Genomic DNA, 72,089 nt, shown 5'->3' with positions numbered 1-72,089 from the left:
TACAGCACTGTGCAGTCTCTATACATACTATATTACAGCACTGTGCATTCTCTATACATATTATATTACAGCACTGTGCAGTCTCTATACATACTATATTACAGCACTGTGCAGTCTCTATACATACTATATTACAGCGCTGTGTAGTTTCTATACATACTATATTACAGCACTGTGTATTCTCTATACATACTATATTACAGCACTGTCCAGCCTCTATACATACTATATTACAGCACTGTGTATTCTCTATACATACTATATTACAGCACTGTCCAGCCTCTATACATACTATATTACAGCACTGTGTATTCTCTATACATACTATATTACAGCACTGTCCAGCCTCTATACATACTATATTACAGCACTGTGTATTCTCTATACATACTATATTACAGCACTGTGCAGCCTCTATACATACTATATTACAGCACTATGCAGCCTCTATACATACTATATTACAGCACTGTGCAGTCTCTATACATACTATATTACAGCACTGTGCATTCTCTATACATACTATATTACAGCACTGTACAGTCTCTATACATACTATATTACAGCACTGTGCAGCCTCTATACATACTATATTACAGCACTGTGCAGTCTCTATACATACTATATTACAGCACTGTGCAGTCTCTATACATACTATATTACAGCACTGTACAGTCTCTATACATACTATATTACAGCACTGTGCAGCCTCTATACATACTATATTACAGCACTGTGCAGTCTCTATACATACTATATTACAGCACTGTGCAGTCTCTATACATACTATATTACAGCACTGTGCAGTCTCTATACATACTATATTACAGCACTGTGCAGTCTCTATACATACTATATTACAGCACTGTGCAGTCTCTATACATACTATATTACAGCACTGTGCAGCCTCTATACATACTATATTACAGCACTGTGTATTCTCTATACATACTATATTACAGCACTGTATAGTTTCTATACATACTATATTACAGCACTGTGCAGTCTCTATACATACTATATTACAGCACTGTGCAGTCTCTATACATACTATATTACAGCACTGTGTATTCTCTATACATACTATATTACAGCACTGTCCAGCCTCTATACATACTATATTACAGCACTGTGTATTCTCTATACATACTATATTACAGCACTGTCCAGCCTCTATACATACTATATTACAGCACTGTGTATTCTCTATACATACTATATTACAGCACTGTCCAGCCTCTATACATACTATATTACAGCACTGTGTATTCTCTATACATACTATATTACAGCACTGTCCAGCCTCTATACATACTATATTACAGCACTGTGCAGTCTCTATACATACTATATTACAGCACTGTGCATTCTCTATACATACTATATTACAGCACTGTACAGTCTCTATACATACTATATTACAGCACTGTGCATTCTCTATATATACTATATTACAGCGCTGTGCAGTCTCTATACATACTATATTACAGCACTGTACAGTCTCTATACATACTATATTACAGCACTGTGCAGCCTCTATACATACTATATTACAGCACTGTGCATTCTCTATACATACTATATTACAGCACTGTGCAGTCTCTATACATACTATATTACAGCACTGTGCAGCCTCTATACATACTATATTACAGCACTGTGTATTCTCTATAAATACTATATTACAGCACTGTGCAGTCTCTATACATACTATATTACAGCACTGTGCATCCTCTATACATACTATATTACAGCACTGTGCATCCTCTATACATACTATATTACAGCACTGTGCATCCTCTATACATACTATATTACAGTACTGTGTAGTCTCTATACATACTATATTACAGCACTGTACAGTCTCTATACATACTATATTACAGCACTGTGCAGTCTCTATACATACTATATTACAGCACTGTGCAGTCTCTATACATACTATATTACAGCACTGTGCAGTCTCTATACATACTATATTACAGCACTGTGCAGCCTCTATACATACTATATTACAGCACTGTGTATTCTCTATACATACTATATTACAGCACTGTGCAGTCACTATACATACTATATTACAGCACTGTGCATTCTCTATACATACTATATTACAGCACTGTGTAGCCTCTATACATACTATATTACAGCACTGTGCAGCCTCTATACATACTATATTACAGCACTGTGCAGTCTCTATACATACTATATTACAGCACTGTACAGTCTCTATACATACTATATTACAGCACTGTGTAGCCTCTATACATACTATATTACAGCACTGTGTAGCCTCTATACATACTATATTACAGCACTGTGCAGCCTCTATACATACTATATTACAGCACTGTGCAGCCTCTATGCATACTATATTACAGCACTGTGCAGCCTCTATACATACTATATTACAGCACTGTGTATTCTCTATACATACTATATTACAGCACTGTGCATCCTCTATACATACTATATTACAGCACTGTGCAGTCTCTATACATACTATATTACAGCACTGTGCAGTCTCTATACATACTATATTACAGCACTGTGCAGCCTCTATACATACTATATTACAGCACTGTGTATTCTCTATACATACTATATTACAGCACTGTGCAGTCACTATACATACTATATTACAGCACTGTGCATTCTCTATACATACTATATTACAGCACTGTGTAGCCTCTATACATACTATATTACAGCACTGTGCAGCCTCTATACATACTATATTACAGCACTGTGCAGTCTCTATACATACTATATTACAGCGCTGTGCAGTCTCTATACATACTATATTACAGCACTGTGCAGTCTCTATACATACTATATTACAGCACTGTGCAGTCTCTATACATACTATATTACAGCACTGTGTAGTCTCTATACATACTATATTACAGCGCTGTGTATTCTCTATACATACTATATTACAGCACTGTGTATTCTCTATACATACTGTATTACAGCACTGTGCAGCCTCTATACATACTATATTACAGCACTGTGCAGCCTCTATACATACTATATTACAGCACTGTGCATTCTCTATACATTTTATATTACAGCACTGTGTAGCCTCTATACATACTATATTACAGCACTGTGTAGTCTCTATACATACTATATTACAGCACTGTGTAGTCTCTATACATACTATATTACAGCACTGTGCATCCTCTATACATACTATATTACAGCACTGTGTATTCTCTATAAATACTATATTACAGCACTGTGCATCCTCTATACATACTATATTACAGCACTGTGCATCCTCTATACATACTATATTACAGCACTGTGTATTCTCTATAAATACTATATTACAGCACTGTGTATTCTCTATAAATACTATATTACAGCACTGTGTATTCTCTATAAATACTATATTACAGCACTGTGCAGTCTCTATACATACTATATTACAGCACTGTGTATTCTCTATAAATACTATATTACAGCACTGTGCAGTCTCTATACATACTATATTACAGCACTGTGCAGCCTCTATACATACTATATTACAGCACTGTGCAGCCTCTATACATACTATATTACAGCACTGTGCAGTCTCTATACATACTATATTACAGCACTGTGTAGTCTCTATACATACTATATTACAGCACTGTGCATCCTCTATACATACTATATTACAGCACTGTGTATTCTCTATAAATACTATATTACAGCACTGTGCATCCTCTATACATACTATATTACAGCACTGTGCATCCTCTATACATACTATATTACAGCACTGTGCAGTTTCTATACATACTATATTACAGCACTGTGTAGTCTCTATACATACTATATTACAGCACTGTGCAGCCTCTATACATACTATATTACAGCACTGTGTATTCTCTATAAATACTATATTACAGCACTGTGTATTCTCTATAAATACTATATTATAGCACTGTGCAGCCTCTATACATACTATATTACAGCACTGTACAGTCTCTATACATACTATATTACAGCACTGTGCAGTGTCTATACATACTATATTACAGCACTGTGCAGTCTCTATACATACTATATTACAGCACTGTGCAGCCTCTATACATACTATATTACAGCACTGTGCAGCCTCTATACATACTATATTACAGCACTGTGTATTCTCTATACATACTATATTACAGCACTGTGCAGTCTCTATACATACTATATTACAGCACTGTGCAGTCTCTATACATACTATATTACAGCTCTGTGTATTCTCTATACATACTATATTACAGCACTGTACAGTCTCTATACATACTATATTACAGCACTGTGCAGCCTCTATACATACTATATTACAGCACTGTGCAGTCTCTATACATACTATATTACAGCACTGTGCAGCCTCTATACATACTATATTACAGCACTGTGCAGTCTCTATACATACTATATTACAGCACTGTGCAGCCTCTATACATACTATATTACAGCACTGTGCAGTCTCTATACATACTATATTACAGCACTGTGCAGTCTCTATACATACTATATTACAGCACTGTGCAGCCTCTATACATACTATATTACAGCACTGTGCAGTCTCTATACATACTATATTACAGCACTGTGCAGCCTCTATACATACTATATTACAGCACTGTGCAGTCTCTATACATACTATATTACAGCACTGTGCAGTCTCTATACATACTATATTACAGCACTGTGCAGTCTCTATACATACTATATTACAGCACTGTGCAGTCTCTATACATACTATATTACAGCTCTGTGTATTCTCTATACATACTATATTACAGCTCTGTGTATTCTCTATACATACTATATTACAGCACTGTGCAGTCTCTATACATACTATATTACAGCACTGTGCAGTCTCTATACATACTATATTACAGCACTGTGCAGTCTCTATACATACTATATTACAGCACTGTGCAGTCTCTATACATACTATATTACAGCACTGTGCAGTCTCTATACATACTATATTACAGCACTGTGCAGCCTCTATACATACTATATTACAGCACTGTGCAGTCTCTATACATACTATATTACAGCACTGTGCAGTCTCTATACATACTATATTACAGCACTGTGCAGTCTCTATACATACTATATTATAGCACTGTACAGCCTCTATACATACTATATTACAGCGCTGTGCAGCCTCTATACATACTATATTACAGCGCTGTGTAGTCTCTATACATACTATATTACAGCGCTGTACAGTCTCTATACATACTATATTACAGCGCTGTACAGTCTCTATACATACTATATTACAGCACTGTGCAGCCTCTATACATACTATATTACAGCACTGTACAGTCTCTATACATACTATATTACAGCACTGTACGGTCTCTATACATACTATATTACAGCACTGTACAGTCTCTATACATACTATATTACAGCACTGTACAGTCTCTATACATACTATATTACAGCACTGTGCAGTCTCTATACATACTATATTACAGCACTGTACAGTCTCTATACATACTATATTACAGCACTGTGCAGTCTCTATACATACTATATTACAGCACTGTGCAGTCTCTATACATACTATATTACAGCACTGTGCAGTCTCTATACATACTATATTACAGCACTGTACAGTCTCTATACATACTATATTACAGCACTGTGCAGTCTCTATACATACTATATTACAGCAATGTGCATTCTCTATACATACTATATTACAGCACTGTGCAGTCTCTATACATACTATATTACAGCACTGTGCAGTCTCTATACATACTATATTACAGCACTGTGCATTCTCTATACATACTATATTACAGCACTGTGCATTCTCTATACATACTATATTACAGCACTGTGCAGTCTCTATACATACTATATTACAGCACTGTGCAGCCTCTATACATACTATATTACAGCACTGTGCAGCCTCTATACATACTATATTACAGCACTGTGCAGCCTCTATACATACTATATTACAGCACTGTGCAGCCTCTATACATACTATATTACAGCACTGTGCAGCCTCTATACATACTATATTACAGCACTGTGCAGTCTCTATACATACTATATTACAGCACTGTGCAGTCTCTATACATACTATATTACAGCACTGTGCAGTCTCTATACATACTATATTACAGCACTGTGTAGCCTCTATACATACTATATTACAGCACTGTGTAGCCTCTATACATACTATATTACAGCACTGTGCAGTCTCTATACATACTATATTACAGCACTGTGTAGTCTCTATACATACTATATTACAGCACTGTCCAGCCTCTATACATACTATATTACAGCACTGTCCAGCCTCTATACATACTATATTACAGCACTGTCCAGCCTCTATACATACTATATTACAGCACTGTGCAGCCTCTATACATACTATATTACAGCACTGTCCAGCCTCTATACATACTATATTACAGCACTGTGTAGCCTCTATACATACTATATTACAGCACTGTGTAGCCTCTATACATACTATATTACAGCACTGTGTAGCCTCTATACATACTATATTACAGCACTGTGTAGTCTCTATACATACTATATTACAGCACTGTGTAGTCTCTATACATACTATATTACAGCGCTGTGCAGCCTCTATACATACTATATTACAGCACTGTGCAGTCTCTATACATACTATATTACAGCACTGTGCAGCCTCTATACATACTATATTACAGCACTGTGCAGCCTCTATACATACTATATTACAGCACTGTGCAGCCTCTATACATACTATATTACAGCACTGTGCAGCCTCTATACATACTATATTACAGCGCTGTGCAGTCTCTATACATACTATATTACAGCACTGTCCAGCCTCTATACATACTATATTACAGCGCTGTGTATTCTCTATACATACTATATTACAGCACTGTGCAGTCTCTATACATACTATATTACAGCACTGTGTACTCTCTATACATACTATATTACAGCACTGTGCAGTCTCTATACATAATATATTACAGCACTGTGCAGTCTCTATACATACTATATTACAGCAGTGTGCAGTCTCTATACATACTATATTACAGCACTGTGCAGTCTCTATACATACTATATTACAGCACTGTGCAGTCTCTATACATACTATATTACAGCACTGTACAGTCTCTATACATACTATATTACAGCACTGTGCACTGTGCAGCCTCTATACATACTATATTACAGCACTGTGCAGTCTCTATACATACTATATTACAGCACTGTGCAGTCTCTATACATACTATATTACAGCACTGTGCAGTCTCTATACATACTATATTACAGCACTGTGCAGTCTGTATACATACCATATTACAGCACTGTGCAGTCTCTATACATACTATATTACAGCACTGTGCAGTCTCTATACATACTATTGACGCGCCCCTGGGCCTGTGTCGCGCAGCGTTGCGCACGCGGGAGTCTACCCGGAGCCGGATCAGATAGGGGTAGTAGTCTCGTGGCAGTGACCCGGTCCGTGCCCAGGGAGTCAAACTGAGTGGCAGAGGTTAGCAGAAGATGGTACAGTGTTCGACTACGCCACCCGTTGAATGCGGCTATGAAGCCGCCGCTGCAGGGCAGACCGCTGAGGCCGGTGGTACGATTGTGCAGCGTAGCTGGTATAACCCCCAACGGGAGGGGTATGGCCTCAGGGCAGAGGATGTGAATGATGAAACACTCAGAGACGGTGCGGTGTAGTTCAGGGTCTTTACTGGTGGCAAAGGTAGACCCTCCCGGAGTACTGGCTAGCGATCGGGGCCTGGTCAGTCCGTGAGCTGATGGGATCTCCCCTGGCCAGGCGGAGTTGTAGGCCTCCCCAACTAATCGTACTCTTCTGGCTACCTTGCTAGAGCCGGGTAAAAGTAGCCCACGTCCCTGAGTGTACCGTGTGGTGCTCACCCGTATGGCCGGTGACTCGGGGCCTTCTGGTAGCTTCCGCTCCACGTCGGCGGTGCTGGTCCCTTGCGTGTGACCGTGCCTTCGGGTTTCTTGGCCAGAGGACCTGAAATCCCCTGCCGGGCGGTTTCTGCTGCTGGGTAAGGATTAGTCCCCACAGCCTCGGACTCCGGGTCCGGTGAAAACTCTTCAATCAGGGCGAGCCCTACAGCTTCCAGCCCCTGACTCTTTTTAGCACTGCTCCCACTGAGCTCCTGATCTTTCTTTCCTATAGCTGCTCCACTACAGACCAGACTGTGTCTCTGTCTGTGTTCTCTACTCTTTCTCCTTCTCTTCTCACTAACCCTGCCTCAGCCCCAGTTTTATATAGGGGAAGTTCTTCCCCTCCCAGGACTGGGCAGGAGGTGTGGCATGCATAGGATGTCTGACCAGGAAACCTCCCACCTGCTCACAAACGTAATATTGCTATTACTGTGGAATCCAGACCCCTGGGGTGCCACATTCCCCTCTAGTGGAATTTAGTACTCCGGGACTAAACAGATTTTTGTAAACATAACAAGTATAAACAGAAACAATAAAATGCATTAGATGGTCACGGCGTGTCCGCAACCGGGTGCAGTCTTTGTAGAAAACAAAGGTGTCCATTTCACCAAGAAACCGGGAGCCGTAACCAGGTAGGGGTCTGTCCTGCCCCGAGTCCTTAACAGTCTTTAGTCCATTCCTGGGTTACGCTCCAAACATATGTACAAAGGATTCCGGATAATCCATAAAAGACGCCTATAAAATAACTAGAAATACACAATTATTTACAAGTAACAGAAAACAGGTAAATAAAACAGTTTGAGCACTTTAAATCCTCCAACGTACGGGCAACTGGCCTCTAGTGGCCCTAGTGGACCTACGGAGCTGACTGGCTGGTCCTGAGTTACGGGGTGTAGGAGCTGTCAAAGGTAAACTGGGCAGCTGTCTACGGGCTCTTTGGCTCACTAGGGGTACGGCAGGCTCACTATAAGCAGAGGGTTGATCCTCCTGGTCTGCTTGTGTGGGGTCTTCTGCCTCCTGGGCCGGCTGCTCTTCTAGCTCTACTTGTCTCTCCGTAGGTACTTGAGAGGCTGGTTGGAGGAAGGTGAGGACGGGTACCACAACAGCGCCATTGACTTGAGTCCAAGACCGAGGGAAGTCTCCGAGCACAGTACTGACCATATCTTCCCTTTCCTCTGCGGGTCGAGGGTCTCCTTGTTCTTCTTCAGGGTTCCGTAGCTGTTCGGGACACTTCTTCAGGTGATCTCGGGATACAATGGCTGTGGTTTCTCCTCCGTCCTTACTGATTGTGCAGACCTTTGGGTTCTCATGGCTTGAGGGCAGTACGGTGTACGGGTCCTTCTCCCACTGGTCATCCAACTTGTGGAGCCGTCTCTTCCTCTTCAAGACCTGCTCTCCAGGTACCAGGGGAACAGCGGGAGCATACTGGTTGTAAGTCTTCTCCTGTCTTTCTCTAGCTTGACAGAGACTTCGCTCCACGCTCTCCTGTACTTTCCGGTACTGCTGCTGCCTCTCTGTGTCCCAGTCTGCTTCTGGTGAAGTGTCCTCGGGTGTCAGGACTCCCATCTCCAGATCAACAGGAAGCTTACCAGGTCTTGCTCTCATTAAGTAAGCCGGGGTACAGTTGGTAGAACCTACCGGGATGTGGTTGTATAGGTCCACCAGATCAGGCAGTTTCTCAGGCCACAGACTGCGTTCTTCCAGGGGCAATGTTTTCAGAAGGTCTATCACCACCTGGTTCATTTTCTCACAGAGTCCATTGGTTTGCGGATGATAGGGTGTTGTTCTTATCTTCCGGCAGCCATACAGAGTGCAGAACTCCTGGAAGACTTCCGCTTCAAAGGCAGGTCCCTGGTCCGTCAGCACCTGCTCTGGGTATCCGTGTGGACGGCAGAAGTGCTGCTGGAAGGCTCTAGCTGCTGTTTGAGCCGTTAGGTCCTTGACGGGGACGACAACCAAGAACCGGGAGTAGTGATCCACGATGGTTAACGCATAGACGTAGCCACTTCTGCTGGGGGTCAGTTTTACATGATCCAAGGCTACCAATTCCAACGGCTGCCTGGTGACGATGGACTGCAGGGGGAACTTCTGGCTGGCACGGTCCTTCCTTCTTAGGTTGCATGGGCCACAGTCTCTGCACCACCTCTCGATGGTTCCTCTCATGCCTACCCAGTGGAACCGCCCGCGCAGCAGGAACTCCAGCTTCTTCCATCCGAAGTGCCCAGCTCCGTTGTGGTATGCCTCCAGCACCATAGCCGCGTCTCTTCTTGGCACCACTACTTGCCAGATCAGTTCATGCGTCCGGGAGTTAACCACTCTGCGGCACAACTTCCCCTTGTACAGGAACAGTCGACTCTTCTCGGCCCACAGTTGCTTGGTCTCCTCCGGAGCGTCTGGGTCAAGGCGGGCATCTGGCTGAGTCAGCATCTCCTTCACCAGTCGGACGGCGGGGTCACTGTCTTGCGTTTCCGCCCAGTTGTAATGACGTAAGGGGTTGAACGTAGCGGATTGCTTACTCCTTACACGGTGGGAATACTGGATAGTCCCATGACGGTGGAACGCGGGGAGTTCAACTTCTTCCAATTCCTCTGGATCTTCTCCTACGTCCGGTAGGTTTGGCATTCTGGACAGGGCATCCGCGTTGGTATTGGAGCGTCCTGCCCGGTATTTGATTGTGAACTCAAAGTTGGACAGGCGGGCCATCCACCTCTGCTCCAGGGCACCGAGTCTTGCCGTGTCCAGGTGTGTCAACGGGTTGTTATCCGTGTACACGGTGAACCGGGAAGAGGCGAGGTAGTGCTTAAAGCGTTCGGTGACTGCCCACACCACTGCCAGGAACTCTAGCTTGAATGAGCTGTAATTCTCAGGGTTTCTTTCGGTGGGTCGCAGTTTTCGGCTGGCGTAAGCAATTACCCGTTCTTTCCCCTGCTGGATCTGGGACAGTACGGCTCCTAGCCCGATGTTACTTGCGTCGGTGTAGAGGATAAAGGGCTGGCTGTAATCAGGGTACGCCAGGATTTCATCCCCCGTGAGGGCCATCTTCAGCTGGCGGAAGGACTCTTCTTCCAGCTTCTCCCATCTGAAGGGCGGCTTCTGGTTCTTGGCCTTCCTGGACTGGCCTATCAGGGGGTCCTGCATAGGAGCTGCCTTTTTGGTGAAACCGGGAATGAATCTTCGGTAGTAGCCTACCAACCCGAGGAACTGCCGCACTTCCTTTACGCTGGAGGGGCTTGGCCATTCCTTAATTGCGGTGATCTTATCAGGGTCGGGAGCCACTCCGTCAGCACTCACCACGTGTCCCAGGTACTGCACCTTTGGTTTTAGCAGGTGACACTTGGAGGGTTTCACCTTTAGGCCGTAGTTTGCCAGGGCTTCGAACACTTCTGCCAGGTGTTTCAGGTGGTCCTCGTAGGTCTTGGAGTAGACGATGACATCGTCCAGGTATAACAGGACCGTCTCGAAGTTTCGGTGTCCCAGACAGCATTCCATCAACCGTTGGAAGGTTCCTGGTGCGTTGCAGAGTCCGAACGGCATGCAGGTAAACTCGCTAAGTCCCATCGGGGTGGTGAATGCGGTCTTCTCCCGGTCCGCCTCTGCTACAGGAACCTGCCAGTACCCGCTAGTGAGATCCACAGTGGAGAAGAAATTAGCAGATTTTAAAGCAGCCAAAGACTCCTCTATCCTTGGTAAGGGGTACGCATCTTTGTGGGTGATACGGTTGATTTTCCGGTAATCTACACACATTCTCATGGTGTTGTCTTTCTTTTTAACCAAGACTAATGGAGCTGCCCAGGGGCTACAGCTATCCCTGATTACCCCAGCCTCCTTCATGTCTCTAAGCTTCCCCTTGGCGTGTTGGTAGTGTGCAGGGGGTACGGGTCGGTATCTCTCCTTTATGGGAGGATGGTCTCCCGTGGGGATGTGGTGTTCTACCCCCTTTACTCGCCCGAAGTCTAACGGGTGTTTACTAAACACTCTCTCGTACTCTTGAACCACCCGATAGACTCCCTGTTTCTGGTGTGAGGGAGTGGAGTCAGTACCCAAATGTAGTTGCTGACACCAGTCCTCCATTGGTTTCTTAGAGCCGTTACCTTCCTCTGGATGAGATAGAGGCAAGGGTTCCACAGACTGTACAGAATTTTGGTCGATGGTATACAATTTGGCTAGCGTGGCATACCGGGGCAGGTATACTTCCCTCTTCCCGATATTTATTATGCGAACGGGCACCCTCCCATGGCGTACATCAACCACCCCCCCGTGCTGTCAAAATGGTGGGCCTACTGTCTGAGTAGACGGGTTCTACCATTGCTTGGTAGTCTCTACCTCTTAGACCAATAGCTGCCCGGCACCAAATCATCATTTCACTTTTTGGGGGCATGGCAATAGGGAAAGGGTCACACATTCTCACGCTTCCAATCTCACCACCGGAGAGTTCCACCTGTTGCCGTCGCATCAGTGCCCGGATCTCTTTTTGGAGCACTCGCTGCTGGCCGGAGCTGGCGTTCTTGGCAACCTGCTGTAAAATGAAAATCACCTCTGCAAGACCATTTTCAATCACATTAGTTCCTAGAGTTATCTTTGGGTGACTCTCGCGCTTGTCAATGTCTACAATGATCAGTCCCTGTGCTGCCAGTTCGACTCTACCGATTTTAATGGTCATCTCTTTGAATCCGATCTGTGGCACGGGTTGACCATTGCTGGCGATGATACTCAAGTCGTCGTCAGGGTAGCGGGTTATATCCGAGTCATTCCAGAGCACGTACGGGATGGTGGTTACCTGTGACCCGGTGTCCAGTAGGGCACTCATAGGAATGCCATCCAGTACCGCAGGCAAGACTGGACGTCCTCCCACATATTTGTCACGCCAGTTCGATGGGCCTGGTGATCTTATTCCTAGGGGTCGGCCCTCTACCCCAGGTTGTGCCAGTTTAAAGGACAGTACCTTGCCATATGTCCGGGTTGATTGCAGCGGCGGCAGATGGGTTGTCCGTCCTCGTTGTATCGGTCGCTGGGTCTTCCTCTGGCCGGTGGGGTCCTCCTTGGTCGACGCCACGGGACGTCCTCCGGTCCGGATGCCAGCTGGATCTTCCCTGGAGCAGAAACCTGTAAAGACTGCACAGTTCGGGTTAGCGCGGCAACGCTTTTAGCTAGCTCTTGGACCTGATGGTGCAGGTCTGGAGCCGGGTCATTGTTCAAAGCCTGCGCATCAGCTCCCACAGGCCCTGCCGACAAGGGTGTCGCCTCCTGGTGGTAAGTGGTAGTAGGGCATCTGTGGGTCACAACGCCACCCGGTGCCGGTTCTCTGAGCACCCGGATGGCTCTGTCCTTGAACTGTGCAAAGTCCAGATGAGAGTCTTGTAAGGCCATTGCCCGCAACTGGGTTCGGTGGGCATTGCAATATAGTCCCTCTATAAATTGTTCGGTCAACAGCCTGTCCTCGTTTCCCACGCCGTCAGGGTCGGTCTGCTTAATGGCTCTCAGGGCCTCTTGTAGGTTTAGTGCATAGTCCCTTATATTCTCCTGAGCTCGCTGTTTGCACCCGTAGAATCTAAGCTTAATCTCGGCTGAGGTGCGGGTATCAAAGGTGTCCTTCAGCCGGGTTAATATCCCTGCGACAGTCCTCCTCCCAGGTGGCCAGGACTTTACCTCCCTTTGGGCTGCCCCGGTTAGTTGGGCCACCAGGATGCTCACTTTTTGGTCTTCTGTGAGAGGGTACACCTGGAAGAGGCTATCCAGCTTTTCTCTAAAGTCATTCAGGGTATGTGACTCCCCTGAGTACTGGGGTAGCCAGGCTGCCCCCGGGATATAGGGCATAGTGAAAGGCATGACCGCAGCAGCGGTGGCGCTGGCGGTGGCTGTGGCAGTGAAGCTCTCCTCCGTATCCGACATCCTCCTCCCCCCTAGTGGACCGTGGCCTACCTTGCGATGATCCTCTTCCGTAGGCCGCGGCTCCGCAGTGGATCGTCAGGGTTGAGGACCTTCCGTCGCGCTCCTGTGACGTCGGCGTCTGCTGGGCTCCTTCCAGGACCTTACGCAACGTCCGGACGTGAGGCGGGGCTTCAGTTCTCGCGCGCTTTCGGAGTCCACGCCCCTCTTCTTCCCGCGCGGCGTCTTCAAGATGGCGTCCAACGGCGGGAAAACTCCACGGATGGCGGGAAGAAGGCAGAAGATGGCGCCGGATGGCGGGAAAACTTCACGGATGGCGGGAATCTTCACCACAGGTAAGTTGAAAAGTCTCTTTTTCAGGCACGCAGTACCCGGTGGTTGCGGGCACGTAATCCTGCCGACTACGCCAAAAGTTGACGCGCCCCTGGGCCTGTGTCGCGCAGCGTTGCGCACGCGGGAGTCTACCCGGAGCCGGATCAGATAGGGGTAGTAGTCTCGTGGCGGTGACCCGGTCCGTGCCCAGGGAGTCAAACTGAGTGGCAGAGGTTAGCAGAAGATGGTACAGTGTTCGACTACGCCACCCGTTGAATGCGGCTATGAAGCCGCCGCTGCAGGGCAGACCGCTGAGGCCGGTGGTACGATTGTGCAGCGTAGCTGGTATAACCCCCAACGGGAGGGGTATGGCCTCAGGGCAGAGGATGTGAATGATGAAACACTCAGAGACGGTGCGGTGTAGTTCAGGGTCTTTACTGGTGGCAAAGGTAGACCCTCCCGGAGTACTGGCTAGCGATCGGGGCCTGGTCAGTCCGTGAGCTGATGGGATCTCCCCTGGCCAGGCGGAGTTGTAGGCCTCCCCAACTAATCGTACTCTTCTGGCTACCTTGCTAGAGGCGGGTAAAAGTAGCCCACGTCCCTGAGTGTACCGTGTGGTGCTCACCCGTATGGCCGGTGACTCGGGGCCTTCTGGTAGCTTCCGCTCCACGTCGGCGGTGCTGGTCCCTTGCGTGTGACCGTGCCTTCGGGTTTCTTGGCCAGAGGACCTGAAATCCCCTGCCGGGCGGTTTCTGCTGCTGGGTAAGGATTAGTCCCCACAGCCTCGGACTCCGGGTCCGGTGAAAACTCTTCAATCAGGGCGAGCCCTACAGCTTCCAGCCCCTGACTCTTTTTAGCACTGCTCCCACTGAGCTCCTGATCTTTCTTTCCTATAGCTGCTCCACTACAGACCAGACTGTGTCTCTGTCTGTGTTCTCTACTCTTTCTCCTTCTCTTCTCACTAACCCTGGAGGTGTGGCATGCATAGGATCCCTGACCAAAGGACCTCCCACCTGCTCTCAGACATAATATTGCTATTACTGTGGAAACCAGACCCCTGGGGTGCCACACTATATTACAGCGCTGTGCAGCCTCTATACATACTATATTACAGCACTGTGCAGCCTCTATACATACTATATTACAGCACTGTGCAGCCTCTATACATACTATATTACAGCACTGTGCAGTCTCTATACATACTATATTACAGCACTGTGCAGTCTCTATACATACTATATTACAGCTCTGTGTATTCTCTATACATACTATATTACAGCTCTGTGTATTCTCTATACATACTATATTACAGCACTGTACAGTCTCTATACATACTATATTACAGCACTGTGCAGTCTCTATACATACTATATTACAGCACTGTGCAGTCTCTATACATACTATATTACAGCACTGTGCAGTCTCTATACATACTATATTACAGTACTGTGCAGCCTCTATACATACTATATTACAGCACTGTGCAGTCTCTATACATACTATATTACAGCACTGTGCAGTCTCTATACATACTATATTACAGCACTGTGCAGCCTCTATACATACTATATTACAGCACTGTGTAGTCTCTATACATACTATATTACAGCACTGTGCAGCCTCTATACATACTATATTACAGCACTGTACAGCCTCTATACATACTATATTACAGCACTGTGTATTCTCTATACATACTATATTACAGCACTGTCCAGCCTCTATACATACTATATTACAGCACTGTGTATTCTCTATACATACTATATTACAGCACTGTGTATTCTCTATACATACTATATTACAGCACTGTCCAGCCTCTATACATACTATATTACAGCACTGTGTATTCTCTATACATACTATATTACAGCACTGTGCAGCCTCTATACATACTATATTACAGCACTGTGCAGCCTCTATACATACTATATTACAGCACTGTGTAGTCTCTATACATACTATATTACAGCACTGTGCAGCCTCTATACATACTATATTACAGCACTGTGCAGCCTCTATACATACTATATTACAGCACTGTACAGCTTCTATACATACTATATTACAGCTCTGTGTATTCTCTATACATACTATATTACAGCACTGTGCAGTCTCTATACATACTATATTACAGCACTGTGCAGTCTCTATACATACTATATTACAGCACTGTGCAGTCTCTATACATACTATATTACAGCACTGTGCAGCCTCTATACATACTATATTACAGCACTGTGCAGTCTCTATACATACTATATTACAGCACTGTGCAGTCTCTATACATACTATATTACAGCACTGTGCAGTCTCTATACATACTATATTACAGCACTGTGCAGTCTCTATACATACTATTACAGCACTGTGCAGTCTCTATACATACTATATTACAGCACTGTGCAGCCTCTATACATACTATATTACAGCACTGTGCAGCCTCTATACATACTATATTACAGCACTGTGCAGTCTCTATACATACTATATTACAGCACTGTGCAGCCTCTATACATACTATATTACAGCACTGTGCAGTCTCTATACATACTATATTACAGCACTGTGCAGTCTCTATACATACTATATTACAGCACTGTGCAGTCTCTATACATACTATATTACAGCTCTGTGTATTCTCTATACATACTATATTACAGCACTGTACAGTCTCTATACATACTATATTACAGCACTGTGCAGTCTCTATACATACTATATTACAGCACTGTGCAGTCTCTATACATACTATATTACAGCACTGTGTATTCTCTATACATACTATATTACAGCACTGTGCAGCCTCTATACATACTATATTACAGCACTGTGCAGCCTCTATACATACTATATTACAGCACTGTGCAGCCTCTATACATACTATATTACAGCACTGTGCAGTCTCTATACATACTATATTACAGCACTGTGCAGTCTCTATACATACTATATTACAGCTCTGTGTATTCTCTATACATACTATATTACAGCACTGTACAGTCTCTATACATACTATATTACAGCACTGTGCAGTCTCTATACATACTATATTACAGCACTGTGCAGTCTCTATACATACTATATTACAGCACTGTGTATTCTCTATACATACTATATTACAGCGCTGTGCATTCTCTATACATACTATATTACAGCACTGTGCAGTCTCTATACATACTATATTACAGCACTGTGCAGTCTCTATACATACTATATTACAGCACTGTGCAGCCTCTATACATACTATATTACAGCACTGTGCAGTCTCTATACATACTATATTACAGCACTGTGCAGCCTCTATACATACTATATTACAGCGCTGTGTAGTCTCTATACATACTATATTACAGCGCTGTGCATTCTCTATACATACTATATTACAGCACTGTGTATTCTCTATACATACTATATTACAGCACTGTGCAGTCTCTATACATACTATATTACAGCACTGTGTAGTCTCTATACATACTATATTACAGCACTGTACAGTCTCTATACATACTATATTACAGCACTGTGTAGTCTCTATACATACTATATTACAGCACTGTACAGTCTCTATACATACTATATTACAGCACTGTACAGTCTCTATACATACTATATTACAGCACTGTGCAGTCTCTATACATACTATATTACAGCACTGTGCAGTCACTATACATACTATATTACAGCACTGTGCAGTCTCTATACATACTGTATTACAGCACTGTACAGCCTCTATACATACTATATTACAGCACTGTGCATTCTCTATACATACTATATTACAGCGCTGTGCATTCTCTATACATACTATATTACAGCACTGTGTATTCTCTATACATACTATATTACAGCACTGTGCAGCCTCTATACATACTATATTACAGCACTGTGCAGCCTCTATACATACTATATTACAGCACTGTGCAGTCTCTATACATACTATATTACAGCACTGTGCAGCCTCTATACATACTATATTACAGCACTGTGCAGTCTCTATACATACTATATTACAGCACTGTGCAGTCTATACATACTATATTACAGCACTGTGCAGTCTCTATACATACTATATTACAGCACTGTACAGCCTCTATACATACTATATTACAGCACTGTGCATTCTCTATACATACTATATTACAGCACTGTGCAGCCTCTATACATACTATATTACAGCACTGTGCATTCTCTATACATACTATATTACAGCACTGTACAGTCTCTATACATACTATATTACAGCACTGTGTATTCTCTATACATACTATATTACAGCACTGTGCAGTCTCTATACATACTATATTACAGCGCTGTGCAGTCTCTATACATACTATATTACAGCACTGTGCAGCCTCTATACATACTATATTACAGCACTGTGCAGTCTCTATACATACTATATTACAGCACTGTGCAGTCTCTATACATACTATATTACAGCACTGTACAGCCTCTATACATACTATATTACAGCACTGTACAGTCTCTATACATACTACATTACAGCACTGTGTATTCTCTATACATACTATATTACAGCACTGTGTATTCTCTATACATACTATATTACAGCACTGTGCAGTCTCTATACATACTATATTACAGCACTGTGCAGTCTCTATACATACTATATTACAGCACTGTGCAGCCTCTATACATACTATATTACAGCACTGTGAAGTCTCTATACATACTATATTACAGCACTGTGTAGGCTCTATACATACTATATTACAGCACTGTGCAGTCTCTATACATACTATATTACAGCACTGTGCAGTCTCTATACATACTATATTACAGCACTGTGCAGTCTCTATACATACTATATTACAGCAATGTGCAGCCTCTATACATACTATATTACAGCACTGTGCAGCCTCTATACATACTATATTACAGCACTGTGAAGTCTGTATACATACTATATTACAGCGCTGTGCAGTCTCTATACATACTATATTACAGCACTGTGCAGTCTCTATACAAACTATATTACAGCACTGTACAGCCTCTATACATACTATATTACAGCACTGTGCACTCTCTATACATACTATATTACAGCACTGTGCACTCTCTATACATACTATATTACAGCACTGTGCACTCTCTATACATACTATATTACAGCACTGTGCAGCCTCTATACATACTATATTACAGCACTGTGCAGTCTCTATACATACTATATTACAGCACTGTGCAGTCTCTATACATACTATATTACAGCACTGTGCAGTCTCTATACATACTATATTACAGCACTGTGCAGTCTCTATACATACTATATTACAGCACTGTGCAGTCTGTATACATACCATATTACAGCACTGTGCAGTCTCTATACATACTATATTACAGCACTGTGCAGTCTCTATACATACTATTGACGCGCCCCTGGGCCTGTGTCGCGCAGCGTTGCGCACGCGGGAGTCTACCCGGAGCCGGATCAGATAGGGGTAGTAGTCTCGTGGCAGTGACCCGGTCCGTGCCCAGGGAGTCAAACTGAGTGGCAGAGGTTAGCAGAAGATGGTACAGTGTTCGACTACGCCACCCGTTGAATGCGGCTATGAAGCCGCCGCTGCAGGGCAGACCGCTGAGGCCGGTGGTACGATTGTGCAGCGTAGCTGGTATAACCCCCAACGGGAGGGGTATGGCCTCAGGGCAGAGGATGTGAATGATGAAACACTCAGAGACGGTGCGGTGTAGTTCAGGGTCTTTACTGGTGGCAAAGGTAGACCCTCCCGGAGTACTGGCTAGCGATCGGGGCCTGGTCAGTCCGTGAGCTGATGGGATCTCCCCTGGCCAGGCGGAGTTGTAGGCCTCCCCAACTAATCGTACTCTTCTGGCTACCTTGCTAGAGCCGGGTAAAAGTAGCCCACGTCCCTGAGTGTACCGTGTGGTGCTCACCCGTATGGCCGGTGACTCGGGGCCTTCTGGTAGCTTCCGCTCCACGTCGGCGGTGCTGGTCCCTTGCGTGTGACCGTGCCTTCGGGTTTCTTGGCCAGAGGACCTGAAATCCCCTGCCGGGCGGTTTCTGCTGCTGGGTAAGGATTAGTCCCCACAGCCTCGGACTCCGGGTCCGGTGAAAACTCTTCAATCAGGGCGAGCCCTACAGCTTCCAGCCCCTGACTCTTTTTAGCACTGCTCCCACTGAGCTCCTGATCTTTCTTTCCTATAGCTGCTCCACTACAGACCAGACTGTGTCTCTGTCTGTGTTCTCTACTCTTTCTCCTTCTCTTCTCACTAACCCTGCCTCAGCCCCAGTTTTATATAGGGGAAGTTCTTCCCCTCCCAGGACTGGGCAGGAGGTGTGGCATGCATAGGATGTCTGACCAGGAAACCTCCCACCTGCTCACAAACGTAATATTGCTATTACTGTGGAATCCAGACCCCTGGGGTGCCACATTCCCCTCTAGTGGAATTTAGTACTCCGGGACTAAACAGATTTTTGTAAACATAACAAGTATAAACAGAAACAATAAAATGCATTAGATGGTCACGGCGTGTCCGCAACCGGGTGCAGTCTTTGTAGAAAACAAAGGTGTCCATTTCACCAAGAAACCGGGAGCCGTAACCAGGTAGGGGTCTGTCCTGCCCCGAGTCCTTAACAGTCTTTAGTCCATTCCTGGGTTACGCTCCAAACATATGTACAAAGGATTCCGGATAATCCATAAAAGACACCTATAAAATAACTAGAAATACACAATTATTTACAAGTAACAGAAAACAGGTAAATAAAACAGTTTGAGCACTTTAAATCCTCCAACGTACGGGCAACTGGCCTCTAGTGGCCCTAGTGGACCTACGGAGCTGACTGGCTGGTCCTGAGTTACGGGGTGTAGGAGCTGTCAAAGGTAAACTGGGCAGCTGTCTACGGGCTCTTTGGCTCACTAGGGGTACGGCAGGCTCACTATAAGCAGAGGGTTGATCCTCCTGGTCTGCTTGTGTGGGGTCTTCTGCCTCCTGGGCCGGCTGCTCTTCTAGCTCTACTTGTCTCTCCGTAGGTACTTGAGAGGCTGGTTGGAGGAAGGTGAGGACGGGTACCACAACAGCGCCATTGACTTGAGTCCAAGACCGAGGGAAGTCTCCGAGCACAGTACTGACCATATCTTCCCTTTCCTCTGCGGGTCGAGGGTCTCCTTGTTCTTCTTCAGGGTTCCGTAGCTGTTCGGGACACTTCTTCAGGTGATCTCGGGATACAATGGCTGTGGTTTCTCCTCCGTCCTTACTGATTGTGCAGACCTTTGGGTTCTCATGGCTTGAGGGCAGTACGGTGTACGGGTCCTTCTCCCACTGGTCATCCAACTTGTGGAGCCGTCTCTTCCTCTTCAAGACCTGCTCTCCAGGTACCAGGGGAACAGCGGGAGCATACTGGTTGTAAGTCTTCTCCTGTCTTTCTCTAGCTTGACAGAGACTTCGCTCCACGCTCTCCTGTACTTTCCGGTACTGCTGCTGCCTCTCTGTGTCCCAGTCTGCTTCTGGTGAAGTGTCCTCGGGTGTCAGGACTCCCATCTCCAGATCAACAGGAAGCTTACCAGGTCTTGCTCTCATTAAGTAAGCCGGGGTACAGTTGGTAGAACCTACCGGGATGTGGTTGTATAGGTCCACCAGATCAGGCAGTTTCTCAGGCCACAGACTGCGTTCTTCCAGGGGCAATGTTTTCAGAAGGTCTATCACCACCTGGTTCATTTTCTCACAGAGTCCATTGGTTTGCGGATGATAGGGTGTTGTTCTTATCTTCCGGCAGCCATACAGAGTGCAGAACTCCTGGAAGACTTCCGCTTCAAAGGCAGGTCCCTGGTCCGTCAGCACCTGCTCTGGGTATCCGTGTGGACGGCAGAAGTGCTGCTGGAAGGCTCTAGCTGCTGTTTGAGCCGTTAGGTCCTTGACGGGGACGACAACCAAGAACCGGGAGTAGTGATCCACGATGGTTAACGCATAGACGTAGCCACTTCTGCTGGGGGTCAGTTTTACATGATCCAAGGCTACCAATTCCAACGGCTGCCTGGTGACGATGGACTGCAGGGGGAACTTCTGGCTGGCACGGTCCTTCCTTCTTAGGTTGCATGGGCCACAGTCTCTGCACCACCTCTCGATGGTTCCTCTCATGCCTACCCAGTGGAACCGCCCGCGCAGCAGGAACTCCAGCTTCTTCCATCCGAAGTGCCCAGCTCCGTTGTGGTATGCCTCCAGCACCATAGCCGCGTCTCTTCTTGGCACCACTACTTGCCAGATCAGTTCATGCGTCCGGGAGTTAACCACTCTGCGGCACAACTTCCCCTTGTACAGGAACAGTCGACTCTTCTCGGCCCACAGTTGCTTGGTCTCCTCCGGAGCGTCTGGGTCAAGGCGGGCATCTGGCTGAGTCAGCATCTCCTTCACCAGTCGGACGGCGGGGTCACTGTCTTGCGTTTCCGCCCAGTTGTAATGACGTAAGGGGTTGAACGTAGCGGATTGCTTACTCCTTACACGGTGGGAATACTGGATAGTCCCATGACGGTGGAACGCGGGGAGTTCAACTTCTTCCAATTCCTCTGGATCTTCTCCTACGTCCGGTAGGTTTGGCATTCTGGACAGGGCATCCGCGTTGGTATTGGAGCGTCCTGCCCGGTATTTGATTGTGAACTCAAAGTTGGACAGGCGGGCCATCCACCTCTGCTCCAGGGCACCGAGTCTTGCCGTGTCCAGGTGTGTCAACGGGTTGTTATCCGTGTACACGGTGAACCGGGAAGAGGCGAGGTAGTGCTTAAAGCGTTCGGTGACTGCCCACACCACTGCCAGGAACTCTAGCTTGAATGAGCTGTAATTCTCAGGGTTTCTTTCGGTGGGTCGCAGTTTTCGGCTGGCGTAAGCAATTACCCGTTCTTTCCCCTGCTGGATCTGGGACAGTACGGCTCCTAGCCCGATGTTACTTGCGTCGGTGTAGAGGATAAAGGGCTGGCTGTAATCAGGGTACGCCAGGATTTCATCCCCCGTGAGGGCCATCTTCAGCTGGCGGAAGGACTCTTCTTCCAGCTTCTCCCATCTGAAGGGCGGCTTCTGGTTCTTGGCCTTCCTGGACTGGCCTATCAGGGGGTCCTGCATAGGAGCTGCCTTTTTGGTGAAACCGGGAATGAATCTTCGGTAGTAGCCTACCAACCCGAGGAACTGCCGCACTTCCTTTACGCTGGAGGGGCTTGGCCATTCCTTAATTGCGGTGATCTTATCAGGGTCGGGAGCCACTCCGTCAGCACTCACCACGTGTCCCAGGTACTGCACCTTTGGTTTTAGCAGGTGACACTTGGAGGGTTTCACCTTTAGGCCGTAGTTTGCCAGGGCTTCGAACACTTCTGCCAGGTGTTTCAGGTGGTCCTCGTAGGTCTTGGAGTAGACGATGACATCGTCCAGGTATAACAGGACCGTCTCGAAGTTTCGGTGTCCCAGACAGCATTCCATCAACCGTTGGAAGGTTCCTGGTGCGTTGCAGAGTCCGAACGGCATGCAGGTAAACTCGCTAAGTCCCATCGGGGTGGTGAATGCGGTCTTCTCCCGGTCCGCCTCTGCTACAGGAACCTGCCAGTACCCGCTAGTGAGATCCACAGTGGAGAAGAAATTAGCAGATTTTAAAGCAGCCAAAGACTCCTCTATCCTTGGTAAGGGGTACGCATCTTTGTGGGTGATACGGTTGATTTTCCGGTAATCTACACACATTCTCATGGTGTTGTCTTTCTTTTTAACCAAGACTAATGGAGCTGCCCAGGGGCTACAGCTATCCCTGATTACCCCAGCCTCCTTCATGTCTCTAAGCTTCCCCTTGGCGTGTTGGTAGTGTGCAGGGGGTACGGGTCGGTATCTCTCCTTTATGGGAGGATGGTCTCCCGTGGGGATGTGGTGTTCTACCCCCTTTACTCGCCCGAAGTCTAACGGGTGTTTACTAAACACTCTCTCGTACTCTTGAACCACCCGATAGACTCCCTGTTTCTGGTGTGAGGGAGTGGAGTCAGTACCCAAATGTAGTTGCTGACACCAGTCCTCCATTGGTTTCTTAGAGCCGTTACCTTCCTCTGGATGAGATAGAGGCAAGGGTTCCACAGACTGTACAGAATTTTGGTCGATGGTATACAATTTGGCTAGCGTGGCATACCGGGGCAGGTATACTTCCCTCTTCCCGATATTTATTATGCGAACGGGCACCCTCCCATGGCGTACATCAACCACCCCCCGTGCTGTCAAAATGGTGGGCCTACTGTCTGAGTAGACGGGTTCTACCATTGCTTGGTAGTCTCTACCTCTTAGACCAATAGCTGCCCGGCACCAAATCATCATTTCACTTTTTGGGGGCATGGCAATAGGGAAAGGGTCACACATTCTCACGCTTCCAATCTCACCACCGGAGAGTTCCACCTGTTGCCGTCGCATCAGTGCCCGGATCTCTTTTTGGAGCACTCGCTGCTGGCCGGAGCTGGCGTTCTTGGCAACCTGCTGTAAAATGAAAATCACCTCTGCAAGACCATTTTCAATCACATTAGTTCCTAGAGTTATCTTTGGGTGACTCTCGCGCTTGTCAATGTCTACAATGATCAGTCCCTGTGCTGCCAGTTCGACTCTACCGATTTTAATGGTCATCTCTTTGAATCCGATCTGTGGCACGGGTTGACCATTGCTGGCGATGATACTCAAGTCGTCGTCAGGGTAGCGGGTTATATCCGAGTCATTCCAGAGCACGTACGGGATGGTGGTGACCTGTGACCCGGTGTCCAGTAGGGCACTCATAGGAATGCCATCCAGTACCGCAGGCAAGACTGGACGTCCTCCCACATATTTGTCACGCCAGTTCGATGGGCCTGGTGATCTTATTCCTAGGGGTCGGCCCTCTACCCCAGGTTGTGCCAGTTTAAAGGACAGTACCTTGCCATATGTCCGGGTTGATTGCAGCGGCGGCAGATGGGTTGTCCGTCCTCGTTGTATCGGTCGCTGGGTCTTCCTCTGGCCGGTGGGGTCCTCCTTGGTCGACGCCACGGGACGTCCTCCGGTCCGGATGCCAGCTGGATCTTCCCTGGAGCAGAAACCTGTAAAGACTGCACAGTTCGGGTTAGCGCGGCAACGCTTTTAGCTAGCTCTTGGACCTGATGGTGCAGGTCTGGAGCCGGGTCATTGTTCAAAGCCTGCGCATCAGCTCCCACAGGCCCTGCCGACAAGGGTGTCGCCTCCTGGTGGTAAGTGGTAGTAGGGCATCTGTGGGTCACAACGCCACCCGGTGCCGGTTCTCTGAGCACCCGGATGGCTCTGTCCTTGAACTGTGCAAAGTCCAGATGAGAGTCTTGTAAGGCCATTGCCCGCAACTGGGTTCGGTGGGCATTGCAATATAGTCCCTCTATAAATTGTTCGGTCAACAGCCTGTCCTCGTTTCCCACGCCGTCAGGGTCGGTCTGCTTAATGGCTCTCAGGGCCTCTTGTAGGTTTAGTGCATAGTCCCTTATATTCTCCTGAGCTCGCTGTTTGCACCCGTAGAATCTAAGCTTAATCTCGGCTGAGGTGCGGGTATCAAAGGTGTCCTTCAGCCGGGTTAATATCCCTGCGACAGTCCTCCTCCCAGGTGGCCAGGACTTTACCTCCCTTTGGGCTGCCCCGGTTAGTTGGGCCACCAGGATGCTCACTTTTTGGTCTTCTGTGAGAGGGTACACCTGGAAGAGGCTATCCAGCTTTTCTCTAAAGTCATTCAGGGTATGTGACTCCCCTGAGTACTGGGGTAGCCAGGCTGCCCCCGGGATATAGGGCATAGTGAAAGGCATGACCGCAGCAGCGGTGGCGCTGGCGGTGGCTGTGGCAGTGAAGCTCTCCTCCGTATCCGACATCCTCCTCCCCCCTAGTGGACCGTGGCCTACCTTGCGATGATCCTCTTCCGTAGGCCGCGGCTCCGCAGTGGATCGTCAGGGTTGAGGACCTTCCGTCGCGCTCCTGTGACGTCGGCGTCTGCTGGGCTCCTTCCAGGACCTTACGCAACGTCCGGACGTGAGGCGGGGCTTCAGTTCTCGCGCGCTTTCGGAGTCCACGCCCCTCTTCTTCCCGCGCGGCGTCTTCAAGATGGCGTCCAACGGCGGGAAAACTCCACGGATGGCGGGAAGAAGGCAGAAGATGGCGCCGGATGGCGGGAAAACTTCACGGATGGCGGGAATCTTCACCACAGGTAAGTTGAAAAGTCTCTTTTTCAGGCACGCAGTACCCGGTGGTTGCGGGCACGTAATCCTGCCGACTACGCCAAAAGTTGACGCGCCCCTGGGCCTGTGTCGCGCAGCGTTGCGCACGCGGGAGTCTACCCGGAGCCGGATCAGATAGGGGTAGTAGTCTCGTGGCGGTGACCCGGTCCGTGCCCAGGGAGTCAAACTGAGTGGCAGAGGTTAGCAGAAGATGGTACAGTGTTCGACTACGCCACCCGTTGAATGCGGCTATGAAGCCGCCGCTGCAGGGCAGACCGCTGAGGCCGGTGGTACGATTGTGCAGCGTAGCTGGTATAACCCCCAACGGGAGGGGTATGGCCTCAGGGCAGAGGATGTGAATGATGAAACACTCAGAGACGGTGCGGTGTAGTTCAGGGTCTTTACTGGTGGCAAAGGTAGACCCTCCCGGAGTACTGGCTAGCGATCGGGGCCTGGTCAGTCCGTGAGCTGATGGGATCTCCCCTGGCCAGGCGGAGTTGTAGGCCTCCCCAACTAATCGTACTCTTCTGGCTACCTTGCTAGAGGCGGGTAAAAGTAGCCCACGTCCCTGAGTGTACCGTGTGGTGCTCACCCGTATGGCCGGTGACTCGGGGCCTTCTGGTAGCTTCCGCTCCACGTCGGCGGTGCTGGTCCCTTGCGTGTGACCGTGCCTTCGGGTTTCTTGGCCAGAGGACCTGAAATCCCCTGCCGGGCGGTTTCAGCTGCTGGGTAAGGATTAGTCCCCACAGCCTCGGACTCCGGGTCCGGTGAAAACTCTTCAATCAGGGCGAGCCCTACAGCTTCCAGCCCCTGACTCTTTTTAGCACTGCTCCCACTGAGCTCCTGATCTTTCTTTCCTATAGCTGCTCCACTACAGACCAGACTGTGTCTCTGTCTGTGTTCTCTACTCTTTCTCCTTCTCTTCTCACTAACCCTGGAGGTGTGGCATGCATAGGATCCCTGACCAAAGGACCTCCCACCTGCTCTCAGACATAATATTGCTATTACTGTGGAAACCAGACCCCTGGGGTGCCACACTATATTACAGCGCTGTGCAGCCTCTATACATACTATATTACAGCACTGTGCAGCCTCTATACATACTATATTACAGCACTGTGCAGCCTCTATACATACTATATTACAGCACTGTGCAGTCTCTATACATACTATATTACAGCACTGTGCAGTCTCTATACATACTATATTACAGCACTGTACAGCCTCTATACATACTATATTACAGCACTGTGCATTCTCTATACATACTATATTACAGCACTGTGCAGCCTCTATACATACAATATTACAGCACTGTGCAGCCTCTATACATACTATATTACAGCACTGTGCAGTCTCTATACATACTATATTACAGCGCTGTGCAGCCTCTATACATACTATATTACAGCACTGTGCATTCTCTATACATACTATATTACAGCACTGTGCAGTCTCTATACATACTATATTACAGCACTGTGCAGTCTCTATACATACTATATTACAGCACTGTGCAGTCTCTATACATACTATATTACAGCACTGTGCAGTCTCTATACATACTATATTACAGCACTGTGCAGCCTCTATACATACTATATTACAGCACTGTGCAGTCTCTATACATACTATATTACAGCACTGTGTAGCCTCTATACATACTATATTACAGCACTGTGCAGTCTCTATACATACTATATTACAGCACTGTGCAGCCTCTATACATACTATATTACAGCGCTGTGCAGTCTCTATACATACTATATTACAGCACTGTGCAGTCTCTATACATACTATATTACAGCACTGTGTAGTCTCTATACATACTATATTACAGCACTGTGCAGTCTCTATACATACTATATTACAGCACTGTGCAGTCTCTATACATACTATATTACAGCACTGTACAGCCTCTATACATACTATATTACAGCACTGTGTATTCTCTATACATACTATATTACAGCACTGTGCAGTCTCTATACATACTATATTACAGCACTGTGCAGCCTCTATACATACTATATTACAGCACTGTGTATTCTCTATACATACTATATTACAGCACTGTGCAGCCTCTATACATACTATATTACAGCACTGTGTATTCTCTATACATACTATATTACAGCACTGTGCAGTCTCTATACATACTATATTACAGCACTGTGCAGTCTCTATACATACTATATTACAGCACTGTGTATTCTCTATACATACTATATTACAGCACTGTGCAGCCTCTATACATACTATATTACAGCACTGTGCATTCTCTATACATACTATATTACAGCACTGTGCAGTCTCTATACATACTATATTACAGCACTGTGCAGTCTCTATACATACTATATTACAGCGCTGTGCAGTCTCTATACATACTATATTACAGCGCTGTGTATTCTCTATACATACTATATTACAGCGCTGTGTAGTCTCTATACATACTATATTACAGCGCTGTGTATTCTCTATACATACTATATTACAGCACTGTGCAGTCTCTATACATACTATATTACAGCACTGTGCAGTCTCTATACATACTATATTACAGCACTGTGCAGTCTCTATACATACTATATTACAGCACTGTGCAGTCTCTATACATACTATATTACAGCGCTGTGTAGTCTCTATACATACTATATTACAGCGCTGTGTAGTCTCTATACATACTATATTACAGCGCTGTGTATTCTCTATACATACTATATTACAGCACTGTGCAGTCTCTATACATACTATATTACAGCACTGTACAGTCTGTATACATACTATATTACAGCACTGTACAGCCTCTATACATACTATATTACAGCACTGTGTAGTCTCTATACATACTATATTACAGCACTGTGTAGTCTCTATACATACTATATTACAGCACTGTGCAGTCTCTATACATACTATATTACAGCACTGTGCAGTCTCTATACATACTATATTACAGCACTGTACAGTCTCTATACATACTATATTACAGCACTGTGTATTCTCTATACATACTATATTACAGCACTGTGTAGTCTCTATACATACTATATTACAGCACTGTGTAGTCTCTATACATACTATATTACAGCACTGTGCAGTCTCTATACATACTATATTACAGCGCTGTGCAGTCTCTATACATACTATATTACAGCGCTGTGCAGTCTCTATACATACTATATTACAGCGCTGTGCAGTCTCTATACATACTATATTACAGCACTGTGCAGTCTCTATACATACTATATTACAGCACTGTACAGTCTCTATACATACTATATTACAGCACTGTGTATTCTCTATACATACTATATTACAGCACTGTGTATTCTCTATACATACTATATTACAGCACTGTACAGTCTGTATACATACTATATTACAGCACTGTACAGCCTCTATACATACTATATTACAGCACTGTGCAGTCTCTATACATACTATATTACAGCACTGTGCAGTCTATACATACTATATTACAGCACTGTGTAGTCTCTATACATACTATATTACAGCACTGTGCAGTCTCTATACATACTATATTACAGCACTGTGCAGTCTCTATACATATTATATTACAGCACTGTGCAGTCTCTATACATACTATATTACCGCACTGTGCAGTCTCTATACATACTATATTAAAGCACTGTGCAGTCTCTATACATACTATATTACAGCGCTGTGCATTCCTCTCCAGTGTGATCCTCTCCAGTTCCGTCAGGTTGGATGGTGAACGTTGGTGGACAGCCATTTTCACATCTCTCCAGAGATGCTCAATTGGGTTTAGGTCAGGACTCTGGCTGGACAGTCACCAATGGTCACAGAGTTGTTCTGAAGCCACTCCTTTGTTATTTTAGCTGTGTGCTTAGGGTCATTGTCTTGTTGGAACATGAACCTTCGGCCAAGTATCAGGTCCAGAGCACTCTGGAAGAGGTTTTCATCCAGGATATCTCTGTACTTGGCCGCATTCATGTTTCATTCAATTGCAACCAGTCATCCTGTCCCTGCAGCTGAAAAACACCCCCATAGCATGATGCTGGCACCACCATGTTTCACTGTTGGGATTGTACTGTATTGGGCAGGTGATGAGTAATGCCTGGTTTTCTGCACACATACCGCTTAGAATTATCACCAAAAAGTTCTATCTTCGTCTCATCAGACCAGAGAATCTTATTTCTCAATGTCTGGGAGTCCTTCATGTGTTTTTGAGCAAACTCTATGCGGGCTTTCATATGTCTTGCACTGAGGATAGGCTTCCGTCAGGCCACTCTGCCATAAAGGCCGACTGGTGTAGGGCTGCAGTGATAGTTGTTACGCTCATGCCTGGACTGGCTGGCGTGAGCGTGGTTAGTGGTTCCACTGGGCCGCAAACCTAGGAGTGCCTGGAGGTGCGTGACTATGGGCCTCACCAGATCCGACCACGAACACACGGAGGCTTAATCGACTCCGTGGTCCGATGAGAGATGTGGGAGGTGGCCCAGGTGCTACTCCAGGTCAGACCCCGGTCACAACTGTTGACCCACACCGGGGAATGCAGGAATGGGCAGGTTTGGCTGGTATACAGACAGGCGGATACTGGCAGGCACGGCTGGTATGCAGACAGGCGGGTACTGGCAGGCACAGCTGGTATACAGACAGGCAGGTAGGAAAACAGGCTGGATAGGGAGCAGTACAGACTGGGATACAGGAACATAGCCGCACGTGCGGAGGAAAAGCGGAACAGAGCAGAGCCGCAAGTGCATGGGGACAAGCGAAGCAGAGCCGCAGGTGCAGAGGACAAGCAGAGCAGAGAAGAGCAGAGCCGCAGGTGCAGAGGACAAGCGGAGCAGAGCAGAGCCGCAGGTGCAGAGGACAAGCGTAGCAGAGAGGACAGGGCTCTGTTCACATGGAACAGACTGGGAAGCACCGGAAGAAAGCTAGAACACAGGAGGTAGATACGGACGCAGAGAAACGGGACAAGCAGAACCAGATACACACAAGGTACTTGCTATGAAGTAGCAAGTGGATACAAAACTTACAAACAGAAGTACTGAGACAACGAGTAGGAGTTAGGTACTGGTTCAGACACTGCAGGAAAAGGGATGGATCGGACATAGAGACAAACAGGTAACGGGCTAGGACACACTACAGACAGGAACGAGCCTGGGCATTCAGCCCCCAGGGTGGCGGAAATAGACTAGAAGTCACAGATATATGGCACCCCAGGGGTCTGGTTTCCACAGTAATAGCAATATTACGTCTGAGAGCAGGTGGGAGGTCTCCTGGTCAGGAATCCTATGCATGCCACACCTCCTGCCCAGTCCTGGGAGGGGAAGAACTTCCCCTATATAAAACTAGGGCTGAGGCAGGGTTAGAGAGAAGAGAAGAGAAGAAGAGGAGTCCCAGACAGAGACATAGTCTGGTCTGGAGAGGAGCAGCTATAGGAAAGAAAGATCAGGAGCTCAGTTGGAGCAGTGCTAAAAGGAATCAGGGGCTGGAAGCTGTAGAGCTCACCCTGATTGAAGAGCTCTGACCGGACCCGGAGTCCGAGGCTGTGGGGACTAATCTTTACCCAGCAGCAGAAACCGCCCGGCAGGGGATTTCAGGTCCTCTGGCCAAGTAACCCGAAGGCACGGTCACACGCAAGGGACCAGCACCGCGACGTGGAGCGGAAGCTACCAAAAGGCCCCGAGTCACCGGCCATACGGGTGAGCACCACACGGTACACTCAGGGACGTGGGCTACTTTTACCCGCCTCTAGCAAGGTAGCCAGAAGAGTACGATTAGTTGGGGAGGCCTACAACTCCGCCTGGCCAGGGGAGATTCCATCTGCTCACGGACTGACCAGGCCCCGATCGCTAGCCAGTACTCCGGGAGGGTCTACCTTGTCACCAGTAAAGACCCTGAACTACACCGCACCGTCTCTGAGTGGTTCCTGCTACCCCCCCCTTCAAACACGTCGGCTGCCCTGAGGCGATACCCCTCCCGTTGGGGGTTATACCAACTACGCTGCACAATCGTACCACCGGCCTCAGCCGTCTGCCCTGCAGCGGCGGCTTCATAGCCGCATTCAACGGGTGGCGTAGTCGAACACTGTACCATCTTCTGCTAACCTCTGCCCCTCAGTTTGACTCCCTGGGCACGGACCGGGTCACCGCCACGAGACTACTACCCCTATCTGATCCGGCTCCGGGTAGACTCCCGCGTGCGCAACGCTGCACGACACAGGCCCAGGGGCGCGTCAACTTTTGGCGTAGTCGGCAGGATTACGTGCCCGCAACCACCGGGTACTGCGTGCCTGAAAAAGAGACTTTTAAACTTACCTGTGGTGAAGATTCCCGCCATCCGGCGCCATCTTCAGCCTTCTTCCCGCCATCGATGAAGATTCCCGCCATCCGGCGCCATCTTCAGCCTTCTTCCCGCCATCCGTGAAGTTTTCCCGCCATCCGGCGCCATCTTCTGCCTTCTTCCCGCCATCCGTGGAGTTTTCCCGCCGTTGGACGCCATCTTGAAGACGCCACGTGGGAAGAAGAGGGGCGTGGACTCCGAAAGCGCGCGAGAACTGAAGCCCCGCCTCACGTCCGGACGTTGCGTAAGGTCCTGGAAGGAGCCCAGCAGACGCCGACGTCACAGGAGCGCGACGGAAGGTCCTCAACCCTGACGATCCACTGCGGAGCCGCGGCCTACGGAAGAGGATCATCGCAAGGTAGGCCACGGTCCACTAGGGGGGAGGAAGATGTCGGATACGGAGGAGAGCTTCACCGCCGCAGCCACCGCCAGCGCCACCGCTGCTGCGGTCATGCCTTTCACCATGCCCTATATCCCGGGGGCAGCCTGGCTACCCCAGTACTCAGGGGAGTCACATACCCTGAATGACTTTAGAGAAAAGCTGGATAGCCTCTTCCAGGTGTACCCCCTCACAGAAGAGCAAAAAGTGAGCATCCTGGTGGCCCAACTAACCGGGGCAGCCCAAAGGTAGGTAAAGTCCTGGCCACCTGGGAGGAGGACTGTCACAGGGATATTAACCCGGCTGAAGGACACCTTTGATACCCGCACCTCAGCCGAGATTAAGCTTAGATTCTACGGGTGCAAACAGCGAGCACAGGAGAATATAAGGGACTATGCACTAAACCTACAAGAGGCCCTGAGAGCCATTAAGCAGACTGACCCCGGCGGCGTGGGAAACGAGGACAGGCTGTTGACCGAACAATTTATAGAGGGACTATATTGCAATGCCCACCGAACCCAGTTGCGGGCAATGGCCTTACAGGATCCTCATCTGGACTTTGCACAGTTCAAGGACAGAGCCATCCGGGTGCTCCGAGAACCGGCACCGGGTGGCGTTGTGACCCACAGGCGCCCTACTACCGCTTACCACCAGGAGGCGGCGCCCTTGTCGGCAGGGCCTGTGGGAGCTGATGCGCAGGCTTTGAACAATGACCCGGCTCCAGACCTGCACCATCAGGTCCAAGAGCTAGCTAAAAGCGTTGCTGCGCTAACCCGAACTGTGCAGTCTTTACAGGTTTCTGCTCCAGGGAAGATCCAGCTGGCATCCGGACCGGAGGACATCCCGTGGCGTCGACCAAGGAGGACCCCACCGGCCAGAGGAAGACCAAGCGACCGATACAACGAGGACGGACAACCCATCTGCCGCCGCTGCAATCAACCCGGACATATGGCAAGGTACTGTCCTTTAAACTGGCACAACCTGGGGTAGAGGGCCAACCCCTAGGAATAAGATCACCAGGCCCATCGAACTGGCGCGACAAATACGTGGGAGGACGTCCAGTCTTGCCTGTAGTACTGGATGGCATTCCTATGAGTGCCCTACTTGACACCGGGTCACAGGTCACCACCATCCCGTACGTGCTCTTCAAGCAGTACTGGAATGACTCGGATATAACCCGCTACCCAGACGACGACTTGAATATCATCGCCAGCAATGGTCAACCCGTGCCACAGATCGGATTCAAAGAGATGACCATTAAAATCGGTAGAGTCGAACTGGCAGCACAGGGACTGATCATTGTAGACATTGACAAGCGCGAGAGTCACCCAAAGATAACTCTAGGAACTAATGTGATTGAAAATTGTCTTGCAGAAGTGATTTTCATTTTACAGCAGGTTGCCAAGAACGCCAGCTCCGGCCAGCAGCGAGTGCTACAAAAAGAGATCCGGGCACTGATGCGACGGCAACAGGTGGAACTCTCCGGTGGTGAGATTGGAAGCGTGAGAATGTGTGACCCTTTCCCTATTGCCATGCCCCCAAAAAGTGAAATGATGATTTGGTGCCAGGCAGCTATTGGTCTAAGAGGTAGAGACTACCAAGCAATGGTAGAACCCGTCTACTCAGACAGTAGGCCCACCATTTTGACGGCACGGGGGGTGGTTGATGTACGCCATGGGAGGGTGCCCGTTCGCATAATAAATATCGGGAAGAGGGAAGTATACCTGCCCCGGTATGCCACGCTAGCCAAATTGTATACCATCGACCAAAATTCTGTACAGTCTGTGGAACCCTTGCCTCTATCTCATCCAGAGGAAGGTAACGGCTCTAAGAAACCAATGGAGGACTGGTGTCAGCAACTACATTTGGATACTGACTCCACTCCCTCACACCAGAAACAGGGAGTCTATCGGGTGGTTCAAGAGTACGAGAGAGTGTTTAGTAAACACCCGTTAGACTTCGGGCGAGTAAAAGGGGTAGAACACCACATCCCCACGGGAGACCATCCTCCCATAAAGGAGAGGTATCGTCCCGTACCCCCTGCACACTACCAACACGCCAAGGGGATGCTTAGAGACATGAAGGAGGCTGGGGTAATCAGGGATAGCTGTAGCCCCTGGGCAGCTCCACTAGTCTTGGTTAAAAAGAAAGACAACACCATGAGAATGTGTGTAGATTACCGGAAAATCAACCGTATCACACACAAAGATGCGTACCCCTTACCAAGGATAGAGGAGTCTTTGGCTGCTTTAAAATCTGCTAATTTCTTCTCCACTTTGAATCTCACTAGCGGGTACTGGCAGGTTCCTGTAGCAGAGGCGGACCGGGAGAAGACCGCATTCACCACCCCGATGGGACTTAGCGAGTTTACCTGCATGCCGTTCGGACTCTGCAACGCACCAGGAACCTTCCAACGGTTGATGGAATGCTGTCTGGGACACCGAAACTTCGAGACGGTCCTGTTATACCTGGACGATGTCATCGTCTACTCCAAGACCTACGAGGACCACCTGAAACACCTGGCAGAAGTGTTCGAAGCCCTGGCAAACTACGGCCTAAAGGTGAAACCCTCCAAGTGTCACCTCCTGAAACCAAGGGTGCAGTACCTGGGACACGTGGTGAGTGCTGACGGAGTGGCTCCTGACCCTGATAAGATCACCGCAATTAAGGAATGGCCAAGCCCCTCCAGCGTAAAGGAAGTGCGGCAGTTCCTCGGGTTGGTAGGCTACTACCGAAGATTCATTCCCGGTTTCACCAAAAAGGCAGCTCCTATGCAGGATCTCCTGATAGGCCAGTCCAGGAAGGCCAAGAACCAGAAGCCGCCCTTCAGATGGGAGAAGTTGGAAGAAGAGTCGTTCCGCCAGCTGAAGATGGCCCTCACGGAGGATGAAATCCTGGCGTACCCTGATTACAGCAGCCCTTTATCCTCTACACCGACGCAAGTAACATCGGGCTAGGAGCCGTACTGTCCCAGATCCAGCAGGGGAAAGAACGGGTAATTGCTTACGCCAGCTGAAAACTGCGACCCACCGAAAGAAACCCTGAGAATTACAGCTCATTCAAGCTAGAATTCCTGGCAGTGGTGTGGGCAGTCACCGAACGCTTTAAGCACTACCTCGCCTCTTCCCGGTTCACCGTGTACACAGATAACAACCCGTTGACACACCTGGACACGGCAAGACTCGGTGCCCTGGAGCAGAGATGGATGGCCCGCCTGTCCAACTATGAGTTCACAATCAAATACCGGGCAGGACGCTCCAATACCAACGCGGATGCCTTGTCCAGAATGCCAAACCTACCGGACGTAGGGGAAGATCCAGAGGAACTGGAAGAAGTTGAACTCCCCGCGTTCCACCGTCATGGGACTACCCAGTATTCCCACCGTGTAAGGAGTAAGCAATCCGTTACGTTCAACCCCTTACCTCATTACAACTGGGCGGAAACGCAAGACAGTGACCCCGCCGTCCGACTGGTGAAGGAGATGCTGACTCAGCCAGATGCCCGCCTTGACCCAGACGCTCCGGAGGAGGCCAAGCAACTGTGGGCTGAGAAGACTCGACTGTTCCTTTACAAGGGGAAGTTGTGCCGCAGAATGGTTAACTCCCGGACGCATGAACTGATCTGGCAAGTAGTGGTGCCAAGAAGAGACGCGGCTATGGTGCTGGAGGCATACCACAACGGAGCTGGGCACTTCGGATGGAAAAAGCTGGAGTTCCTGCTGCGCGGACGGTTCCACTGGGTAGGCATGAGAGGAACCATCGAGAGGTGGTGCAGAGACTGTGGCCCATGCAACCTAAGAAGGAGGGACCGTGCCAGCCAGAAGACTCCCCTGCAGTCCATCGTCACCAGGCAGCCGTTGGAACTGGTAGCCTTGGATCATGTAAAACTGACCCCCAGCAGAAGTGGCTACGTCTATGCGTTAACCATCGTGGATCACTACTCCCGGTTCTTGGTTGTCGTCCCCGTCAAGGACCTAACGGCTCAAACAGCAGCTAGAGCCTTCCAGCAGCACTTCTGCCGTCCACACGGATACCCAGAGCAGGTGCTGACGGACCAAGGACCTGCCTTTGAAGCGGAAGTCTTCCAGGAGTTCTGCACTCTGTATGGCTGCCGGAAGATAAGAACAACACCCTATCATCCGCAAACCAATGGACTCTGTGAGAAAATGAACCAGGTGGTGATAGATCTTCTGAAAACATTGCCCCTGGAAGAACGCAGTCTGTGGCCTGAGAAACTGCCTGATCTGGTGGACCTATACAACCACATCCCGGTAGGTTCTACCAACTGTACCCCGGCTTACCTAATGAGAGCAAGACCTGGTAAGCTTCCTGTTGATCTGGAGATGGGAGTCCTGACACCCGAGGACACTTCACCAGAAGCAGACTGGGACACAGAAAGGCAGCAGCAGTACCGGAAAGTACAGGAGAGCGTGGAGCGAAGTCTCTGTCAAGCTAGAGAAAGACAGGAGAAGACTTACAACCAGTATGCTCCCGCTGTTCCCCTGGTACCTGGAGAGCAGGTCTTGAAGAGGAAAAGACGGCTCCACAAGTTGGACGACCAGTGGGAGAAGGACCCGTACACAGTACTGCCCTCAAGCCATGAGAACCCGAAAGTCTGCACAATCAGTAAGGACAGAGGGGAAACCACAGCCATTGTATCCCGAGATCACCTGAAGAAGTGTCCCGAACAGCTACGAAGCCCTGAAGAAGAACAAGAAGACCCTCGACCCGCAGAGGAAAGGGAAGATATGGTCAGTACTGTGCTCGGAGACTTCCCTCGGTCTTGGACTCAAGTCAATGGCGCCGTTGTGGTACCCATCCTCACCTTCTTCCAACCAGCATCTCAAGTACCTACGGAGAGACAGGTAGAGCTGGAAGAGCAGCCGGTCCAGGAGGCAGAAGACCCCACACAAGCAGACCAAGAGGATCAACCCTCTGCTTATAGTGAGCCTGCCGTACCCCTAGTGAGCCAAAGAGCCCGTAGACAGCTGCCCAGTTTACCTTTGACAGCTCCTACACCCCGTAGCTCAGGACCAGCCAGTCAGCTCCGTAGGTCTACTAGGGCCACTAGAGGCCAGTTGCCCGTACGTTGGAGGATTTAAAGTGCTCAAACTGCTTTATTTGTATTTACCTGTTTTCTGTTACTTGTAAATAATTGTGTATTTCTAGTTATGTTATAGGTGTCGTTTATGGATTATCCGGAATCCTTTGTACATATGTTTGGAGCGTAACCCAGGAATGGACTAAAGACTGTTAAGGACTCGGGGCAGGACAGACCCCTACCTGGTTACGGCTCCTTGTTTCTTGGTGAAATGGACACCCTTGTTTTCTTCAAAAACTGCACCCGGTTGCGGACACGCCGTGACCATCCTAATGTGTTTTCTTTATTGTGCTGTTTCTGTTTATACTTGTTATGTTTTACAAAAATATGTTTAGTCCTGGAGTACTAAATTTCACTAGGGGGGAATGTGGCACCCCAGGGGTCTGGTTTCCACAGTAATAGCAATATTACGTCTGAGAGCAGGTGGGAGGTCTCCTGGTCAGGAATCCTATGCATGCCACACCTCCTGCCCAGTCCTGGGAGGGGAAGAACTTCCCCTATATAAAACTAGGGCTGAGGCAGGGTTAGAGAGAAGAGAAGAGAAGAAGAGGAGTCCCAGACAGAGACATAGTCTGGTCTGGAGAGGAGCAGCTATAGGAAAGAAAGATCAGGAGCTCAGTGGGAGCAGTGCTAAAAGGAATCAGGGGCTGGAAGCTGTAGAGCTCGCCCTGATTGAAGAGTTCTGACCGGACCCGGAGTCCGAGGCTGTGGGGACTAATCTTTACCCAGCAGCAGAAACCGCCCGGCAGGGGATTTCAGGTCCTCTGGCCAAGAAACCCGAAGGCACGGTCACACGCAAGGGACCAGCACCGCGACGTGGAGCGGAAGCTACCAAAAGGCCCCGAGTCACCGGCCATACGGGTGAGCACCACACGGTACACTCAGGGACGTGGGCTACTTTTACCCGCCTCTAGCAAGGTAGCCAGAAGAGTACGATTAGTTGGGGAGGCCTACAACTCCGCCTGGCCAGGGGAGATTCCATCTGCTCACGGACTGACCAGGCCCCGATCGCTAGCCAGTACTCCGGGAGGGTCTACCTTGTCACCAGTAAAGACCCTGAACTACACTGCACCGTCTCTGAGTGGTTCCTGCTACCCCCCCTTCAAACACGTCGGCTGCCCTGAGGCGATACCCCTCCCGTTGGGGGTTATACCAACTACGCTGCACAATCGTACCACCGGCCTCAGCGGTCTGCCCTGCAGCGGCGGCTTCATAGCCGCATTCAACGGGTGGCGTAGTCGAACACTGTACCATCTTCTGCTAACCTCTGCCCCTCAGTTTGACTCCCTGGGCACGGACCGGGTCACCGCCACGAGACTACTACCCCTATCTGATCCGGCTCCGGGTAGACTCCCGCGTGCGCAACGCTGCGCGACACAGGCCCAGGGGCGCGTCAGATACAGGTACCGGGCCTGGGTACTCAGCCCCCAGGGTGGCAGAAGCAGACTAGATTCAGGAGAGAAAAAAAGAGAGGAGTCGCTCACTGGTCTATTCGGGTGCTCTGAAGAAAAGAGTAATCTCAATTGCAAAAAGAACTTCGGCACTCCATACATGAAAATATAAGAAATATTGTATCTAGACTAATGTCACTTTGAAAAATGAAGGTTTTTTGCGCATAATTTGGCCAATTTATGTGTGCCCATCAACCACGACAAGGTCACCTTCGTATGATGGGAAACTACGCTACGCTACCACTGGATATGCCACTCTTGGGCTGTAAGCCTGTATGGACAATATGTCTCTGCTTAGGCTTTTAACCTACAATGTATGGGCTGGTAGAGCTAGTTAAAACCACCTGTGACTGAATGGGAGGGACACATGGTCAGAAAAAAGGCTGTCAAACTTGTAATAGTGTGAACACGTACCTGCTGCAATGCTCCAGGAGCGGGATCCCAAAAATGATTAATAGAAAAAAGAGAGGGGTCGCTCACTGGTCTATTCGGGTGCTCTGAAGAAAAGAGTAATCTCAATTGCAAAAAGAACTTCGGCACTCCATACATGAAAATATAAGAAATATTGTATCTAGACTAATGTCACTTTGAAAAATGAAGGTTTTTTGCGCATAATTTGGCCAATTTATGTGTGCCCATCAACCACGACAAGGTCACCTTCGTATGATGGGAAACTACGCTACGCTACCACTGGATATGCCACTCTTGGGCTGTAAGCCTGTATGGACAATATGTCTCTGCTTAGGCTTTTAACCTACAATGTATGGGCTGGTAGAGCTAGTTAAAACCACCTGTGACTGAATGGGAGGGACACATGGTCAGAAAAAAGGCTGTCAAACTTGTAATAGTGTGAACACATACCTGCTGCAATGCTCCAGGAGCGGGATCCCAAAAATGATTAATAGAAAAAAGAGAGGGGTCGCTCACTGGTCTATTCGGGTGCTCTGAAGAAAAGAGTAATCTCAATTGCAAAAAGAACTTCGGCACTCCATACATGAAAATATAAGAAATATTGTATCTAGACTAATGTCACTTTGAAAAATGAAGGTTTTTTGCGCATAATTTGGCCAATTTATGTGTGCCCATCAACCACGACAAGGTCACCTTCGTATGATGGGAAACTACGCTACGCTACCACTGGATATGCCACTCTTGGGCTGTAAGCCTGTATGGACAATATGTCTCTGCTTAGGCTTTTAACCTACAATGTATGGGCTGGTAGAGCTAGTTAAAACCACCTGTGACTGAATGGGAGGGACACATGGTCAGAAAAAAGGCTGTCAAACTTGTAATAGTGTGAACACGTACCTGCTGCAATGCTCCAGGAGCGGGATCCCAAAAATGATTAATAGAAAAAAGAGAGGGGTCGCTCACTGGTCTATTCGGGTGCTCTGAAGAAAAGAGTAATCTCAATTGCAAAAAGAACTTCGGCACTCCATACATGAAAATATAAGAAATATTGTATCTAGACTAATGTCACTTTGAAAAATGAAGGTTTTTTGCGCATAATTTGGCCAATTTATGTGTGCCCATCAACCACGACAAGGTCACCTTCGTATGATGGGAAACTACGCTACGCTACCACTGGATATGCCACTCTTGGGCTGTAAGCCTGTATGGACAATATGTCTCTGCTTAGGCTTTTAACCTACAATGTATGGGCTGGTAGAGCTAGTTAAAACCACCTGTGACTGAATGGGAGGGACACATGGTCAGAAAAAAGGCTGTCAAACTTGTAATAGTGTGAACACATACCTGCTGCAATGCTCCAGGAGCGGGATCCCAAAAATGATTAATAGAAAAAAGAGAGGGGTCGCTCACTGGTCTATTCGGGTGCTCTGAAGAAAAGAGTAATCTCAATTGCAAAAAGAACTTCGGCACTCCATACATCCAGTGGTAGCGTAGCATAGTTTCCCATCATACGAAGGTGACCTTGTCGTGGTTGATGGGCACACATAAATTGGCCAAATAATGCGCAAAAAACCTTCATTTTTCAAAGTGACATTAGTCTAGATACAATATTTCTTATATTTTTATGTATGGAGTGCCGAAGTTCTTTTTGCAATTTAGATTCAGGACAGGACCTGGCAACTGCCAGTTGCACAGAACACACTGAAAGAAAGTGTTGCTCAGGCACCTCCCACTGGGTGGGGGAGGTTTAAGTATCCAGTGACTCACAGCAATAGGCTGGGGACGCATTAGGACTGGGCACACAGTAACTTTAAGAATCAGAAAGTGCCAGTGCCACCGCCCTAAGCCAGCAGACAAGAGACATACACACAGCAAGCAGAGGAGTACAGAGCACAGCCTGGACTGGTAGGTAAGTTGGCGGTCTTGCATGGTGGGAGATGGTAAGCCATGCCAGCACTCCGCCTGGGATGTTACAATAGTTGACTTTGTGGAACTTTCTCCCATCTCCCTACTGCATCTCTGGAGCTCAGCCACAGTGATCTTGGGGTTCTTCTTTACCTCTCTCAAAAAGGCTCTTCTCCCACAATTGCTCAGTTTGGCTGGACGGCCAGGTCTCTGTGCAGTCTCTATACATACTATATTACACCGCTGTGTAGCACCTATACATACTTGTGAAGACCCGGGGTCTTCCGTGGGCTTAACACTACTCAGACAACACAGGACGAGGGTAAAACAGCATGGCAATACTTTATTGAAACACAAAGCAGACATTAAACACACAAAACAGTCCCAGCAAATACCCAAGATGGTACAACATTACACAGTCTCACCCTTCCTTCTCCGCCCACCTGGGATAGAACAGCTGTGACTTTGGGACTTCCAGGGCCGACTACCTCAACCAGTGGTTCCCCCGCTTCTGGCGGGCCCCCACAGAGAGAAGGCATTGGCAAGCTTAGGCAGCTAGCAGTCCATCGAGGTACAACACCAGGAGACCGGGGAGTCCAAATCTGGCCTCTCCGAGAGTTTTCATGGTGCCAGGCGACTGGTGGGTCCCTCCTGGCAACTCCAGATGTCTCCATGGGTTCTAGGCGACCAGTGGGTACTTCCTAAGAACCCAAAAACAACATATCCATGGTATCAGGTGATGTCTTCATCCTCTTCTAGATTCCGCAAAATTTATCCATGTCTCTCTGATGGTTAATGGAGCAGATCCGACTCTTTCCAGTCAGAGCCGGTACCCTTAGGTTAGAATCATGTAGAATACAAATCTATGTCTCTTTGGATGCCATGCAATCCATCTACAGTCCTTAAGGATGTCTCTCATTCTCCTTCTAAAGTCTTTCTGATGTTCCTTGATTCTGTGTCCCAAGTCTCATTCAGTATCCAGCACTGCAGACATCCCTGCTTATATTTACATCTGTGTGTGGTCATCAGGCACAGGTAAGAGGTAAAGGTGCAAGGCTCAGCTATTATTGTTTAAGCTAATCTATTTACATAGTTGGTATCACAGGGGCTCTTGTATATACACATCATTGTTTCAGAATCAAAAAGCAGATAACATTCAGGGTTATACAAATAATAGTCTGTGTTAATCAACTAAAGAAGAATACAGATTAAGGAGTCAACATAAAAATAAAGGTGTGCTACGCTTGCCATCAGAAAGCATGTCTGGCATAATTAAGATTTTACTCTATCGTCACAATACTAAATTACAGCACTGTGTAGCCCCTATACATACTAAATTACAGTGGCGTGTAGCCCCTATACATACTATATTACAGAACTGTGCAGTCTCTATACATACTGTAGGGATTGTACTCACTCAGGTGCGATGAGGCGCAAACAGGGCGCATGTTCCTTTAAATGTCCATAGCAGTTTATTGGCTTCATAAACCGTCAAAAGCAAAATGCAAATAAACAGCCTTTAGTGCAGGCAAAAACAAAGAAAACAGTTATTTTTGCCATGTATCTGGTTAGCCAGCGCTAGTCACACAGGCTGGTAAGCATCCAGCACACAGCTCAGTCTGGAGACGACCACACACAGGAGGCATTCTCCCTTCAGACACACAGACTATGTGCCAAACAACCGACTCCATTAAATAGGCTGTTAACCACACCCAGAGGTGAGGTATGTGGATAGCAAGACCGGACCATCTCTCAAACTACCCGTAATCCGGTCCCAGGTGCACAAATTAGTCTTCTTAGTACATGCACTAAAGAAAATACTCTGGGTTACATCAAAGACCAGCCATCTTTGTGATACATATGACGCGCCCCCTGGGACATACTCCTTTTTGAGGGGAATACCCGGCACCGGATCAGATGGGGGGTTGTAGTCTCTGAGCGGCTGTGACCCGGCCCGTGCCCAGGGCGTCAAACTCAGTGTTATGTGGCAGTCCTACAGATGTTATTAAGAGTTCTTTTGTGTCGACTACGCCACCCGTTGTGATGCGGTCACTGTGGCCGCCGCTGCAGCAGGGTCCGCTGAGGCTGATGGTGGGTGCGCAGCTTGGTGGGATAACCCCCAACGGGAGGGGTATAGCCTCAGGGGGGACAGGTGCAGAGGATGGGGGTTGTGGTGGTGCAATGCAGACGGCAATGAAGACAGAGTCGGGTTGTGCAGTTAAGGGTGTTTACTTACTGCAGATGTTGTACTGGTCACTCCAGCTTCGAGTGACCACCCGAGCCGTGCTGCGTCCACCAGGTCCTGGATCCAGCCAACCCCCAAACAAGTCCGGAGCGTGGCCCTGAGCTCTCCTTCTGTCCCGTTCTCTGGCCGTCCCCACCAGTGATCCACCTAGGTCCAGCTCCCTCGGGCCTTCTGTTGGGACACCCTTGGTTTTGGGTTCCCTGACCCTTCATGTGGTGTGCCTTCGGGGTGGATGTGGTGGGTGGCCGTGGCAGATGCTGCCCACGGCCTCCGGTCTCTGGCTAGGGTGTGTTTTCTGCCCCCGCCAGTTTGGGATCCGGTACCCTGTGCCGACTCTTCACCCGGGGATTTAATTTGGGTTCTTGGAGTCCTCTTTTCTGTTTCTCCCTCTGGGTCTCTCTTCTCCTCTCTCACTCTGGGTCTCTCTTCTCCTCTCCTCCTTGCTAACTTGTTCTCTGCAACTGACTTGTTCTCTGCATCTGACCCTGATCTTAGTTGGTGCCCTCCTTTTATATCCCTCTATGTGTGAGCTCAGGTGACCAGCACCCAATGAGCTCCTATCACTACCCAGACTGCACCCCCTATCTGCCCCTACACTACATGGGATGTTCCAACCCCCTCCCACTCCAGCCAAGGACAGACTCGGTCGTACCTGCACATTTCTAAGTGGGAGTACCGTTGGTCTGCCCTCCGGAAATGGGATGTGTGTAGTGCATGCAGCCTACCGAGCTCAGGTCCACTCTCCATCCTTGCCCGGGAGTGGAATATCACACCTCTGGGTTGAGGTGCAATACCCCTGTAGCAGCCGAATCCTCAAGGTGCTACATTCCCCCCTGGTAAATCACAGCACGTCCTCGGGCTGTAAAGAGAAAACACCACAAAAACAACATTTTTTTTTTTTTTCCATAATAACGAAACATATAAACTTCATAATAAACACTATATAGATATATATATATAAATAACATTCTCGTAGAAAACATTCTTGCCCTCCGGCCACCGTGTATCTGATGACCGGGAAAGTGCGACAGTTCTCTGGAACACGTGGCTTTCCTATAAAACCAGTAGGGGGCGCTTTAGGAAGCGCAACTATATACAGGGGAAGTTGGCCGCTCTCAGTCCTCGGCCAGGTAAAGGGAAGGGAATGGCTGCTCACAGTCCTCAGCCTGGTATGGATACGGGATAACGGGTAAACAGTTCACTCATGCTGGTCCCAACGGGGACTATATATATGTAGCAACAGTTTCTTTGGTACCCGGTCGGGTAACTATTTACATCTACTGCTCTGCCGCACTCAACGGCGTCTTCCTCCTGCTCTTTGCTTGTAGCTGGTTGTAGCTTCAGACCCGTCCGGGTCCTCTTGCTCCTCCTCCTCGCACCGCAACTCCTCCTCCGTCAGGCGGTGTACGTGGAGGGCGTAAGGTCCTTTGGCACACTTGTGCCGGGTGAAGGTGACCTCGTCTCCGATGTAGAGGTCACGACCTCTGTGACCCTCCGGCAGATGGGATTCAACGTCTCTGCGCGTTACAAAAACGTCACCGAAGGTGTTGCGGTCTCGGATGAAGCCCCACCCATGCTGCTGGTTGAACTTGATCACTGTCCCGATGGTGCGGGGACAATGCGCTGCACGGGGGTCCCTCCTGGTCCGGCTCTTCTGCTCGGCGCTCCTTATTTGGGCCTGTTGTTCCCGGACCCGCCTCTCTCTCCGCTCCCTTGCGAACTCCGCGAGCTGCTGACGGCAGCACCCAGCGCGCTCTGCCGCAGCTGCCCGGGTTTCTCCGGTGAACCCCATTAGATCTTCTCCCGTGGGGTCCCACGCAAATTGGGCTTCTTCCAGAGGAGGCGAGACCCGTGCCACGGGCTTCGGAGCCGGAATCAGGGGCTCACACAAGGGCCCTAGTCTCTGCTGCCGCTCCAGCTCATGGAATTCTTCGGGCCAGATGAAGGGCCGCCCGTCCGGCCATGTGAGCTGGTTGAACAAGTCCTCCCCCAGGTGTGGCACCCTTGGTTTTACGGGCGCGGGCGCGGTGGTGGTGGCGCCCGGGTTGCCCAGGCCTTGCGGCCAGGCCTGGGGCATCTGGAAGGTGAAGGGCACCGTTAACACGGCGGCGCCCTGGGCTACCTGGCCTTGCGACCAGGCCGGAGGCTCTGCGGAGGTAGGGGGCGCTGTTGGTGATGCGGCGCCCGGGGGTACTAGGCCTTGCGACCAGGCCGGAGGCTCTTCCTGCTTTGTCACGCTCCGGGTCGAGGCGTGTGGCGTCACAGGGGTCGCTGCGGCGGCTTCCGGTCGGGGCCTAGTCCATAGCTGTGACATGGCGGCTACGGGCACAGCAGGGGGACTTTCGGGCTCTGCGACGGGGAGCTGGGGCAGGTGGGCGGTTTCCCGGCTTGGGGTATAGGCGTCCCCTTTACCTGCCTCCTTGCGTCCGGCTCCCTTCTCGGCGCCGTCTCCGGCCTTTGGTCCTCCCGCGCCATCCTCAGAGGCGGTCTGTTTCCTCTTCCAGGGTAGCGTGCTCCGTTGACTGGTCTCAGCTTGCTGGGCCATCTCCCGGCTCCACTCCGCCAATATCTCGCGCTGTACCCGGGCCATCCTCCGTGCGAGGCCCTCCAGGGCAGTCTGTGCACACTCCCGGTCTCGGGGGAGCTGTGCAAGGACCTCCACTAGGCCTAGTGGGGTCGTGGATTCTAGCAGGCTCCTGACCAACGGGTCGGTGCTGCTCTGCTCTTCTTCCAGCAGGCTCCTGGCCAACGGGTCGGTGCTGCTCTGCTCTCCTTCCTCGGTCTCTAGCAGACTCCTGGCCAGCGGGCCGGTGCTGTTCTGCTTTCTCTCCATCTCCGGGTAAGCTCCTCCGCTACTCTTCTCCAGGCTTCTTGCCTCCGGGTGCGCTCGCTCCAGACTCCTTGTTAGACTTCTTGTCTCCGGGTGCGCTCGCTCCAGACTACTCCAGGCGGCACCCATCTTCGCTCTTTTCTTTCGTCTCCTCCCACTTCGAGGGCGGTCCCGGGGCAACTCGGTGACTGTCAGCTCCAGGGGTAGTTCTTTCACGCTGACAGACACCTCCAGCATCACAGTCTCTGTTGGTGGGGGCGGTTTCCACTTTTGGCGCCATTTTCTGTCCTGGCCCACGATGGGAGGCGGCCTCCTGCCCTCCTTTGGCACGCCCATAATGGCGTCCGCTGCTCTTCCAAGGCGGGAAAAAGCTGGAAATGGCGGGAATCGCTTCCCAGTGGCGGGAAACTCGGCCGATGGCGGGAACAAGCTGGAAATGGCGGACAATCGGCGGGAAACGACTGGTGATGGAGTCCGATGGCGTGGACCCTCCGGAACCGGCGGGAGACTTCTTTCTGAGGTAAACTTGCACTTTTCTTCAGGCACGCAGTACCCGGGTGTTGCGGGCACGTAATCCTGCCGACTACGCCAAAGTTGACGCGCCCCCTGGGACATACTCCTTTTTGAGGGGAATACCCGGCACCGGATCAGATGGGGGGTTGTAGTCTCCGAGCGGCTGTGACCCGGCCCGTGCCCAGGGCGTCAAACTCAGTGTTATGTGGCAGTCCTACAGATGTTATTAAGAGTTCTTTTGTGTCGACTACGCCACCCGTTGCGATGCGGTCACTGTGGCCGCCGCTGCAGCAGGGTCCGCTGAGGCTGATGGTGGGTGCGCAGCTTGGTGGGATAACCCCCAACGGGAGGGGTATAGCCTCAGGGGGGACAGGTGCAGAGGATGGGGGTTGTGGTGGTGCAATGCAGACGGCAATGAAGACAGAGTCGGGTTGTGCAGTTAAGGGTGTTTACTTACTGCAGATGTTGTACTGGTCACTCCAGCTTCGAGTGACCACCCGAGCCGTGCTGCGTCCACCAGGTCCTGGATCCAGCCAACCCCCAAACAAGTCCGGAGCGTGGCCCTGAGCTCTCCTTCTGTCCCGTTCTCTGGCCGTCCCCACCAGTGATCCACCTAGGTCCAGCTCCCTCGGGCCTTCTGTTGGGACACCCTTGGCCTTGGGTTCCCTGACCCTTCATGTGGTGTGCCTTCGGGGTGGATGTGGTGGGTGGCCGTGGCAGATGCTGCCCACGGCCTCCGGTCTCTGGCTAGGGTGTGTTTTCTGCCCCCGCCAGTTTGGGATCCAGTACCCTGTGCCGACTCTTCACCCGGGGATTTAATTTGGGTTCTTGGAGTCCTCTTTTCTGTTTCTCCCTCTGGGTCTCTCTTCTCCTCTCTCACTCTGGGTCTCTCTTCTCCTCTCCTCCTTGCTAACTTGTTCTCTGCAACTGACTTGTTCTCTGCATCTGACCCTGATCTTAGTTGGTGCCCTCCTTTTATATCCCTCTATGTGTGAGCTCAGGTGACCAGCACCCAATGAGCTCCTATCACTACCCAGACTGCACCCCCTATCTGCCCCTACACTACATGGGATGTTCCAACCCCCTCCCACTCCAGCCAAGGACAGACTCGGTCGTACCTGCACATTTCTAAGTGGGAGTACCGTTGGTCTGCCCTCCGGAAATGGGATGTGTGTAGTGCATGCAGCCTACCGAGCTCAGGTCCACTCTCCATCCTTGCCCGGGAGTGAAATATCACACCTCTGGGTTGAGGTGCAATACCCCTGTAGCAGCCGAATCCTCAGGGTGCTACACATACCTCCCATCGACTATGCAACAATTAGCCATCTTACATTCCTCCCCCCTCTGCCTAAAACTGTGGGGCTTGGCACGTTCTACTACCAGACTGGGGATTCTCAAGAGGGCATCGGCATTACTATGTAGCTTCCCTGCTCTATGTTCTACATGGAAGTTGAAGTCCTGTAGGGCTAAAAACCAGTGGGTGACCCTGGCATTTTTTCCCTTTGTTTCCCTCATCCATCTGAGTGGGGCATGGTCGGATACTAATCTAAATATTCGACCTAACATATTCGAGTCTTCCAACAATCTTGAAGGAGTTCCCAGAGATGCTTAGCACTTGTTGGCCCTTTTGCCTTCACTCTGCGGACCAGCTCACCCCAAACCATCTCGATTGGGTTCAGGTCTGGTGACTGTGGAGGCCAGGTCATCTGGCGTAGCACCCCATCACTCTCCTCCTTGGTTAAACAGCCCTTACACAGCCTGGAGGTGTGTTTGGGGTCATTGTCCTGTTGAAAAATAAATGATGGTCCAACTAAACGCAAACCGGATGGAATAGCATGCCGCTCAAAGATGCTGTGGTAGCCATGCTGGTTCAGTATGCCTTCAGTTTTGAATAAATCCCCAACAGTGTCACCAGCAAAGCACCCCCACACCATCACACCTCCTCCTCTATGCTTCACGGTGAGAACCAGGCATGTAGAGTCCATCCGTTCACCTTTTCTGCGTCGCACAAAGACACGGTGGTTGGAACCAAAGATCTCAAATTTGGACTCATCAGACCAAAGCACAGATTTCCACTGGTCTAATGTCCATTCCTTGTGTTCTTAGCCCAAACAAGTCTCTTCTGCTTGTTGCCTGTCCTTAGCAGTGGTTTCCTAGCAGCTATTTTACCATGAAGGCCTGCTGCACAAAGTCTCCTCTTAACAGTTGTTGTAGAGATGTGTCTGCTGCTAGAACTCTGTGTGGCATTGACCTGGTCTCTAATCTGAGCTGCTGTTAACCTGCGATTTCTGAGGCTGGTGACTCGGATAAACTTATCCTCAGAAGCAGAGGTGACTCTTGGTCTTCCTTTCCTGGGTCGGTCCTCATGTGAGCCAGTTTCTTTGCAGCGCTTGATGGTTTTTGCAACTGCACTTGGGGACACTTTCAAAGTTTGCCCAATTTTTCAGACTGAGTGACCTTCATTTCTTAAAATAATGATGGCCACTTGTTTTTCTTTACTTAGCTGCTTTTTTCTTGCCATAATACAAATTCTAACAGTCTATTCAGTAGGACTATCAGCTGTGTATCCACCTGACTTCTGCACAACACAACTGATGGTCCCAACCCCATTTATAAGGCAAGAAATCCCACTTATTAAACCTGACAGGGCACACCTGTGAAGTGAAAACCATCTCCGGTGACTACCTCTTGAAGCTCATCAAGAGAATGCCAAGAGTGTGCAAAGCAGTCATCAAAGCCAAAGGTGGCTACTTTGAAGAACCTAGAATATAAGACATATTTTCAGTTGTTTCACACTTTTTTGTTAAGTATATAATTCCACATGTGTTAATTCATAGTTTTGATGCCTTCAGTGTGAATGTACAATTTTCATAGTCATGAAAATACAGAAAAATCTTTAAATGAGGTGTGTCCAAACTTTTGGTCATCAGAAGGTCATTGAATGTTCAACCAGATAACCTATTTAACATAGGAATGTAAATGACCGGTCATTTGTTGATATCTTCTAACAAAGGACCTTTGATGTTCAAGGATGAGAGCAACTGATTAGATTGGGTGCAATTTTTTCCCAGAGATGTCATCTTGTGAAATCTTTTCTGTTGGTTTAAGAGGGCTTCTCCCTGGCATGCCATGGAAGATCAAAGCTTTTAACTGAGATACATTGGATGTTTTAAGAGATAAAAGATGACTCAACTCTGGGGAGAGGGAGTGGTGTTTTGGACATTGAAGGATATACGAGTTCCATACGGAGACTGTAACGGGTCGGGGAGGTGGAACCTCTAAGCAACGATACAAAGGGGCAGTCCTTGTAAGGAAGCCGGTGGCTCCCAGGGTAGGCGGGCAGGTAGTCACGGCAAGTGACGGGGACAGTCTCTGGGTAGAAAGGGCAGAAGGTCAAGGCAAGTGACGGGGACAGTCTCTGGGTAGAAGGGCAGGAGGTCACGGCAAGTGACGGCTAAGCCTCCAGATAGGCTAGCAGGCGGGTAGCAGGTGGACGCTCCCAGGTGAGCGGGAAAGAGTCTCTGGACAGGCAGGTGGTCACAGCAAGTGATGGCTAAGCCTCCAGGTAGACTAGCAGGCAGGTAGCAGGTGGACACTCCCAGGTGAGCGGGTAAGAGTTTCTGGACAGGCAGGTGGTCACAGCACATGACGGCAGAGCCTCCAGGTAGGCTAGCAGGCAGGTAGCAGGCGGACGCTCCCAGGTGAGCGGGTAAGAGTCTCTGGACAGGCAGGTGGTCACAGCACGTGACGGCAGAGCCTCCAGGTAGGCTAGCAGGCAGGTAGCAGATGAGCGCTCCCAGGTGAGCGGGCAATCAGATCCATAGACAGACTGGCAGGGCTGGTAGGCAGACTGTCGGACCGCAGGAATGCAAGTAGATAGACAAGTATCAGGCAGGTATCAAGCAGGAATCTGGCAGGTAATTGGCAGGTAACTGGCAGGTATCTGGTAACGGGACCTGAGGGCTGAAGCAGAGTGATAGGCTATGCAACAACATTGCTCGGGCACCTCCATTTTGGAGGAGGTGCCTTATATTTAGTGAGATCCTCTGGCCATTGGCCGGGGACTCCTTAGGACAGCGCGCGCGGCCCCTTTAAGAGCGGGGGAGCGCGCTCGCGCGCGCGCCCTAAGCACAGTGGCCGGGAAGCAGCGCGCGCTGCCAGCAGAGCGGGAGGAAGACGCCGGGCACGGAGCGGAGAGGTGAGGGGAACAGCGTCCCTGCCTAGCAGGAGGCAGGGACGCCGACGCTACAGAGACAGAGAAGAGAAGGCATATTTTCAGAATCTGGAGACATCCAGAACCAACATTACTCTCATTCTGGGTCAGTTGCGCACAGCATTCTTCGGATTTATTGAAAACCCCGCCATCCTCAGAGAATCAAACACTGTCTGGACCTTTTCCAGATGACTCTCCCAGTCTGGGCTGAAGATAACAATATCATCCAGGTATGCAGCAGCTTATTTCTTATGGGATGCAAGGATGCGATCCATGGCTCTCTGGAAGGTTGCAGGGGCCCCCTGCAGTCCAAACTGCATCCGGACATACTGGAAGCATCCGTCCGGTGTAAAATACGCAGTCTTCTCTTTGGCTCCCTGTGCCATGGGGATCTGCTAATATCCCTTCGTCAAATCCAAGCTGGTTATGTACCTTGCTGGCCCAAGCTTCTCGATCAACTCATTGATGCATTGCATGGGATATACGTCGAATTTGCAGACCTCATTCAACTTCTGATAGTCATTGCAGAATCTCCACTCACCATCGGGCTTTGGGACTGTCAGGTATTCCCCAGCGACGACACTGGGGAGATCACGCAAAATCTCACCGTGTCGTCACTGTGTCATGGATTTCGTCTGGAATCGCGAGCACAGACTACTCACTTCTTAGGTATCGGCAAGCGACCAGTGAGCATATGGCATCACACCTCTGGATTCCAACGCATGGAATATGTGTTTACTGCCTCCGTACGGTCAGTTTCAGCTTCACGATAGCCCAATTAATATTATTCGCTGCCACCACCGTCCAGATATGAAATATAATACAGGCCTGGGCGGACGCCTGTGTTCTGGTAGCGTATATGGCTTCAGGGGAGGGAATGATTACAGGACAAAAGAAACAGAACTATTAAATTTTATATTTAATCCAAAAGGGGGGCAGTGTTTAGGAAAAATATATACAAGGATTTTACAAAGGAGACATTAAAATACATAAGCAGTTACACAAAATAATAAGGATTAAGGAAGAAACTTACTAGACAATCGCTGAGACGATTCAATATAGGTGGAGGAGGGGCTCCCCAATTTGATTAGACTTTTATTGAACAGGATACATTGCTTATAGTCCTTATACCCCTCTGGCAATGAATGAATCTCCAACCTCAGCAAACTATTTTATGCTGAATGGAAAGACCTGCCCACACCCCCCATGCTGACATCATGTGGGCTCAGCTCCACCCTTAATGTTTGTATTAAAAATCTGTTTTTTGGGATCACTTATCGCTGGTTGATCCCAGAAGCCCAAAAATGGTACCATATTTTATATTATGATTTTACCTTCATTTAGAGACCACACATGATAGTTGCAGTCTGCTATTTTGCCACTTTTGCACCACAGCTCCCTGGTTTGGATTACAGCAATGAGAAAATATGCATACGTTCCTTGGCTTCCCCTGCCACTAAAAGTATAGGTCCCATTATTATCCGCCGTACAGAAGTTACAGTATTCCATATTTTGTATTGGTGCCGAAAACCCTGTAGTGTACAGCTGGGGAATTGTTAAACTCTCATGGAGACTAAATGAGCCATTTCCTCCTTCCTTTTATCTCTGCCCCTACACTGGAAGGTGTCAATCTATCCCAGGTCTGTGGTAAGAGGAAATGCATTTGTATGTTAAGTGAGTCCTATAGCCTTCTCTTTGTGGCAGCATCTGGCTAACTAGCCACTTTTCCTGTGTGCTGAGACTTGCACACAGACAGCTGCGTGGAGTGTCAGCTCTGGTCTCGTGACAAATGATGGATAAGGGAGGGGTGAGGGGATCTTCAGGGGGGAGAAAGGGTAAATATTTTCTTAATATCTCCTTGACATTAATATCTCCCTGACAGGGACCAAGACAATCAGACTCGACCAACCGCTCTTGGATTCTTCAATGGCACAGAGTTTCAGCACACAAGCCACCTCTTTGGAGATCAACTCTCATCGGGCCTCAGGTATCCGATAGGGCTTCAAGTTCACACGCACATCTGGCTCCGTCAGAACCTCGTGTTCTATGCCTTTTGTGCAGCCCGGCAATTCCGAGAACCGATTTCAGTTCTTCTGCAGCAAATCCCGACACTGCTGTTTCTGCGCCTTCATTAGCGTTTCCACTAAAGTGACTCCTCCAATGTCATCTTCTGGCTTGCCCAGCAAGTATGGAGATTCCACAGCCTCTCTGTCTTGCCACGGCTTGATGCGATTGACGTGATATATCTGGTACGGCTTACGTCGTTCCAGTTGATGAACTTTGTAGTTCACTTAACCAATTTTTTCCACCACCTTATACGGCCCTTTCTATTTGGCCAAGAACTTACTCTCCACCGTAGGAATTAGCACGAAGACTCGGTCTCCTGAAATGAATTGCCTCACTCTCGCTGACCGGTTGTAGACCCTGGCCTGAGCTTCTTGTGCCTGGAGGAGATGTTCTTTTACGAATGGCATCACCTTCGCAATCCTCTACTGCATCAGAGCGCCGTGCTCGATGACGCTCCTGTGGGGTGTGACCTTGGCTTCCCAGGTTTCCTTTGCGACATCCAGGACCCCCCGTGGATGTCGCCCATATAGAAGTTTGAATTGTGAGAACCCCGTAGAGGCCTGTGGAACCTCACGGATGGAGAACTACAGATACGGTAGGAGACAGTCCCATTCTCTACCGTCCGTTTCTATGGCCTTCCTCAACATACTCTTTAGTGTTTAATTAAACCTTTCCACAAGGCCATCTGTCTGAGAATGGTATACTGAAGCCCTCAGTTGGGAGATTTGCAGGACTTTGCATAACTCCCTTATAACCTTACTGATAAAGGGAGTTCCCTGTTCGGTCAGGATCTCCTTTGGTAAGCTTCTGTGGCGCCCCTGAGGGTTCAGTCGCCACAGGGGTACTGCACCTCAGAATGAGGTGTGGTATCTCCTCTCCCAGGTAAGGATGGAGTATTACACAGGACCCCAACCACACACTCAACACTACACCACTCCAGTTCTGAAGGGGGCTGTTATGCACACGCACGGACTGACTGGCGTGTGCGTGTTTAGTGATCCCACTGGACCATGAACCGGAGAGTGCCTGGAGGGGCGTAACTAAGTATCTACCCGATCCGACCAAGGTCGCACGACGGCTAACGACGCCAGTGCACCAGGGAGGAACCGAGCAAAGGGACCAGGTGCTACTCCAGGTCAGACCCCGGACACGGCTGTTGACCCACACCGGAGAATACAGGAACAGGCAGGTTAGGCTGGCACACTGACAGGTGGGTATAGGCAGGCACGTCAGGTATGCAGACAGGCGGGCACAGGTAAGCACGACTGGTATGCAGGCAGGGAGTACTGGCAAGCACGGCTGGAGTGCCAACAGGGAGGCACTAGCAGGTTGGAGCACAGACTGGATAAGGTCCAGTACAGACTGGGACTCAGGAACAGAACCGCAGATGCGGTAGACAAGCAGAGCAGAGCGAGACCGCCGGAGCGGTGAACAAGAGCAGAGCAGGGTGAGGCCGCCGGAGCGGTGAACAAGAGCAAAGCAGGGCGAGACCGCCTGGAGCAGTGAGCAAAGGCAGAGCAGAGCGAGACTGCTTGGAGCAGCGAGCAAAGGCAAAGCAGAGCGAGACCGCCTGGAGCGGCGAGCAAAGGCACAGCAGAGCGAGACCGCCTGGAGTGGCGAGCAAAGGCAGAGCAGAGCGAGACCGCCTGGAGCGGTGAGCAAAGGCAGAGCCGAGCGAGACCGCCAGAGCGGTGATCAAGGCAGAGCAGAGAGAAACCACCGGAGCGGTGAGCAAGGCAGAGCAGGCAGAAACCGCCGGGGCGGTGAGCAAGGCAGAGCAGGCAGAAACCACCGGCGTGGTGAGCAAGGCAGAGCGGGCAGAACCGCCGGAGTGGTGAGCAAGGCAGAGCGGGCAAGAACCGCCGGAGCGGTGAGCAAAGGCAGAGCAGAGATAAACCGCCGGAGCGGTGAGCAAAGGCAGGGCAGACGGGACAGGGCTCTGTTCACACGGAACAGACTGGAAGGGAAAGGCAGAACCAGATACACACAAGATACTTGCAATGAAGTAGCAAGTGGACTCTAAACTCAGAAACGGAAGTACAGCGACAACGAGTAGGAGTAAGGTGCAGGTTCAGACTCTGCAGAAAAAGGGAAGGTACGGACATAGAGAAAGACAGGTAACAGGCTAGGAGAGTGTTCAGACAGAAACTGACAATGCAGCGAGATACAGGAGCGAGTCTGGGTATGCGGCCCCCAGAAAAGGCGGAACGAACAGGCTAGGAGCGTGTTCAGACTGGCTTAGAAATACAGCCTCCAGGAAGGTGGACAGACAGGCAAGAAAATACAGACAACAGATATAGGTATGCGGCCCCTAGAAGGCGGAACGAACAGGCTAGGATACAGTTCAGACAGGAACTGCTACTGAAAGAGATACAGGAGCCAGTCTGGGAATACAGTCCCCAGAGTGGCGGAAACAGACAAGAACAGAACAGGACCTGGCACATTTAGAGCCAAGGAGAACCATGAATGACAGCATTGCTCAGGCATCAGCTTCCAGGTGAAGCTGGTTTAAATATCCAGTGACTGACAGCAATAGGCTGAGGACGCATTAGGGGTGTGCCCACAGCAGCTACAAGAAACAGGAAGTGACCGGGCCGCCGCCATAAGCAGCCAGAACAGAGGCAAGCAGACAGCATGGAAAGAAGCCAGGCTAGCAGACTGGACTGATGATCAAGTTTGCAATCTTGTGTAGCGTCGGCGTCCCTGCCTCCTGCTAGGCAGGGACGCTGTTCCCCTCACCTCTCCGCTCCGTGCCCGGCGTCCTCCTCCCGCTCTGCTGGCAGCGCGCGCTGCTTCCCGGCCACTGTGCTTAGGGCGCGCACGTGCTCCCCCTCTCTTAAAGGGGCCGCGCGCGCCGTCCTAAGGAGTCCCCGGCCAATGGCCGGAGGACCTCACCATATATAAGGCACCTCCTCCAAAATGGAGGTGCCCGAGCAATGTTGTAGCATAGTTCATCACTCTGCTTCAGCCCTCAGGTCCCGTTTCCAGTTAACTGCCAGTTTCCTGCCAGTTTCCTGTCTGATACCTGCCTGACTCGTGTCTATCTGCTGTTATTCCTGCGGTCCGACAGTCTGCCTACCAGCCCTGCCAGTCTGTCTATGGATCCGGCTGCCCGCTCACCTGGGAGTGCTCACCTGCTACCTGCCTGCTAGCCTACCTGGAGGCTCTGGCGTCACGTGCTGTGACCACCTGCCTGTCCAGAGACTCTTGCCCGCTCACCTGGGAGCGTCCACCTGTTACCTGCCTGTTTGCCTACCTGGAGGCTCTGCCGTCACTTGCTGTGACCACCCGCTTGTCCAGAGACTCTCGCCCACTCACCTGGGAGCGTCCACCCGCTACCTGCCTGCTTGCCTACCTGGAGGCTCAGCCATCACTTGCTGTGACCACCCGCTTGTCCAGAGACTCTCGCCCGCTCACCTGGGAGCGTCCACCCGCTACCTGCCTGCTTGCCTACCTGGAGGCTGAGCCGTCACTTGCTGTGACCACCCGCTTGTCCAGAGACTCTCGCCCGCTCACCTGGGAGCGTCCACCCGCTACCTGCCTGCTAGCCTACCTGGAGGCTTAGCCATCACTTGCCGTGACCACCCGCCTGTCAAGAGACTGCCCCCGTCACTTGCCGTGACCTCCTGCCCTCTTACCCAGAGACTGTCCCCGTCACTTGCCGTGATCTCCTGCCCTCTTACCCAGAGACTGTCCCCGTCACTAGCCGTGACTGCCTGCCCGCCTTCCCTGGGTGTCACCCGCTTCCTTACAAGGACTGCCCCTTTGTATAATAGCTCAGAGGTTCCACCTCCCAGACCCGTTACGGTTTGCTCGGGCCATGGAACCCGGTGGCACCCAAGTTCCCTCGCTCTCGGACCTATGTCATGAACTGTCCCGTCAGAGGTCCCAACAGGAGTCCATCCTGAGTCATCTGCGGAATGTTAACTCTCGCCTGGACACTCTGACTGCTCCACCAGCAACCACCGCTAGTGTCATGACTCGCAGCCCGGCAGCGCCGCTGCCCACCAATACCATGGCATCCTGCCCCGGACCCCGGCTTTCTGCACCTCCTCGCTTCGGAGGCGACCCCGCTCAAGCTCGGGGCTTCATAAACCAGTGCACCGTGCACTTTGAACTCCTGTCCCACCAGTTTATCTCCGACCGGGCCAAAGTAGCCTTCATCATGTCCCATCTCACAGGGGAGGCACTGGCTTGGCTAAATCCTCTATGGGAGAGAGGAGACCCCCTGGTGTCCAACCTGCCAGCCTTTCTCACGGCTTTCCGGAAAGTCTTCGACGAACCCGGACGGAAGACCTCATCCGCATCATCTCTGCTACGCCTCCATCAAGGAAATCTCACCGTGGGCCAATATGCCATACGGTTCCGTACCCTTGCTTCGGAGCTGGCCTGGGATAACGACGCCCTGGTGTCTGTCTTTTGGGAGGGTCTGTCCGACCGTATTAAAGATGAACTCGCCGGTCGGGACATACCTACCACTCTCGACGACTTAATAACTCTTGCCACTCGGATTGACATCCGGTTCCAGGAACGCGCCAAAGAGGTCACCCGTGAGAGGAGGTTTCCACGTCTAGCCCCTACCTTTCAGAAACCTGTCACTTCTCCCGCTACTCCCCAGGCGCACTCACCTGAGACTATGCAGGTCGACCAGACCAAGATGGTCAAGACCCGTCAAGAGTTACGCCGAGCCGAGGGGAGCTGCTTCTACTGTGGCAGTAAGGAGCACCGGATCCGTTCCTGCCCGGAGAGGTCGGGAAACGCCTGTGTCTAGGATCGCTCAGAGAGGTCGTCCTAGACAAGAGTAAACCCTCTCCATCTCTGTTGCTGTCGGTCTCTATCATCTGCGGGGAGAACCGTTATTTTGAACTAGCCCAACTTGACTCTGGAGCTGCCGGAAATCTCATTTCTCAGTCCCTGGTAGAGAAATACTGCATTCCCACCAAACCTCTAGCTGTACCCTTGTCTGTCGCTGCCGTAGATGGGGGGCTCTTACCACATCCCATCCAACTCATCACCGAATCCATAACCCTGCAGGTGGGAATGCTGCACTCAGAGAGCATCTTCTTTCATGTTCTGCCTGGACTCTCTCACGCCCTCTTGCTAGGCCTACCTTGGCTTCAGAAACATGCACCCGTGCTTGATTGGCAGACCGGAGAAGTCCTTCGCTGGGGACAGGACTGCTATAAGACTTGTTTAGTTCCCGTCCATCCTGTCCGTCCTCCTCCTACCCCAGCCAATCTACCTGGTCTTCCGGTTCCCTATTGGTCTTATGCGGACGTCTTTAATAAAAAGGAGGCAGAGACATTACCCCCTCATAGACCATACGACTGCCCAATCAACCTGATGCCCGGCGCTACTCCTCCCCGTGGGCGTATTTACCCTTTGTCCGCTGCTGAGACCCGGTCCATGTCTGAATATATTGAGGAGAATCTGGCCCGGGGATTTATCCGGAAATCTACCTCCCCAGCGGGAGCAGGCTTCTTCTTCGTCAAAAAGAAGGACGGCTCACTCCGTCCTTGTATAGACTATAGAGGCCTTAACCAGATCACGGTGAAGAATAAATACCCCCTTCCGCTCATTCCGAAATTATTTGACTGTCTGAGGGGGGCTAGAATCTTCACCAAGCTGGACCTCCGTGGGGCGTATAACCTGGTCCGTATCCGTCAGGGGGATGAATGGAAGACGGCATTCAACACCCGGGACGGCCACTATGAATATCTGGTAATGCCCTTAGGTCTCTGTAACGCTCCCGCCGTCTTTCAAGAGTTGGTCAATGACATCTTCCGGGATCTTCCCTACTCCTGCGTAGTGGTGTACCTGGACGACATCTTGGTCTTCTCTCCGGATCTTCTCACTCACCGGAGGGATGTTCGTCAGGTCCTGCTCATGCTCAGGCAGAACCACCTCTACGCTAAATATGAGAAGTGCCTCTTTGAGCAGACCTCGCTTACATTCTTGGGCTACATAATCTCTCAGACCGGCCTATGAATGGATCCTGAGAAACTGTCTGCCATCCAGAAGTGGCCCCGACCAGAGGGGTTGAAGGCTATTCAGCGGTTCCTGGGCTTCGCCAACTACTACCGCCTCTTCATACCGCACTTCTCTTCCCGGACTGCCCCAATCTCTGCGCTCACCCGTAAGGGCACTAATCCCAGAGAATGGCCGCCCGAAGCAGAGGAAGCCTTTCTTTCCTTAAAACAGGCTTTCTCTTCCGCCCCGGTGCTGCATCGTCCGGACGGCAACAAACAATTCTTCCTGGAAGTGGACGCCTCCTCCTCTGGAGCCGGAGCGGTACTTACCCAAAAGTCGTCTTCCGGAAGAATGGTAACTTGCGACTTCTTCTCCAAACTCTTCTCCCCTTCTGAGCGCAATTATTCTATAGGAGACCGAGAGTTATTGGCCATTAAGCTGGCACTGGAGGAGTGGCGTTACCTGCTCGAGGGGGCTCTTCACACGGTAATACAGTACAGACCAAAAGTTTGGACACACCTTCTCATTTAAAGATTTTTCTGTATTTTCATGACTATGAAAATTGTACATTCACACTGAAGGCATCAAAACTACGAATTAACACATGTGGTATTATATACTTAACAAAAAAGTGTGAAACAACAGAAAATATGTCTTATATTCTAGGCTCTTCAAAGTAGCCACCTTTTGCTTTGATGACTGCTTTGCACACTCTTGGCATTCTCTTGATGAGCTTCAAGAGGTAGCCACCGGAAATGGTCTTCCAACAATCCTGAAGGAGTTCCCAGAGATTCTTAGCACTTGTTGGCCCTTTTGCCTTCACTCTGCGGTCCAGTTCACCCCAAACCATCTCGATTGGGTTCAGGTCTGGTGACTGTGGAGGCCAGGTCATCTGGAGTAGCACCCCATCACTCTCCTTCTTGGTCAAATAGCCCTTACACAGCCTGGAGGTATGTTTGGGCTCATTGTCCTGTTGAAAAATAAATGATGGTCCAACTAAACGCAAACCGGATGGAATAGCATGCCGCTGCAAGATGCTGTGGTAGCCATGCTGGTTCAGTATGCCTTCAATTTTGAATAAATCCCCAACAGTGTCACCAGCAAAGCACCCCCACACCATCACACCTTCTCCTCCATGGGAACCAGGCATGTAGAGTCCATCCGGTCACCTTTTCTGCGTCGCACAAAGACACGGTGGTTGGAACCAAAGATCTCAAATTTGGACTCATCAGACCAAAGCACAGATTTCCACTGGTCTAATGTCCATTCCTTGTGTTCTTTAGCCCAAACAAGTCTCTTCTGCTTGTTGCATGTCCTTAGCAGTGGTTTCCTAGCAGCTATTTTACCATGAAGGCCTGCTGCACAAAGTCTCCTCTTAACAGTTGTTGAAGAGATGTGTCTGCTGCTAGAACTCTGTGTGGCATTGACCTGGTCTCTAACCTGAGCTGCTGTTAACCTGCGATTTCTGAGGCTGGTGACTCGGATAAACTTATCCTCAGAAGCAGAGGTGACTCTTGGTCTTCCTTTCCTGGGGTAGTCCTCATGTGAGCCAGTTTCTTTGTAGCACTTGATGGTCTTTGCAACTGCACTTGGGGACACGTTCAAAGTTTTCCCAATTTTTCACACTGACTGACCTTCATTTCTTAAAGTAATGATGGCCACTCGTTTTTTTTTACTTAGCTGCTTTTTTCTTGCCATAATACAAATTCTAACAGTCTATTCAGTAGGACTATCAGCTGTGTATCAACCAGACTTATGCACAACACAACTGATGGTTCCAACCCCATTTATAAGGCAAGAAATCCCACTTATTAAACCTGACAGGGCACACCTGTGAAGTAAAAAACATTTCCGGTGACTACCTCTTGAAGCTCATCAAGAGAATGCCAAGAGTGTGCAAAGCAGTCATCAAAGCAAAAGGTGGCTACTTTGAAGAACCTAGAATATAAGACATATTTTCAGTTGTTTCACACTTTTTTGTTAAGTATATAATTCCACATGTGTTAATTCATAGTTTTGATGCCTTCAGTGTGAATGTACAATTTTCATTGTCCTGAAAATACAGAAAAATCTATAAATGAGAAGGTGTGTCCAAACTTTTGGTCTGTACTGTAATTTACACGGACCACAAGAACTTGGCTTACCTCCAGAGCGCCCAGAGACTTAACCCGCGCCAAGCCCGGTGGTCCTTGTTTTTTGCCCGCTTTGATTTCGTTCTTCATTTTCGCCCGGCAGACAAAAACATCAAAGCTGACGCCTTGTTCCGATCCTTCCTGGTGTCTGATCTAGAGGAGGAGCCTAAGCACATCATTGATCCCGCCAGAGTAATGCAAGTGGCCCCCGTGAATCTAAATCGTCTCCCTTCCGGTAAGACGTTCGTAACAGTACCTGATCGGAAGAAGATCCTACACTGGGGTCACTCGTCTAAGCTAGCTGGCCACGCCGGTCAGAAAAAGACCCTCCAGCTTATTACCCGGCATTACTGGTGGCCTACCCTGCACAAGGACGTAATAGACTTTGTTTCAGCCTGTGTGTCCTGCGCCCGCAACAAGGTTCCGAGACATCTGCCAGCCGGTCGCCTCCTTCCTCTTCCAGTACCTGCTGCTGCCCCATGGCAGCATATAGCTATGGACTTTATAACGGTTCTCCCTGTCTCTGCCGGTTGTACGGTCATTTGGGTGGTCGCTGACCGCTTTTCCAAGATGGCTCACTTCATTCCCCTGCCGGGCCTCCCGTCTGCACCCGAGCTGGCTAAAGACTTTATCCGCCACATCTTCCGTCTCCATGGCCTGCCCCTCCACATCGTGTCGGATCGTGGGGTTCAGTTCACCTCACGCTTCTGGAGAGCCACATGTAAACTGCTGGACGTCACCCTGGACTTCTCCTCCGCTTACCACCCACAGTCCAATGGTCAAGTGGAGCGGATCAATCAGATCCTGAGCAGTTACCTCCGGCACTTCGTTAATGCCCACCATTCGGACTGGGTGGATCTCCTACCATGGGCCGAGTTCTCTTACAATAATCATGAGAGTGAATCTTCCTCCAAATCCCCGTTTTTTGTAGTCTTCGGTCAGCATCCTCGGATCCCATTTCCCATCTCCACCTCGGTGGACAATCCGGCTGCGGAATCTCTCGTTAGCGAATTCTCCTCCATTTGGGAGAGTACCCGATCCGCACTCCTTCAGTCGTCTGAGCGGATGAAAAAACACGCTGACAAAAAACGCCTGGATCCTCCACAATTCCGTCCTGGAGATAAAGTCTGGCTCTCGTCCAAGTATGTCCGGCTCAAGATTCCTTCCTACAAGTTAGGGCCTCGGTTCATCGGCCCACTGGAAGTTATCAAACAAATCAACCCAGTGGCCTATAAATTGAAACTCCCGGCCAACTTGCGGATCCCTAACTCCTTCCATGTATCTCTCCTCAAACCCGTGGTACTTAACTCTTTTTCCAAGTCTACAGGTACGCCTCCTGCTCCGGTTTCCGCTGAAAACGAGTTTGAGGTAGAGAACATTCTGGCCACCAAAAGGGTAAGAGGAAAGACCTTTTTTCTAGTGGATTGGAAGGGGTTTGGTCCTGAGGAGAGAACTTGGGAGCCCCGGGAGAACATCCATGCCCCTCTCATCCTTGATAAATTTCTGTCTGGCCTAAAAAAGGGGGGGCCTAAAGGGGGGGGGGGGTACTGTAGCGTCGGCGTCCCTGCCTCCTGCTAGGCAGGGACGCTGTTCCCCTCACCTCTCCGCTCCGTGCCCGGCGTCCTCCTCCCGCTCTGCTGGCAGCGCGCGCTGCTTCCCGGCCACTGTGCTTAGGGCACGCGCGCGCGTGCTCCCCCTCTCTTAAAGGGGCCGCGCGCGCCGTCCTAAGGAGTCCCCGGCCAATGGCCGGAGGACCTCACCATATATAAGGCACCTCCTCCAAAATGGAGGTGCCCGAGCAATGTTGTAGCATAGTTCATCACTCTGCTTCAGCCCTCAGGTCCCGTTTCCAGTTACCTGCCAGTTTCCTGTCTGATACCTGCCTGACTCCTGTCTATCTGCTGTTATTCCTGCGGTCCGACAGTCTGCCTACCAGCCCTGCCAGTCTGTCTATGGATCCGGCTGCCCGCTCACCTGGGAGCGCTCACCTGCTACCTGCCTGCTAGCCTACCTGGAGGCTCTGCCGTCACGTGCTGTGACCACCTGCCTGTCCAGAGAATCTTACCCGCTCACCTGGGAACGCTCACCTGCTACCTGCCCGCTAGCCTACCTGGAGGCTCTGGCGTCACGTGCTGTGACCACCTGCCCGTCCAGAGACTCTTGCCCACTCACCTGGGAGCGTCCACCTCTTACCTGCCTTTTTGCCTACCTGGAGGCTCTGCCGTCACTTGCTGTGACCACCCGCTTGTCTAGAGACTCTCGCCCGCTCACCTCGGAGCGTCCACCCGCTACCTGCCTGTTTGCCTACCTGGAGGCTCAGCCGTCACTTGCTGTGACCACCCGCTTGTCCAGAGACTCTCGCCCGCTCACCTGGGAGCGTCCACCCGCTACCTGCCTGCTAGCCTACCTGGAGGCTTAGCCATCACTTGCCGTGACCACCCGCCTGTCAAGAGACTGCCCCCTTCACTTGCCGTGACCTCCTGCCCTCTTACCCAGAGACTGTCCCCTTCACTTGCCGTGATCTCCTGCCCTCTTACCCAGAGACTGTCCCCGTCACTAGCCGTGACTGCCTGCCCGCCTTCCCTGGGTGTCACCCGCTTCCTTACAAGGACTGCCCCTTTGTATAATAGCTCAGAGGTTCCACCTCCCAGACCCGTTACATCTTGCATAGTGGGAGATGGTGCCCTATGCAAGAACGCTGCCAGGTATGTTACAGGGGCCTAAAGCACCAGAGTGCTGCCCCGGGCCTGAATGGAGGAGTTGGGGGGAACCAAAGTTAGGGGGAACCATGTAGTGAGTGAGGGTGGAGGAAGCATTTTACTTAAGCACTTATGAGAATTCTATATAACTGGAGGCCATTTTAATAACAAGGTCTTTGGTTGTGGGTCTTTGTGACGGCAAGTCAGCACAAAGCTGCAGCCGGCCGGGGGGTCCACGGTTCCAGGTCTCAGGCCTCGAGATTGCGGGTCAGGGCAGAGTTATAACCGGCTCTGTCCCCGGTCAGGGTCCAACCAAGAAGGCCCAGGAGGGGAGCAGAGGAGATAGGCTCCACAGGCGAAAGGATCTCAGGGGGTGCGGACGGAGCGGAGTTGCCACCTGCATACCTTATTATGGCCCTGCCAGAAAGACCCTGCCGCAAGAGGGGGTACCGGTCCCCGATTATCTGACTTTGTACTTCACGTCTCTGTTGGAAAAGTCCGGAGGCTTATGTGGATCCCAGGGGGATATGGACGGAGCGGAGTCGCCACCTGTGTGCCCTAATCTGAGTTTATCCAGAGGGACCCAGCCTTATGCCACGTTCTCACCGCAAGTCACCAAGAAGGGCACCCAGTTGGTCCGGGAACTACACGTTACCCACAAGGGACATCGCAGTACCCGTATGGGACTCAGTGGGGGACACTAGGCAGGAGAAGTTCAACAAGAGAGGAACACACTAGAGCGGGGGTCCTGTCAAGCGCTCCTGAACTACCTGGAGTGTGCTGAACCCCACCCTGGCGGCCGCAGCTCGCCGTGTGACAGCAGAGAGAAGCTCTGAGCTGACAAATCACCACAGTGAGTAAAGACTTGGATGACTTCAACTACTGCCTCTGTCTGTTCTTTCCTCCGCGGTTCTGCACCCGCCAACGCTCTATTCTACACCCTCTCTACACTGCCCTGAGGCCCCGCTCCACCTGTGGGGAGCCGTTTCACCTCTAGCTGCCCTATCATCTGCCTCAGAGGACTGTTGCAGTGCTGGTGATCCTCACCAGACACTACGGGTGGCGTCACGAACATTCCCCTATCCCATATAACTTCCCCCTTCTTTTAAGAGTGACCCCAGAGTACGGGCCAGGGAGCCGGCCACCGCGACATCCCCCAAGATCAGGTAACAACAAGGCCCGGGCGCCTAGTCGTTCCCCCATCCCCTGGGCGCGTCACTTGTTCGGGAAAAAACTTGGACCAACTCGCTGACTATACTGTTTGTGGAGGAGTTTCTCAGTGGATTTGCTCCAGGATAGCGGGTGGCTTAGTCCAGGTAAACAAATATATATTGATGCCCACAAGCAGATTTAACCAGGGACCGACCAAGTCCATAGCAATTTTCTCGAATGGCACTTCAATAATGGGCAATGGCACGAGGGGACATCGAAAGTGAGAGGTGAGGGTGGTTAACTGGCACATAGTGCAAGACCTGCAATACTTCAATATTTCCCACTGACATCTAGGCCAATAGAAACGTTCCTGCATTTTTTCCACTCCCAGATGTCCCCCCAAGACATGTGAATGGGCAATGTCCAACACCTTCCGTCTATAGGGGCCCGGCACCATTAACTGCTCTACACGCTCCTCCCTCACTTTCGTGACCCGGTACAACAACTCCCCACTCATTGTAAAATGGGGAAACCTTGTGTCAGCCCCTGGCTCCTGTGCCACCCCATTTATAACAGTGACATTACTTAAGGTTTCCTTTAGAGTTAGGTCCCCATGTTGGGTAGACCCAAAAATTCTCGCTGGTCACCCCTAACTCTGGAATGTCAATCTCAGTGGGCACTACCTCCTCATCCCCCATAAGGACACAAAAGGGAAACCCATCCGATTCTGAGCGTGGTGATACCTCTTCAGGGTTAACTGGTTTCTTATCCAAGCCAGCAAACCCCGAACCCTTCCCCCACAGCTCCCAAATTAAACAAAAGTCCCGGCCTATAATGAAAGGGTGCAATCGGTCCCCAATTATCTGACTTTGCACTTCAGGTCTCTGTCGGACAAGTCCGGAGGCTTATGTGGATCCCAGCGGGATACGGATGGATCGGAGTCGCCACCTGTATGCCCTAATCTGAGTTTATCCAGAGGGACCCGGCCTTACGCCACGTTTTCACCACTAGTCACCAAAAAGGGCACCCAGTCGGTCCGGGATCTACATGTTACCCACAAGGGACATCGCAATACCTGTACGGGACTCAGTGGGGGACACAAGGCGGGAGAAGTTCAACTAGAGAGGAACACACTAGAGCGGGGGTCCTGTCAAGCGCTCCTGAACTACCTGGAGTGTGCTGAACCCCACCCTGGCGGCTGCAGCTCGCCGTGTGACAGCAGAGAGAAGCTCTGAGCTGAGAAAGCACCACCGTGAGTAAAGACTCGGATGACTTCAATTACTGCCTCTGTCTGTTCTTTCCTCCGCGGCTCTGCACCTGCCAATGCAACATTTTACACCCTCTCTCTACACTGCCCTGAGGCCCCGCTCCACCTGTGGGGAGCTGCACCAACAAAGCTGCCTGAACACCGGCCTCAGAGGACTGTAGCAGCACTGGTGACTCTCACCAGACACCACGGGTGGCGTCACGAACATTCCCCTATCCCATACAACTTTCCCCCTTTCCTTCTTTTTAAGAGTGACCCTAGGGTACGGGCCCGGGAGCCGGCCACCGCGACATCCCCAGAGAACAGGCAACCAACAAGGCCCAGGCGCCGAGTCATCCTCACACCCTGGGTGCGTCATCTCTTCCTGGCGTCACGAACAGGATTTCGTGCCCGTGGCAACGGCAGAAATCTATACCCATTGCCATCAGGTACTGTGCGCCTTTCCTAAAGACTGTATTTCCACATTTAATGTGGCGCCCGCCCAAGAAGAATGGGCGCCATTATGTGCAGGGAAGACAACAACAACTTAACAACTTAAGACCTCCCATCGTGGGCCAGGTTCCCCAATGGCGCCAAAAGCTCAGACCGCCCCTTACATCAGAGACTGTCCGCATAGTTGTGTCGGTCAGGACGGACGCGACGTCCCAAGGAGTGCTCGTCTGCGAGCAGCCACTGAACCGCCCTCGAAAGAGGAGAAGAAAGAGAGGGAGACAAGGTGTGGTCTGGGCAAGTGTAGACAGACCACCCCTGGCAGCAGCGATGGAAGGAGAAGAGGATGTGCCCTCCGTCATTGGCCCACCAGCAGCCGCCTCTCTCACCCTGGAGGGATACAGTGTTCATTTGACAGCGGAGGAGGCCGAGTTCCTCTGCAGTGAGACGCAGGACTTGACCCGTCGAGTAGAGGAGGCCCAGCAGAAAGCAGTCACAGAGTGGAGAGAGGACCTGCTGGGGAAGCTTGCGGCCCAACGTCAAGATACGTCGCGCCCCAACAGCAATGCCCTAGCCCAGGCGGAAAAGGAGGAAGACCAGGAGGCCGCATGCAGCCCAGGAGCAGGTAAGAGTGAAACCCCTGCCCCGGGCGCTGAGTGTGCCGACCTGCTCCTGGACCTCCTGCCACCGCCTCCATCCCCAGGCGCCACCGTTTGGGAGCAGTTACTAGCCCCGAAACCTGAGGCCCAAGCCGCCGCAGCCACTGGAAGCCTGCTACCCCTCACGCTCCCGGTGCCGCCAGCACCTGCCCTCACCTGGGTGTACACGCACCCGAACCCGGACTGGTCCGCAAAGGTCGAGGACCAACAGCGGCCCCCGCTAACGCAGTTGCCAGCACCCCCGGTTGCTTGCCCAAGAGGGGAAGAGTTTAGATGGGACAACCGGGGGGGGGTCTAATGGGGTTTCCCCGGGAGACCCAAGCTGAGGTTCGACGGCGGGAGGAGCATTGTGAACGCGAGCTCCTCCAGCTAGAGAGGGAACAACGTACCCGGAGGGTCCGCTGTGAACAGCTGGAGGTGCGGTCAAAAGCCGCCAAGGCCCAAGCCAGACAGGCGGAGGCCTCCCGTCCTAGCCCCCGGGAGGAAGGACTAATCGTCCGGTTCCACCAGGAAGCGGGATGGGGCTTCATCCGCAGCCCCCAGTTCAAGCATGATGTCTTTGTGAATCGGCGGGACGTTGAGCCCCACTTGGAGCAAGGCCACCCCGACCGCAATCTCTACCTGGGAGACTTGGTCTCCTACACATGCCACCATGGAGTACGTGGGTGGTACGCCCTAGAGGTGCACCAGGTGTTCAAGGAAGATGCCCCCGTGCGCATTGCCACGGGTGACCGGCCCGGATCTGTGGGCAAACACGAGCTGTACCCCCGGTGGGGATACCATCATTAGTGCGGCCCCGGAGGCTGAACTTCCTTTTTTTTTTTTTTTTTTCAGTTATTGTTCAAGTTTGCTAAGACATTATGCTTGCGGACAGTGAGCAGTCAACAAACTGAATTGTAAATAGTTTGCACCTATTAAGGTGCCCCCTATTGGTTTTATATGCACAACACCAGACCTCAGAACAAAAACCCGTCTGGTGTGGCACAAGCGGAGGTCCAACTCTGGATCACCATGCCCTGCAGCCACCCCAGGGCCTACGTGGAGGGTTTGCTTTGGACAGGTCCCTCATGCTGCTGTAATTGCACTTATACAATCATTTCTACCGTTTTCTATATACTGTATAATTGGAGGCCATCTTTATAACAAGGTCTTTGGTCGTGGATCTTTGGGACGGCAAGTCAGCACAAAGCTGCAGCCAGCTGAGGGGTCCATGGTTCCCGGTCTCAGGCCTCGAGACGGGGGATTGGGGCAGAGTTATAACGGGCTCTGTCCCCGGTCAGAGTCCAACCAAGAAGGCTCAGGAGGGGAGCAGAGGAGATAGGCTCCACAGGCGAAAGGATCTCAGGGGGTGCGGATGGAGCGGAGTCGCCACCTGCATACCTAATTCTGGCCCTGCCAGAGAGACCCTGCCGCAAGAGGGGGTACCGGTTCCCGATTATCTGACTTTGCACTTCACGTCTCTGTTGGAAAAGTCCGGAGGCTTATGTGGATCCCAGGGGGATATGGACGGAGCGGAGTCGCCACCTGTATGCCCTAATCTGAGTTTATCCAGAGGGACCCGGCCTTACTCCACGTTTTCACCACTAGTCACCAAAAAGGGCACCCAGTCGGTCCGGGAGCTACACGTTACCCACAAGGGACATCGCAGTACCCGTACGGGACTCAGTGGGGGACACAAGGCGGGAGACGTTCAACAAGAGAGGAACACACTAGAGCGGGGGTCCTGACAAGCGCTCCTGAACTACCTGGAGTGTGCTGAACCCCACCCTGGCAGCCGCAGCTCGCCGTGTGACAGCAGAGAGAAGCTCTGAGCTGAAAAAGCACCACCGCGAGTAAAGACTCGGATGACTTCAATTACTGCCTCTGTCGGTTCTTTCCCCCGTGGCTCTGTACCCGCCAACGCTACATTTTACACCCTCTCTCTACGCTGCCCTGAGGCCCCGCTCCACCTGTGAGGAGCTGCACCAACTAAGCTGCCTGAACACCGGCCTCAGAGGACTGTAGCAGCGCTGGTGACTCTCACCAGACACCACGGGTGGCGTCACAAACATTCCCCTATCCCATACAACTTTCCCCCTTTCCTTCTTTTTAAGAGTCACCCTAGGGTATGGGCCCGGGAGGCGGCTACCGCGACATCCCCAGAGAACAGGCAACCAACAAGGCCCGGGCGCCGAGTCGTCCCCACACCCTGGGTGCGTCATTACCTCAGTCCAGGAGACTGCCAGATACCACTGTGAGTGACCGCTCTCCCTCTCTAAACCACCGCACTGGCAAAAGAAGAGACGGAAGGGGCGTGGCCTAATACAAGGGGACGTGTCGTCTAATTCTCACTGCTGTGCAGGTGAAGCCGGTCCCGGCTGGGACTGCGGGGCACAGCCTCAAAATCGGGACGGTCCCGCAGTATGAGGGACGGCTGGGAGCTATGCCTCACCCGTAGGGACCGTGGGCACCCCACCCCCTTTTGGGCCTCCGCCCCCTGTTGGGACCCCACAGTATGGAGTGGGCTGCCTTCCCAAGGAACCCTCAACCCCCTGGTATCTCTCGACTAGTCCGACCAGTTCATCGGCGTCCTGGGGATCACCCTTGGCAACCCAAGTCTGTATTGACCTCGGCGCCAGTACCTCTGCCCACTGCTCTGGCGGAAGTTTCTCCCTCTCGGCGACCCTTTAAAACACCATCAGGAAGGCCTCAACGTCATCCCGTGGGGTCATTTTCTGCAAGGCCCATCTTACTGCCTTTTGGACGTGGGTGTCATCAGTCCGACCTGGGATTGGGGCACTCATCCTGTCCTGGATGGCAGTTGCCAGAAGCTGCATCTGCTGCCGTTGTTCCTTCTGGATCTGCTATAACAACAGGCTGTTGGTCTCCGGTTGCTGCAACTGGAACAAGAGTTTCAGCAGGTCCTCCATTTTGGCTGGCGATGTTTGCTGGCTTGCCACAGATTAACCCAGGACATGAAGTCCTCCCTGTAGCAGTCACACGTACTGTATCTGCTGGGAATGCTGCCCGCATGTATAACACCAATTTTAGGGATTGTACTCAAGCGGGTGTGATGAGATGCAAACAGGAGGCATGTTCCTTTAAATGTTCATAGTGGTTTATTGGCTTCATAAACCGTCAAAAGCAAAATGCAGACAAACAGCCTTTAGTGCAGGCAAAAACAAAGAAAACGGTCCTTTTAGCAAAGTCTCTGGTTAGCCAGCGCTGTGGTCACACAGGCTGGTAAGCATCCAGCACACAGCTCAGTCTAGAAACAACCACACACAGAAGGCCTTCTCACTCCAGACACACAGACCATGTGCCAAACAACAGCCTCCACACCCAGAGTGGCAAGACCCACCCTTCTCTCAAACTACCTGTAACCCGGTCCCAGGTGCACCAATCAGTCCTTTTAGTGTGTGCGAACACTAGAGAAAATACTCCGGGTTACATCACAGAAATCAGCCATCTCTGTGATACAGTTAGGTCCATATATATTTGGACAGAGACAACATTTCTCTAATTTTGGTTCTAGACATTACCACAAAGAATTTTAAACAAAACAGTTCAGATGCAGTTGAAGTTCAGACTTTCAGCTTTCATTTGAGGGTATCCACATTAAAATTGGATGAAGGGTTTAGGAGTTTCAGCTCCTTAACATGTGCCACCCTGTTTTTAAAGGGACCAAAAGTAATTGGACAGATTAAATAATTGTAAATAAAATGTTCATTTCTAGTACTTGGTTGAAAACCCTTTGTTGGCAATGACTGCCTGAAGTCTTGAACTCATGGACATCACCAGGCGCTGTGTTTCCTCCTTTTTGATGCTCTGCCAGACCTTCACTGCGGTGGTTTTCAGTTGCTGTTTGTTTGTAGGCTTTTCTGTCTGAAGTTTAATCTTTAACAAGTGAAATGCATGCTCAATTGGGTTGAGATCAGGTGACTGACTTTGCCATTCAAGAATATTCCACTTCTTTGCTTTAATAAACTCCTGGGTTGCTTTGGCTTTAT

This window comes from Phyllobates terribilis, unplaced genomic scaffold (assembly GCF_046119375.1).
Source record: "Phyllobates terribilis strain yellow unplaced genomic scaffold, ASM4611937v1 Scaffold_3__8_contigs__length_932513732, whole genome shotgun sequence".
Classification (NCBI taxonomy): domain Eukaryota; kingdom Metazoa; phylum Chordata; class Amphibia; order Anura; family Dendrobatidae; genus Phyllobates; species Phyllobates terribilis.
The sequence above is the reverse complement of the archived record's forward strand: the minus strand, read 5'-3'. Positions refer to the sequence as shown.